At 31.3% G+C, this 62,058-nt stretch overlaps 3 protein-coding genes across 3 annotated transcripts; all 3 read left to right on the forward strand.

The window, feature by feature from the left end:
- Window positions 1–3,269: 3,269 nt before the first annotated feature.
- LOC114185841 (DEAD-box ATP-dependent RNA helicase 36) lies at window positions 3,270–13,623 on the forward strand. The gene is made up of 8 exons (XM_028073775.1): window positions 3,270–3,583; window positions 3,674–4,166; window positions 4,605–4,927; window positions 11,017–11,220; window positions 11,307–11,388; window positions 12,400–12,498; window positions 12,670–12,837; window positions 12,936–13,623. Exons 1-8 carry the CDS (start codon window positions 3,435–3,437, stop codon window positions 13,116–13,118), a joined length of 1,701 nt encoding a protein of 566 aa, XP_027929576.1. The 5' UTR covers window positions 3,270–3,434; the 3' UTR covers window positions 13,119–13,623.
- Window positions 13,624–27,531: 13,908 nt separating this feature from the next.
- LOC114184675 lies at window positions 27,532–29,490 on the forward strand. Its single transcript, XM_028071990.1, has 2 exons — window positions 27,532–28,596; window positions 28,669–29,490. The coding sequence occupies exons 1-2, from the start codon at window positions 27,532–27,534 to the stop codon at window positions 29,488–29,490; spliced, it is 1,887 nt and encodes a 628-aa protein (XP_027927791.1).
- Window positions 29,491–37,178: 7,688 nt separating this feature from the next.
- LOC114185732 (protein CUP-SHAPED COTYLEDON 2) lies at window positions 37,179–39,923 on the forward strand. The gene is made up of 3 exons (XM_028073617.1): window positions 37,179–37,961; window positions 38,103–38,386; window positions 39,005–39,923. Exons 1-3 carry the CDS (start codon window positions 37,778–37,780, stop codon window positions 39,590–39,592), a joined length of 1,056 nt encoding a protein of 351 aa, XP_027929418.1. The 5' UTR covers window positions 37,179–37,777; the 3' UTR covers window positions 39,593–39,923.
- The last annotated feature ends 22,135 nt before the right edge of the window (window positions 39,924–62,058 follow it).

Genomic DNA, 62,058 nt, shown 5'->3' on the forward strand with positions numbered 1-62,058 from the left:
AAGGATGCTAAATTATGAGTTACAAAGAAAAACACTTATGCTGTAGAATATGACAATAAATGAATTTTTGTGTAATCTAATAATAATAGTAATCAGAATGAAAATATGCTTGCATTATATTCAGAATTTTCAACTTGTTTAAATTATTTCTAACCTTCTATCTTTAAAACCACAATCAGAACCATCATTTTATTATGATCAGCCTTACGCCTGTCTAGCTCTTTCTCCCTCTTTTGCTCTCGCTCCTCCATTTCTGTAAGCTCTTTGTAATATATTGCAAAATCTAAAACCTTTAAAGCAACTCCAACATAAGACTTTGAAACCTGAAAAGAGAAGTGTTGGTTCAATCACAAAGAATAGTTGACAAAAAAGTGAAAATATAGGCGGTTGAAGTACCATCTGGTAGTTTTCAGACAAGAATATACAACATTTTGCTGGTTCAATCACAATATATACAACATTTTGACCAACATAGAGTTTAGACCAGAATAGTACTCACTTTGAATCATTCCAGGATTGATCTTGAATGGACTAATTGGCAACTTCCTCCACAATGGTTGCCTTTATTCCTCCATTATGTTAACAATTTCAAATAAAAAATTCTTAAGCCAAACACAAGGAAAGGATGTGATAGCAATTGATGCATATTGAGTTGCATTATTAAGTAATATAATAGAGAGATGAAAGTAAAAATTGGTTGAAGACTTACCCTTTAGGCACTTGTATATGGTTTTGCACTAAGGGCAAGCTTGGTTCCCCTCCTTTTTTTCATGCAAAACAAACTTCTTGATTTTGGTCTGGAAATACAACAGACGACGTGTATGAGTTTCCATTATCAATGTTTCACCATGTAAAGAAGCAAAAACACTATGTAAGATACAAACCTTTCCATCAAATAAGATGTTCATACCACAAGTGAAAATAATTATAAAAGTAATCTCCATACAAAGTTGTCCTTGGTTGAAGATCAGAGGTAGAATGAATACCCATTTGATCCACCTATAGAGTTAGAATTAAGAATCAAACTCCATACAAATCAAAACTCATTAAGGAAGTTTACTAGCTCAAAATATTGGGAACTAAATTAACAAGTTAAATCATTTTGAAGTTAACATCTGGATTTGAGATATGATGAGGATCCATCATGTCAGAAACATAGATGAGAGGATCAATCATAAATCCTTTTACAACTTTGGCCCTCAATTAACATTAGAAATTCTTAGTACTGATCAGTTAATTCAACAAAAAAAACACATAAATACATGAGTAGGCAGAACAAGTCAAAACACTTTCCTCATATAGGATATTGCAAACCTTTCTCTAATATAGCTTGTAAATTGAAACACATAAAAGTAACCTCAACTTATGATAAAATAGACTCTCAATTAAAAATATTAATAAGATATCTAAATGCATTAATATCCTTTTGTAAATTGAACAATGAGTCTCACTTGATAGCAGTTTTTTAGAATGAGGAACAAACCTCAACACGTGTCTTTGCACTTCCAATGCTTTCAGAAAGTTATTGCATGTCATCAACATCCCACAGGTGTTATGGCAATGGAACCCGAGGAAATGACTTATAGATTTTCTTGAGACGTTCTACCATTAACATTTAAAAATAGTTAGTAATAAGAACGATTGTTTCATGGTTAAATAATATATGAATCCAAATAAGAATGAATGTTTTTATGCAAGTCCATGATAAGTAGTATATAATTAAGAACAATTTACATCGCATCACAAATAAACCCACAAACATCGCATCCTAAGAACGTCAATACATGTGCAAACATAGCAATGAATTGCAAATTAAGGTTCAACATTCTCCTGTGTGACAAATTAGATAAAAGTGTGAATTGCGGTACCATGTGTGCAGGCGAATCGGAAGTGGAATGCTGGAAATCAATCGGAAGTGCAGGCTCCTAAGCTGCGAACAACTCCGATGAGCGATAGGGTCGCCTACGACAGAGTGATAGAAAGGGCGTGACGGAGTGACTGATTCGCTACTAAGGCTATGATGGAGGCTACCAAGGAGGCTACGATGGAGACTGAATCATGATTAACTATTGAGGCCACGACGGAGAGGGTGTGATGGAAAGAGCTACGACGGAGTGAATCACAGAGCGTAACTGATTTGAGGAAAAACTCAGGTTTTCGAGTGGGACGAACAATATTTCGTGGCTGAGGAGGCTTAGGTTTTCTGAAAAGGAACATGTGAATACATTGAAGGAAAAATGTAGATTAATCTGCAGGGGTCATAAACCTCTTCAAAATAAATAAAACCCTTATATTCTTAGCACTTACGGAAACCATTATAATTGGATAAGCTAAAAAATAAATGATAAGAACTCAGAATTGGTGAGATTGTAATATACCTTCATTTGCATTTATTTGAGTGTCTTAGTAAAGATACACATTTTTCTTCTTCAATACGTCTTTGAATAACTCTTTCATTTTAACATTCGTCATCTTTGATACACATTTTCTTCTTCATTGATTTGCTAATCTTTCTCTACATTTTCTTTAAGAAACTCACTAATTAACATTGATCGACACAATTTTTATTTTTATCACTTTTCAGTGACATTAGGTTGTGCAATTATTAACACATTATCTTTAACCAATACTTAAAAGAGAGAGAAAAAAATAAAAATAAACAAATGACCTCATTTAAGTGACTATAATATATGTACCCAAAAATTATGAATTTGTGGTGACAAATCTATAACTATTTATATAAATGAAATTTGTTGCATTGATATACTTTCAAAATTACTCTCTTAAATGATACGCTGCATCATAAATTTCGTTATTAGTATGAAACCATTATTGTAACTTTTTAAAATATAAAGATATAAAATAATTTTCAATGTTGTGTTATTGAATTTTATATATGTGATGCATTTACTCCAATTTTTTAATAAGTAAAATGATTTATTGTCTCGATGAATACTTTTACAATTATTATTAATTAAATTAAATTATGTCATCTTTTATTTCATAATTGATTAAATGAATGACTTTTAAAAGCACTAAACTCAAATAATATTTCTTGATATTTAATAGGTCATTTCTAAACCCAATAAAATTGGATTCCCTAATTTTATCATAAAAAGTTTATTCTCCTTGAAAAATATATTTTGATGATTGAACACTGATAATTAATGAGATTTTTTTAGTATTAAAAAATTACAGTAATGAAGTGATTTTATTTTCAAAAATATATGTAAACATTGAAATTATTCTCGTGTAAGATCCCGAAGTGCTTTTCTACACTCAGAATGGAAAAAAACTTGCGTGGGAAGTGAAATTCATACTCTTGAAATCAAATACAATTTGTTAAGTTTTCAAATTGTATTGGATTCTATTTCGCCTACTTTTAACAAAACCCAACTTTCCATCACAAATTAGGGTTTTGGGTTTTAGACAGAATGAAACGTTCCCGCAGAGGCAATGGCGACGGCGATGGCGGCGGCGACGCCGTGGGAGGTGGGAAAAATAAAACAAGTGAGCAAGCAGAAGCTCACCACTCGCATGGTCACACGCTCCCAGCTTCTCAAACTCAAGAATCTCATCAACGGTAGGTAACATTACAACTCACTCTTCAATTCACATACAACTCTAAATTCAATTTTTCATCCCTAATTAACTAACTCTACATGAACCCTAGCACCGCCGCGGACGGCCGCGAAGACCTCGACGAAGCCGCGATAGACGGCAAGACGTTCGATGACCTCGGCCTGGCGGACTGGGTGGTTAAGACGTGCCGGGAGCTCGGAATGCGGATGCCACGGCGCGTGCAGCAGCGTTGCATACCGCCTGTGCTAGAGGGTCGGCACGTGCTTGGCATCGACGAGACTGGGAGCGGGAAAACGGCGGCCTTCGCTCTTCCGATCTTGCATCGACTCGCTGAGCACCCCTTCGGCGTTTTCGCACTCGTAGTGACGCCCACGCGCGAACTCGCGTTCCAGCTCGCGGAGCAGTTCCGCGCTCTGGGCTCAGCCGTGCACCTCCGCATCACGGTTGTGGTAGGCGGCATGGATGCGCTCAAGCAGGCGAAGGATTTGGTTGCGAGGCCGCACCTCGTCATCGCTACACCTGGGAGAATCCACGTCTTGCTCCGTGATAACCCTGATATTTCTGCTGTTTTCTCCAGAACCAAGGTAGTGAGCTTGTAATTCGATTTAGAGCCGCGTTTAGATAAGCAGTTTGGTGTTGGTCTGGTTTTCAATGTGTAGGTCCAAAAGTAGCTTTAAAACCAAAACTTGAAACAAAATTAATCTCGTTTGGCCACATTTAAACTAAGTTTTACTATCTGCACTTTTGCTTTAGGATTGCAAATTGAGCGTTCGAATATATGAACCGTTTAATGAAACATTTGTTTCTACTCTTTCTTTTAATCGAAACATGCACAACTTTGTGTTAGAACTCATTAAAGGGATTTAGGGTTCATACACCCTGATTATTCCTCTCGTTTTCTCCTGAAACAAGGTAATGAGTAACCTGATTTAAAGCAGGTTTGGTAAGCATTTTAAGTATACTCTTTTACCTATGATTTGTTCATTATTCTATGAATTAATATTTGGCTTATGATTCTGCAGTTTCTTGTCTTGGATGAAGCAGATCGAGTGCTGGATGCTTGTTTTCAGGAGGAATTGAAATTTATCTTTCAGTGCTTACCTGAAACTCGACAAAATCTGTTCTTTTCTGCGACCACTACTAGTACTCTGCAAAAGTTGCGAGAACGTTACCAAGATAAGATGTATGTCTACGAGGCATATGAAGGTTTTAAAACAGTTGAATCACTTAAGCAACAGGTGATATTCATCCCTAAAAAGGTGAAAGATGTATATTTGATGCATATCTTGTCAAAAATGGAGGATATGGGAATTCGGTCTGCCATCGTGTTTATCTCAACATGCAGGTATATTTCTACATTGTATGTTTGGATTCTTTGTTACCAATTTTGTTTTCTATATTATGGTTTGTTATTCATTTTTCTGCTAGGTCCACATCTATATTTTTTTGTGGTTCTATAGGAAAATGTGGCCTGTTTCAGCTTAATATATCAAACAATCACGCCTGCTAATTTATTTGATTGATGCTCTTGTTTTCATTAGCTGGTTCCTGTCTTGACTGTTAATATCTAAATATCCAATATCAGAATTTTACCTTTGACCGCTTTTCTTCAATAAATTATTAGGCTGTTATTTTTTGTTTAACTTCCCTGTCCCCACCTGCAATGAAGTAAAAATTGTAAACATTCTCATTCTAATTTTATTATGACAAAATTTGACTGTATTAGTTATTGCATTTCTTTTACTTTTGTGGACAGTTTATGATGGACACAATTGAAGCTTATTGTTGTGAACCGTTCTCTAATTGAATCTGTTTGTGGTCTGGTGATATAGTTCTGTGCAATGGCCTTTGTGTATGACATTCAGTAAATAGTTAAAATTTGTGAAGTTACAAAGAAAAAAAAAGTTGTTGCAGTTTGACAATGAAAATTTGGAATTATATTTATTTGGCAAATGGTAGGACTTGAGATTGGTTTTGGTGTTTCTACTTAGAAAATAGATATTGGACAAACTCAGGATTTCTACTTTCTCTAGTATGCATTCCATACAGCTGAAAATGGAGGCAATTATTTTAACGTTATTGATTTTTCAATAAAGGTTTTATAGTTGATGGGTGAACCAGAGTTTTATTGTATGTATATCTTCGATGCTTTTGTTCTTACTGTTTATTCTATATATATAAAGTGTAAACCAATGATAGTGAAATAATGGATACAATTAGTATTTGGTTCTATTTTTATGTACTGATATATTGTTTATCTTTTCTGAATAAGTTGCGATTTATTAAATATTAGATATGCATTTACTTGTATAAAAAAATTGTTGTAACTGCATATTATAAAAGAAGATACACATAGCAGATCTGGTTAAGTGTTCCACATCATGCTTAATTACCCTTTGGGGTGTAGAATTATGATAAATACTTAAGGAGTCGAGGAATCTACGCACAAAAGCTAGCTATTAAGGGGAGAACCAAATACTTGAATACTCTACCGATCATCCCATACTTCTTTATGAGAATGAGACTTAGGAACGCAATGATACCCGAGTTCCTATTGTAGCACATAAGTAGCTTTCACTCTTTTACACTTTACTAGGTACTGTTCACAACTCTGATCCCAATTGATAGAACTATTGACAAAGATAGAATGAAGATAATTCTTTATTGTTTAACAGGGAATGTCTTCCTGTGAGAATAGCAAGTTGTATATATTTCGGGAGGTCTGGTCCACTCATTACAACTTTCTAATTCTCAGGAGTTCCCCAACAGTATCCTATTAAACCCCTTTTATAGTAACATATTTATGGTTTATAGCAGAAAATTTCTCTTAAATGGGCCCATTAAGCTGTAGTCCAATTACTTCCTCCTAAAACAGCCTGCTTAATCACAATATTTCTATCAATACTCCCCCCCTCCCAACGCTTTAGCCTTGTCCTCAAGGGGAAATGAGGAAAATTGTTATGGATGGCTGCAAATTGTTCCCGGATAATCACAAGTAGGAAGATGCTCGCAGTGAACAAGGACTTCTTCTGCTCCTTTGTCTCCATACCTTACAGCTAACACATTTGCTGGTTGGGACTGTAACACCTATTCCAGTGTTATTAGTACTGATGGTAGAGGTTGTTGCACTGATGTTGCTGCTAATATTTTCTTCAATAGGCATACATGAAAGGCATGATGGATGTGCACCTGCACTAGTAACCTAGCCTGTATGCAATTCAACCAATTATTTGGAGGATATTGTTGAAACATGGACATAACGTCTCATTCCTTTCACTAGCTAAAGATTTCAGGAGGTATGGTTGAACCTTAAGATAAAGCCAATCGTGAACACTAAATTCTATTCCTCCACTTCTCTTTTTCTTGATTGTATAATACTTCATCCTCTTTTAGGCTTGGGATTTTTTTTCCCAGTTATTGAAGTATATTATCTCTTTCATTTTGAAGTTGAATAATATCTTCTATGTTAGAGGGAATATATCTCCTTTGAATAATACTAGAGGGTTGCAACTGTATAGAATTTGCAAAGGAGACATTTTCAGTGAACTATGGAATGAGGTATTATAACTTGTCCAGGATAGCCAGTTAGGCTGGTGTCAGATTCTCCCTTGAAAAACATTGTAAATATGTTTATAAGCACCAATTGACCACTCAAGTTTTGCCATCATTTTTGTGGATTTTAATAATCTATTGACTTGTTCAGTTTGACCGTCAGCTTGGACGTGGTATGTAGTACAATACTTTAGTTTTGTGCTTGCCTATCTAAATAATTCAGCTCATCAGTGACTAAGGAAGATTTGGTCTCTATCAGTGACAATAGTTATTGGAAATCAATGTAGTTTGACAACTCCTTTGATAAATATGAGAGCGACATCCTTGGCTGAAAAAGGATGTTGTGAGGAAAAGAAAAGTGCATACATAGATAATGTATGTATCTCCACCAATGTTATCGGTACCCGATAACAGAAACTATTGGAAACTCAATCCTTTATAAACATTGCGGTCAAAAGAAATATAATACCACCTATGAAGCCCGGATACGGACACGACACAGACACATACATGAAGATATGGTTATTTTGAAGAAGCATAGGATACAAGACACAACATGTATATATATATATTAGTTTCAAATTTTCAACTAACACATTGTCAACTAACACAAATGAATATAATCTATCTATCTAATATCCAAAAAAGTAAAAAGTAGTGATCATATAAGATTTTTTTCTTATTTTTATAATCATAATAGATACTTATGTGATAAGTTTACAAGTTTATGGGTTTTTTAGAAAACCATTATATTTGTGGTTATTAACATTGTGTTGGAGTCATGTCAAAATCATGTCAAAGACAAAAAAATGTCTTTCAAATTGGACACTTTACTGACACGTGTGTCATACAAGTATGTACGCGTGTTAGTGTCCGATATGTGTCAGACATAGGACACGCCATTGATATGGCGTGTCCGGGCTTCATAGAATACCACCACATATAATTTTAATGCAAAATTAATGATATTATGTCTAAAAATTCAAATAATAATAACATCATATCAAAACACCATAAATTTGATGTTCAAAACTTAAAATTTCAACAAATCATAAAATAAATGTCTAGAAATTCAATGCAAAAGTAATTCAATGTTTAGAAAATAATACCACCACATATACTTTTAATGCAAACGTAACGATATTAAATTTGTGGTGTTTTAATACGATGTTATTATTATTTGAATTTCTAGACATATTATCATTACTTTTGCATTAAAATTATATGGGGTGATATTATATTTCTTTTTTGACCACAATGTTTTTTTCACCATAACCCTTTATGGTTTCTATTATAACTTTGTACATGATTTGTGTTATCCGATATAGATAACACAAATTCTGGTTGAATTTTTGGGTAGGACTAATTTGTTATGGTGGAATAAAAAGCCCTTGGGCAATGCATATCCAAGATGGATTATTGGATCCTTATCAGATTTCAATTCTTGTAATCCCTCCCATTCTTCACATAGAACTTGTGAAATGGCAGCATAATTCATTTTCCTTGATAGAACATCTTCTACCTTGGTACTGCTACCTGGATTATTTTGAATTTCAAGGTGAAAGCCCAAAAGTATGGAGGTCCGTTTGAATTTGGTCTGTGGTAACTACCTGCCGGTTAGTAAGAGATTTTCACACTTCTTTGATCAGGGAAAATGATAAGATGCCCATTAAGTAGTGCCTCCATTTCTTGATTGCAACTATGAGTTCCATGAGTTCCCACTCAAACTCACTTAGCTTGTGCTCTTTTTAAAGTGGTAGTGGTTCACCTTTGAAGAAAAAAACTCCCAAACCTTGGTTTGTGAAGTATCAATTCCTCTACGAATATTTGTGAAATTGGGAACAACTGTGGGTAAACTTATCATGGCAGCCTTTAAGGATTCAAAGGCATCCTGAGCTGTGGCAGACCAATTTGGAGATTCCTTCTTCAAGAGATCAGTCAAAGGTCTGGTTAATTTCCCTAATCTTTAACAAATGTCTGATAACATCTGGTTAATTCCATGGAGTCCTTTTATGTATCTGCTTCTACCCTTGGAGCTGAAACAACATGCCCCAAATAAAACATTGGTTTTACCCAAGGATTCTGCGGTTACCTGCATGCTGTATAAACGAAGCCCAGTACAGCCCAGCACATTAAGTTTTCAGTTTATTATTATTAGGGTTACGTTCATATCCTCCCAATGTTATTGTTAGGGTTACATTCATGTCCTCCCAGTGAAAGTTCAACAACGATAATGACACTGCTTATTTCACTCTTATTTTCATCCAACTTTCGTTTTCCACTGCTCCCACCATCTCCATATCTCAAAGGTGATGTGGTAATACAACAAATGAATTTCCATGCTTTGGAATGGTACAAGACTGCACATAGAATGAATTGTCCTATGTTTCCAGTGGTCCTACTGTCCAGGTCTTTCTATATTTAAAGTACTAACAATTTTGTATGGTTTTGTACCCTTAAATCTCTAAGTAGAAGTATTGTTTGAAGAATTTATGAAAAATATTTTTAATTATATTTTTGCAGGTGTGAGTAAGCCCTTATAACCCATGGTGTTTGTGGGGCGGTGCGATCTGTTAAAGTTTAAGACCGTTTGAGATGTGGGCTATATTATTTAATGCTGGGGTGGGTTTACATGGATAGGCTCAATCATATACCTAGCTCTAGTTGTGCTTCATCATGTTTGGGTTGCTCCATTTTTTTCGAGTTTTGTTTGAAAGTGATGTGTTCAATTTCTGATTAAGAAAGCTCTAAAACTCTGCCACAAATGACAGCCACAGTTCTCTAATTTACTGCTCTGAATACCATTTGATAAGTTCTCAAGCACTAGAGGAACCCACCCACTCTCAAAGGCTAGCTTTTAGGGGCTAGAGAACCAAGCACATAATAAATCCATTTGAACATCCCACACTACTTGATGTGGGACTTAGATATCCCATAATACTCAAGTTACTATTACATTGCATGGAGGTCAAGGATGGAAATTGATGATTGCAGAAATTTTTGTTTGGCTATAAAGAAGCCTTAGAGCTGTCCTGTTATAACTGGTATTCATGAAAAGTGACCCCTATAATTTGTATATATAATTGTTTGCTTTGCTTTCATTTTTGGTGTGTAACTTTTCACACCAACTGATGTTTAGCATGGTTTTTGTTGACAATTCGAGCTGTTTTTCTTCTACCTAGATATGCTAAATTTAGGCCTTTATGTGTGCAAAATATAATTATTAGACATTTGTTGCTATCCTCTTTTTCCACCTAGAATAGCATATATAGACATATCTTTAGTTGAATAACGAGGCATACCTGATTCACATGCATTTCATTATTTCATTTATTTGGAACTGTTAAATGTGACCAAATCTTTGTAGTACTCTGGTGTTTGCAATGTGAATGAACAATGGTTCTGCCATCATCGATTTGACAGGACTCTGAAGATACGAGTTCATCGACTCTGTTGGATATTTTTGTTTTCTTTATAGAAAGGTTATTTTGTTTCTGAATTCGGATTTCCCAAGTTAAAAATTGGCAGCAATTGTGTTCACCTTTTATTCATGTTGAAATATGATATTAGATAATGAAGGAGGTAAATAGGTTCTTCAATTTATATTGTGTATCCTGATGTGATGTCATAAAACAATTCTCACGCACTTATGCCTTTCATACTTAAAGTTAGATTGCGTACTGAAATTCTAACCCTAATCAAAGGGTCAATTAACTTGCTGTATTTGGCTAAAGAAAATCCCTTTGAATAAGATCCTAAATGATAGAATCTCTAAAAGTTAAGTAGCACAATGATATGTAAAATAACAAAAGTATCCTACCCTACTATTGTCATTCTCTTTTAAATATTTTATAGATGTTCCTAAATGTTTCCAAATTTCAGAGACTGTCATCGTTTAAGTTTAATGCTGGAAGTGCTTGATCAAGAAGCAGCAGCTCTTTATTCATTCAAATCACAAACTCAGAGGCTTGAAGCTCTTCATCAATTTAAATCAGGAAAGGTTTCTGTACTGCTAGCAACTGATGTTGCCAGTCGTGGATTGGATATTCCTACAGTTGACCTTGTTATCAACTATGATGTTCCAAGGTTACCTTTTCTTATGCCAATTTCTTTACCTTCTTCATAGACATTTGAAGCATTTCAATTAGCATATTGCAACTATTCATCTCCAGGTTTCCACGGGATTATATTCATCGTGTTGGTCGAACGGCAAGAGCAGGTAGAGGGGGACTGGCTTTGAGCCTTGTTACCCAGGTTAGCTCATTTTATATTTAATATTAAAGCTTGTAATTTCTTTGTTATTTGAATCAAAGTTTACAAGTATTGAATTTGTACCTAAGAATTTTTGTTTGAAATAAAATTGTTAAATAAATTTGTGTGGGCTGTTGCTTATGCAACAGCATACTTGAGTGTTGATGTGGCGACTAAACTCATTTAATACTATACTCGACAGATATAACTTGTTACCTCTGGGTAACAACCTAGGATTAGCATGTCATTCATTTTGAGTGAGCCATGGAAATGGGCATCATGACACAAACCTCCTCATTTGTCGAAGCTTGAAATCAACAATGTTACTATAGACAGTTATATAATTCAACAGTTAAATTGATAAAGTTTTGCATCTCTGAAAGTTATTAACGGTGTTATTTCACTAAATTTGACACTTGTCAATTGATCCGTGTGATTAAGAGTTGATATGCTAACAGTGACCATTACCATATCAGGGATATTATGAACCTAACCAACTAAACTATAATACTGCTGTAGTTGACGTGAATTGGTTACTGAGATTTATAGGGGGGCCATAGGTGCTTTTAAACTGCATGGATCCTGATGTAATGCAATTATGTTAGTATCTAAATCTGTACAAGCTGTATCCCAGACATACCGATGTATGTCTGAACTTTTAAACTTGATTGTGGGTGTTGTGCAAACCTTAGAAAAATGAGTTCATACTCTAGATAATTGCTGCTTGTGTTGTGGATGGCGGTGTCTAGGATATCTTGATGTATAGTCATTTTTGAAGTGTGATGACATGGTTTGTCTGGCCTCTGAATATAAATAATCCCATTCTATTGGGTGGAGTTATTACTCAAACAGATTCAGAAAATATTTGTTGATCTGTGGTTTTGCTGTGTTTTTACAGAGGAAGTGTCTAAGTTTTTTCAATTGTGACTCATGTTCATATAAATGAAATCATTTTAGGATTCTGATATTTTTATTGCAAAGGTTTCCTTATTGTTTGACATTTCACATTTTCAGAATGATGTTGAACTTATTCATGAAATAGAAGCGCTTATTGAGAAACAACTTGAAATGATTGAATACAAAGAAAGTGAGGCGCTTTCTCTCATGAAAAAGGTATGCTTTTGTTGGACAATTTTTTGTTCTAGCTATTGAATTATATATTTAATTTGTTTCCTTTTCTGTGTCTAAATAATTTCTTCCTTTTCAATTACGTGCTATGTAAAGTTTTTTTTTTGTTCTAAATTTCTATTTGACTTGTTAATTCTGTGATGTGATGTATTGTAGGTTTTCAGTGCTAAGAATGTAGCAGAAATGAGAATGATAGATGATGGCTTTGAGGAGAAAGCTAAAGAGCGGAAAAACCAGAAACTGAAAATGCTTGCAGAGAAGGGACTATTGAAGAAAAATAAAAGGAGAAAAAAAAGTAAAGAATTTTCAGAGCAAGGGAAAGAGGTATAAAACACTGAATGTCTTTTTTTCTCTTCCTGTGATTAACTTTGCATAATTGGCCATTTTTCCAATTGACTTGTTTACTTTGATGTATTGTGTAGGTTTTCGGTGCTAAGAGTGTCGAGGAAATGAAGATGGGTGAGGATAGCATCGAGAGGGAAACAAAAACTAAAAGTGCTAAAAGAAAACGGTTTGTTAATGAAAAAAAAGTTAAATCAAAAGAAGTAAAGAATTTCACAGGGGGAGGAAAAAAACAGAAACAAAAAAGCAGAGGCATCAGCTGATATAGCAAACTCCAAAGAAAAGGGGTAAGAAGTAGCTTAGTATAAGAAAACGATGATTTCTAATTATGGAAGGAATACTTGAAGAGAAGGCTAAAAAAGAGATTAAAATCAAAACCCGAAAGGAAAGACGAATTACAGTGGACGCAGAGAATTTAAAACATAACAGTATTTTGGTAAATGGTTTGTTATTGTATTCGTGTCTTCCTGACTGTTGGTAGAGATGAGATTAAACACATTGCAATTAGCTAAATACTAGGCATTATTCTTCCTTTGATTGAGGTTGAAATCCTGATGCTGCCTCTTTATTTGTTTAATTGAGGTAGAAAAAGGACCAAACTACTGGATTTGAACCTGATGAACATTCATGGCCATTGAGGCAGGGTATCATCAATCAATTTTGTAGCCAATCAGATTTAGCTTCAGAAAATTGTATAGTTGGAACAAATTGTCATTCATTTTGTGAATTAAATTGTTTTTATTAACAAGTGTTGATCCTTTTGGAATTGGTTTTTTTGAGCAAGTTCTTAAGTTTAAGTCTTGTGAATGGAAACATTTTATTAAAGTTTATTAATATCATTTAATTGCAGATTTTGGGAGGATAAGGTGAAAACAATTAATATGATGGCTAATAGTGAAGTGTCCAAATAATGTATCCATTAGTTGGCTTGCAAAGTCATGATAATTAATATTTCGAATTTTACAAAAAATAGAGATTTTGGCGGGAGGAAAAAAATGGAAAATTTTAGGAAAATGGATTATTTCACAACTCTTATAAGAGTACATGTTGAATTGTATAACTGAGCAAACTCAGAAAATCAAAATCTTAGTTTTATAATTATAGTAGCCCAAGCCCTGCAATGTGAAAATCCTAACCAAATCCTTGCAACGTGGTAACCCTAATGCAACCTCTACTTAACTAACAACGCTTTCAAAATTCTATAATATGTGCACAAGGTTATAAAAGAAACAGTTGTAACAATTGCTTTTTATAACTTTAATTGACATCTCTTTGTTAATTTATGCATATATTTCAAGAAGTTTCTATCTAAAAGAATGGAAGAAAAAATATTAGGTATGTGTGTAAAATTTGGAATTAGTTATTTTTTTGAGATTTTAGTTTAATTTAACTCTCAACTATAAAAATGTATAAATTTAATTTTTTTAACTAAATTTTATTAAACTTATTTGACGTTTCAAACACGTTTCACGATAATATTTGATTCATTTATACCTTTTGATACATTGATACATTTATACTTCAATATTAGATGAAAAACGCACTTAAATTTAACAAATTTAGTTAAAAAGACTAAAGTTTTGAAGATATATTAATTCTAATTTTTACTTTAATTATATATTTTTTATCTTTTATTTTGTTATATAATGATTATAATTTAAAATGGTAGTTACAGAAATGGTACACATCTTCCATAAACATGCACCTATTATTGTGATATTGAAAAAGGGAGTAGATAATTACTGTAGTCAAATAAACATGCACACTTACTTGAAATATGAAAGATTCTCACAGAAATAAAAAATTCTTGTAATTTCTTCTCGTACGAAATACTGATTTTGAGAGAGAAGTATGTTCCAAAAGAAGGAAAATAAAGCACTGACATTCTCATTTTCTTAATTAAATTTGTGTCTCCATTCTTTTGGTTCATTGGTATTCAATACAGATGAGTTATTAGTTATATAAAATATTAGAATATCACTTTCAATTACAAAAGCCCAAGTTCATGGTAATTTATTTAAAATTTTTTATTTCTTCTAGTTCTTCCTTAAATAGAAAGAGATTTTTTTCAATCTCTGTCTTCTAGGTTTAGTCTCGGTTGTGTGGTTCTAATTAACCAATTAATTTACGAGATTGACACAATCGCAAACTCATATATAGCTTCTGAATTTAGCAGCAAAAGGAAATATAATTCTAAAAGAAGAATAATTATGTTTGTTGTTTTTTATATAAAATGTTATGAGTGAATGTGACAAATAACCTCCAAATTTAATACGAAAATGTTATATAATGCATTTAGCGAAGGTTTCCCTTATGAGAAAGAATGACAGTAGCAAACATTTTAACTGTCATGGATTTATTGTAACTTGTCTTTTACGTATGCTTGCACCAACTCAATGCATCAAATCTCTTTCTCTTAAATTCTCATTAATTATGTGTCCTCATTAACACGAGTCTATATTATTTATTGAGTTTTTAGTATTATTATTTTTATTTAATTTTTAAAATATATTGATATTGATAATAAAATAAATATATTTTAAAATATTAAAATTAATGTTTATTAGTATATTTTGAAGAATTAGTAGAAAAAGAGTACCACAAACTCAGTAAAGAATTCAATTCCATTAACATATATTCACACGATTTTGCCATTTTTTAATCAAATTAGTGCCACTAACAGTTACATCTCTTTCAAGAACATGTGTATGCATTTAAGGTGCTAAGATGACTGTAGTAGAAGATTAGGCCTTTGTGCTTAAAGACACTACACTCTTCTTTTTTATAATTTCGAAAATGATAATTTTTTATTTTTTATAAAATTTAACTGTAACATATTTGTTTGTGTGATAGTGATTTCAATCACTTATTCAGGTAAAATATTAATAATTGTAATTGTAATTATCTTGATTGATAAGTTAATTTTTTTTTTGTTACCAATTTTATAATATACTAATAATAAATTAAAGGTTCTTGATTTTAAACAAATAAAAAGACTGAGTATATTGAAATTTTATAAGGATCACAATTAAAAAAAAATTCAAAATTATAAAAAGTTGAATTTAAATCAAGCCTTTTATATCTTATAGGAGAAAAATAGTAAAATTAAAAGACACTTTTAAAACCTTCAAAAGGTTGTAATAGGCAATGACATATATATAATTACCGGAAGAATATTTACGCTGGGCACACTAGGAATGCAACACTCCTGGAAACAGAACATATTGGAAAGCTATAGTTGTTTTAAATAAGTTAAAATTTGTTATCCAATCCGCTTCATAAAGAGTTTAAACTGGACTAGATTAAAATAATTGCATTTTAACAGGATAAAAATATGCACCCAGAACAGTGAAATTGATCTCGTGGTGAGTTAAGATGGCTCGCCAATAAAGACATCAAACAAGAACAATCAAGGTTGGGGGTACTATTGTGAGGGTACAACGAGGGATACAAAGTATGGGTGACAACGTGTGTCATATCCAATGGGTCATTCATCAGCCCACTAAATCAGGGTGGGTTGGGTTGACATTTTCAAGAATTTGGATTTTTGCTGTGTTGTTTCTTTATTGTGTCTTCATAATATACGGATTAATTATCATTAATTTTTACGTTTTAAAATATATTAAAAAGATATTTAAAATGTCAATACAATGTATTTTTAATGCTCAATAAATAACATAATTATAAAAACCAATAGAGAATCTAGACTCCATTTTCAATCCGTTAGCTCATTTTGGCTCAGCCCACCTAGTTAGTCAAACTGGCGGGTCAGCCATTCCGAATCCGCTAGTCTGTTTTCTTTTTTTAATTAAAAAAATTAAAAAAATTAAATTTTTATATTATATTTTTGTAAAGATATAAATATGTAATAACATTATAATTTAAATCATTAACCATTACAAACTAATTATAGTTATTAGTTATAATAGAGTAATTTAATATGTAAATGTAATAAAAAATTTAATTTATCCAATTAAAATATTAATTTATAAATTAATTTTTTTTATGATTAAATATACTTTAAATGTTCATTTATAAGTATATATAAACAAATTTAAAAAAAATAAAAAATAAAAAAGTGGCAGGCTAGCTTGTTGGCCCATCTTGTGATAGGGTGGGTTGCTTTTTTTTTTTTAACCTGTTTTATAGTTACAGGCCAAAATAGGCCGGACTGACTTGTTTTATCGTTCCTAATACACAGAGAGCAAAAAGACTAAAAAGCATTCATCATATTATCAATCTAGGAGGAAGTTTGTATATGGTGTCTGGTAGCTTTTGATTCTTATTCAACTTTGTATCAACTCAAGTAACCTCATGCACAAGAGCAACTAAGGATGTAAGATGTCATAGTATTGTTTTTAAATAGTAATCTGATCTTGGTGGTGATATAACTATTTGTATCCAGATCTCTCCCAAATAGGTGTTCTTGAACTTCTATCACAAATGCTGGTAGTATAGGAATATATATAGGTCATGCATGATAGTATCATTTATATATTTGTAAAAGGTTAGAACATCCCAAGTACCCTCTTTTCTTTAATTCATTTGTTTTTTTTTTCTAAAAAATAGAACTCAACATGGATATAAAAGAAAAACTCATCTCACTATTAACTTAACAATTCAATTTAAAACACAATCAACCTTTTTTTTTACAAAATTTTGGGAAGAGAGACTCACGATTACGAGAGTTCCTTCTCTCTCTACCTTTGTCTCTCATTAGTCATTTTCTTTTCCTAAGGTTAAGGTATAGTCTAAGGTTTCTGAATTTCTCTTCCAACTTTTATTTAGAATTATGATTTATCTTTTTGGATAAATGATTTATTTATTGTCTAAAATGAAAAAAAATTCTAAAATAAATATGAACTTTTTGGATTTTGGTTACATATTAAAAAAGCATCTTAGATTGAAAAAAAAGTTTTAATATTTGTTTAATTTAATGACTCAACTCGTTTAACCCATCAATCAACTTGTGGTAGGTCAGACAAGACTCAAATTTCTTGAGTTTACTAATAAATGAAAAAGGTTAGATTGACTCACTAAATGACCAATTCATGGAATCGAGTGGGACTTGGTGACTCATTTTGACAGCTCTATTAAAAACATTTTTTATAATCTTTGAATAAATGTAGAATAAGCATTTTTATTTTGGTATATTGATGATAATATTAAAAGTTGTATGAAATAAACTATTATTAAATATTAGAAATTAAGATTATTTTTGTTTCGAGTTCAAGTTCATTAAAATCACAGTATATTTTTTATATTGTTTGTTTTGCAAGGATTAAGAGAATAGAGGTTTGTCATTTAAATCAATTTTTGATGAAGATAATATCAGTAAAATTAATGATCACGTTAAAAAAATATTATCTGTTTTAAAACATAGAGTTTTATCACGATTCTAGTCTTAAAAAAACATTTTGAAAGATTAAAAAAGTAAAACTTATTTAAGTTGATAGTAATCTTGGATTTTAAGCCATGTGAAAGAGTTCTGCCAATATCATAACCCTAAGGCTATCTTCGTATGAAAGGATCATTCCAATCCGCTGATTCACGACGATAGATTATAAAAAAAAAATTGTGTTCGTTTTAAAGAATGTGCACAGATGGTTATAAATAAAATTTAAGAGAATGATGGGAACTTTATTCTTATAACCTCATCGGTTAAAAACCAAACATGATTCTTAAAAAAAAAAAAATATATATATATATATATATATATATATATATATATATATATATATATATATATATATATATATATATATATATATATACACACTAGCGTAACATAGGTGCTATCACGCCTGTGTATACATTTTTTAAATATGCGTGATATTATATTAATAAGTGATAATATTATAATATTATTAAGTTAATATATATATATATATATATATATATATATATTAAAATTATATTTATTAAAAATAAAGTGAAATATATCAGAACAGATAAAAGACTAACCATTGATAAATAAAGAAGAAGAGAAAAAATAGAAACATCTGATTTTATAGAAAGTTTGTAAAAGTAACGGTTAATTTTTAAAAATTTAATAAATTATTATATTTAAAGGGATAAAATCGGTATTTTGAAAAGTGGACACAAAAAGGGAAATCCTCTTTATATATTGTTATAGATATAATGGCAGATTGAGGAAAGTCATGACTTCTCCAAAAAAATATTAATTTTATTTTTTTTATATATGTAATATATATATATATATATATATATATATATATTTAATTATATTTATAGATTATTATTTATTTATATTAAATTTAGTAAAAATATTATTTTATCACCTATTTTATTTATATATTAAAATTTATATATATTTATTATTTAAAAAAAACTGACTTGATAAACATTGGTTAATAATAGGTAGTAGGGTTCATAAATCATTAAAAAAAATTAGAGTAGAAAGAATGGTAAAGATATAGATTAAGAAACAAAAGATTAAAAAATGTACATTATCTCTCCTGAAACGATGTTAGTATCTTATTATATTCTATATAGTTATGATTGTCCTATTACGATGTTTTTCCTCTCACCTTAAGTTGTTCCCAAATCAGTATACGTAATTATGATTGTAAGGGTTCATTTATAAAATTGACACGAAACTTAATTATATTTATTCCGAAATTAGTATAACCTAAATTATGAAATTTGAAAATTTTGTGTTTTTTACTACAAATGGTAAAATTTGTAAAATTTTATAGATGTATATTGAGGTGCATTATAAATTTCGCTGCACATAATGAATTAGTTGAATAGCCTTGAACAGGAGTAGATATTAGAATGTCCATGTTACATTGATTCAATATATACAATAATTAATAATAATTTTAAATAATAATAATTTAATATAATTTTTTGTATTTGTTTTTATTATAATTTATTTAATAATAGTTTTTAAAAGTTAATATTTTTAACTAATCCATTATTTCATATATTTTAAGGGTATTTTAGTTTTCTTCAAATTTATCTATTATAATTTTTTATTTTATCTTTCACATCACTCAAATTATTCACTAACTTTCACAAAATTCATCTCCAAATTCATTCACTTTATCCTTTATATCTACTCAATTAAAAACACATTCATCCACAAAAAATTATACAAATTTATTTTTACATCCTTCTCCAAATTCATCTTTTTTCACGTGAACAGAGAGCCTAAAAGATTACAACCACAACACAAATGTTTGTATCACTCACCACATTGACAGTAAATAGATCTGGTTGTGCATCCATATTGGATGTGCTTAGTTGCTATAATTTTTTTATTATATTTTTCATTTACAAATGACGAATTAAAAAATCAATTTATTCGGATCAAGTAATTGTACTAACCTTGCAGTTTAAATTGTACTAACCGTGCACTATCATAAATTCTTATATTTTGAACAGTGCGATTTAAAAAAGATAAACTTGTATTTTATAATGTCTAATTTAAAATAATTTTTGTATTTTGTATCCGTAAATGTGAAGTTCAAAATACAAAATATTTGAACTATATAATTCAAAATATAAATACATTTATATTTTAAATTATACGGTTCAGAATATATTTTTAGTTTTATTTGTTTTTATATGTATAATTTAAAGTACACAAAATTATATTCTTGTAAACTCCGGAATACAAGAATGTATGGGGTGTAGGTTGAAATTATGGAACTGAAGAAAGAAATGACCAAAAAGATAAGCAGTGGCCCAATCTAGAACATTTTAAGAAAATGGCCCAGCTATGTTCTCGTCCATTGGACAAAAGTTTTCTGTTCCTTCTATGAAGTATTATTTTTTGAAAAAAAAAAGAAATCTTAAAGTAGTAGAATTATACATATAATATTAAATGTCATAAATTCATCAATTTAAATTTATTAACGTTGAAAAATAATTTGACTATTTTAATATATATGTAAACTAATTATCAAATTTAAATAATTGGTTATGCACTTTTATCTTTTTAAATATTATTTACGAGTGAGATTACTGCTTTTGGAAAATTGAACGTTTATTAAATATTTTCCTTCCCAAAGCAAAGTTCCATTATTACGTGGGCTCTTGGGAGTGTTGAAGTTCTTGGTTAAAGGCCCACCAATTTTAAATGGATAGCCCAATGGGTTTTTATTATTTTTCAACACCATTTAGTGGCTTCTTCTGACCTTTAGTGTTATTGTGAATACGAAATTGGAAATAAATTTCTAGATTTGGTTCATAAATTATTTTTTCCATTTAGAACTTATCTAACTTCTTTTCATTTTGGTTTAATTATTCGTATAGTACCCAGTTTGGGGCTAAAGTGTCAAATAGGTACCCGGTTTTAAAAAAGTGTCAATTGCATCTCAACTTTTGAAAATTGCTTCAATTAGATCCCTTTCAGACAAAGTTGACTAACGCTGTTAGTCAACATGTCACATGTCAATCTGTGGTTTTTTTGATTTTTTTTTAAAAAATTAATTTTTTTTAATTTTTATTTTTTTTAATTTAAAAATAAATAAATAAATAAAATGCCACGTGTCAAGTCTCTGTGTGTGACACGTGACATTGTCAGTGCTACGTGGCATTGTAATATAAATAAAATGACTTTTACCACTAAATTTTAATATAAATATCAAATACTTAATTTTTGTAAAACTTATATACTTAATTACTTTTAATTTTATAAAAAAATATTTTAATTATTAAAAAATATTAGGTCAAAATTTAATCAAATACACATAAGTAGGTACTAAATTGAAACGAAAAAACATAAATAGGGACTAAATTGAAATCAACACAATGACATCTGATAGTGATACTGACACGTGGCATTGCAATGCCATGTGACACTGACAATGTCACGTGTCACACATAGGGACTTGACACGTGGTATTTTTTTAATTTTTTTTAAAATTTAAAAAAAAAATCAAAATTTTTTAAAAAAATCAAAAAAATTACAGATTGACACGTGGTACATTGACTAAGGGCGTTAGTCAACTCTGTCTCTGAAAGGGACCTAATTGAAGCAATTTTCAAAAGTTGGGATGCAATTGACACTTCTTTAAAACCAGGTACTTATTTGAGACACTAGCCCCAAACTGGGTACTATAGGAGTAATTATACCTTTCATTTTTAATGTTTCTTGTGTTATAGATAGAAATTTGACTAATGATTAAAATTTATAATAATTATATATTTTTGAAAATATCAATTATATTTTTTAGTTAGAGTGAATAAACTAAATATAATAACAATTAAAGTTTAGTTTAGAGATGAAAGATAAAAAGTAATATGTCGAAAAGTTGTCCAAAAGAAAGTTTATATGACAAAAGTTTGAAATGAAGTGATTATAGATTGAATTTTTCCATGAAAATTTAGTCAATATCCAATAAAATATATTTAATTTAATATTTCAATTTATTTTAATTAGATTAAATTGATTTTAAAATTTTCAATATAATTTAAATTACATTAGTTTTAGATTAAATCTTTATCTTTATCAATTAGATTAAATTTAATGTGGGATTGTTTAACGTAAGATTAATCAAACTCAATTTGATATAGTTCGATGTAATGTAGGTACTATGTGTTCTTGGAACATAAATCTAATTTGACGACCTGATTCAATCTGTCTGGATCTTACTTAAACCTATCTAAACCATCACCTCTCAAACCTGAATTTGATATAGATTTGAGTTAACGTAATATTTCAAGCTTTTTTTTTTCTAAAACAAATAAGGAAAATCTTATTCACTGAGCTTTGTTTTATTTCCATAATTAAAAATTGACTGAAATTTAAATTTATTTCACGCAAATTAAGAATTGCAAGAATTATGTTACTTATTCAAAATATTAAAAAAAATTATTGAAGTAACATTATTTTTAATAAATAGTTTTTAAAAACACAGACAGTGATATAAGTTATTTGAGAATAATTTGGGAATAATAACATTAATGTTTCATTAACATTTAAGAACATTAATCAATTTTAATTTTATTAAGGATTAAAAGTGGAATTATTTTTGAAGAGAGTGAAAATAAATAAAATCAATTTAACAAGTATTCTAGTAAATCACAAATATTTTTATTTCAACTTAAATTAAAATAAAGAGATAAAGTTTTAGGTTGATATTTCCTTACTTAGGAAATTTCAATATAATAATGTGTCACTATTTTATTTATGATAACTATTATTTATGACACTTGAAACCTAATAAAAAAATATACCAAATTTATGATGTAAATTAAAATATAATCTTTTTTTTTTGAAATTAGACTAGAAAGACCTAAATATTATAAAACAAATTTTAAATAAATATAAAATGAAGAAGTTAGAAGTTTATTTTTTAATTCATTCTAAAATTTTCACTTTTTAGATAACAACTTGCTCTTTACATTCTCTCTATAATAAAAAGTATTTTAATTGTGGAAACTTTGTGGGATCAAAATCCATAAGAGTAAATATTGATTTAGACTCGTTAAAACATGATTTTGATAAGTATAATTAACTCTATGTGAGTTTTAGTTCTTTGGATGAAATAAAAGGAGATGTCATTAATGGAGGATTGATCTTTTTAAGAGTTTATGTAGATTGGTTGAGTTGTTGAAAGATTATGAAGAGATTCTTGGATAAAAACAGACTTCAATCCAAGAGGAATTAATATTATACCGTTATAGTGTGATAATTATTCTAAGTATAATATGTGATTGTTATGGTGAGATAATTATTCTAAGTATAGTATGTGATTGTTATAGTGTGATAATTATTCTAAGTATAGTATGTGATTAGGTTTCAATTTGAGGATTTAGAATTACATCTATTAAAAACTTTTTTCTTATATATTTTTTGAAAAAAGAAATTTAAAAATTGATGTCACGACAGACACTAAAAGAAATCACAAAAAAATATTTTTTTTTTGTGAATTTTAGAATAAGATATTTGTGAATAATAAAACTTATGTTCATAAAGAGAAGATCAACGTTAGGTGCAAAAAAATGCATAAATCAAAAGAAAAAAAAATTGGCAATGACATACCTTATAAACTTTTCAATTCCTCTTCTTCTTTATCTATCTCACTGTTTCGATCCTTGCATTACAACTAGCTTTTCTCCACTTTTTTTTTTGCCTCCTTCTTTAGGGTTTTTGTTGTTTTTAGAAGAGACAGAAAGGAGGTGTGTATGTGTGAGTTGTGATGTCAAAGAAAAAGAGAAGTGTAGAGAATATTTTCTTTTTTAGATGATAGATCGGGAATCTATAAACCCACATTGCAATCCAAATGCAATCTTATCTTAAGTACAATGAACAAAATAAGAAAGGAATTTGTTGTGATAGCACGACATTATGAGAATCAAATAACAACAAATCATACACAAAATCAGTCATCATCAGGAATGTTGATTCTATTCATTAGGTTCTATTAATTAGAAAATATATTAATTTTAATTATTAGAATTGTCAACACCCAATTTCGTCCGGCTAAATAAATAATAGAATAAATAATAATATTTTGTTTTTTCAAAAAAGGGTATAAAAAATAAAATAAAAATAATAAATAAGTTTTCTCTTTGATTTTTTTTCTTTGTCTAAATAATAATAATAACAGAATAATAATAATAATAATAAATAAATAAATAAATAAAAAGAAAAAAAACTTTGTTTTAATCTTGTATGTATTTTCTTTTGAGGCTTTGTTTCTATTTTAGCCCAAAATACTCTATACACCCACACCGTTTTTCTTGCAACTAATGGTAGCCCAAAATTTAATTCTCGCACTCCCACTCTATGCTTTGTCGTTTCTGTTCCAGATTAAGAAGTTAGTCTAATAATTAGAAATAGAATATGTTCTAATATTTAGAATTATTTACTCTGTTTTTGTGCTCTGATTTTATGACACTTTTTTTTTTCCAGATAGAGAAAGTAGTAATATAATTCAAAACAATATCTCTTTTACTAATTAAAATTAATTTTGCTGATCACGTTTGATTTTGTGCTCTATTTTTTATATGACTTGATTCTCATTTTGTAATAATTTTAAGACCAGTTCTTGCATTTTAAAACTCGTTGTAATTAAAGCAGACCTTTATTACGAGATTAGATTAGATTTATGATGTTGTGTATATAAACCCATCAGAAAAAGAAGAAAATGAATTTTTTTCTCTCTCAAAAATTTCTAGAGACCTCTCTCACCCTAGGCACACATTCTCTTCTAACCCTCGCACATGAAAAACCACTCACCTTTGATCGCCACCCCCACGTGCTTCTTGGTGTTCCAACACAACTATTGTAAGTCTGATCTCCCGTTCAGGTTCGCAAAATTATTTTTTTTATTGTGTTATGCAGTATTTTCTTAAGATGTGTTTTTGATCTTGGTTGAATTTTATGTTTTCAATATTTCTTTTTCATATGGAATAAAACATTACTATCAAGCTTTTTGGGTTCATTAGTTTTATAATTAAGGCTTTATTGATTGCTTTGGGTTGTGAACATTGTTGCGTGAATAAGTGAGAGATATCATGTTTTGACATTGTATGAATATGTTGTGCCATATTTTTTTCATGTTAAGGGTTGTAAAACTTTTTCATATTAAAATAATATGTTTAATCCTAAACGTTATTTCCTAATCTTTTATTTATTTATTTTCCTAATGTTTTCATAAATTGTGGATATGAAGTAGTCAAATTTTGGTGGATATCAATGTCTTATTTCGAAAGTATTTTTAAAAGGAAGTAATAACAAATAAATAATTTAAATACCTTTTAACTTTTAAAATGTATATAAGTGCTCGTGTGACCACTCGCGTCGACCTAGTACTTAATACATTCGCTTTTCTATAAGATTACTAAAAAATACAAAATTTTCAAGTATTAAAAAAGAGTGATATCAACATCTTCGAACAAATTGTTTTCAAAAAATCTTTTTTCATAAAGAACTACGTGACCCTGATTCTCCATTATGAATGGAGATACGTAGGAGCAAGGAGTAATCCTTGTCGGGCCCAAAAAACAAAAAAAATAATCTTTTTTGTTTCCTTTGTTTTCTTTGTCATCTTTATTTATTTATTTATTTATTTTTATAATTGTTAATTTATTAATCTATTAATTTATTAATTTTTTTATTTTGTTTTATTTATTTATATTTTATTTATTTATTTTATTTTATTTCTTTTTTTTAAATAAATATTTAAAGGAGACCACATCAATTTGTATTTTAATTAAAGGTACCGTCTTAAGGATGGGTGTTGTAGGGTGCTAACACCTTCCCTACGCGTAATTAACTCCCGTATCCCTAATCTCTATTTTCGTAGACCTTGTTTTTTTTTTATGGTTTTCCATAGTTTCCTATAATAACTATGGTGGCGACTCCAAACTCTGTTTTTTACAAAATTTGTTGTTTTTTTGGTTCGTCGTCCCGTCGCGATTTCGGTTGTGACAGATGACGACTCCACTGGGGACCTTAGAGAGTTAGGCCATTTAATTAAATATATAAATTGATGTGGTTGTTTCAAATTTGTTGTTTTTTTTTCCTCTTTTCTTTTTCATTCTTTGTCTTATATTTATTTGTTTTATTTTATTTTATTTCTCATTATTTATTATTATTATTATTATGTATATTTTTGTTAATTTTTGTTAATTTTGGATGATTTTTATCTTATTTTATTTATTTATTTATTTATTGTTCATATCGCTTTATTCTTATGCTTGAATTTTGAATCCTAGGATAGATGACTTTATTATATATATTTGTCTATTTTTTTCTCTGTTTGTTTGTAGGAAGGGGTTTGGGTATGCATTATCCTCCCTTCACACACACTATGTGCATGACATGAGTGGGGCCCTATACCCGGGCCTGAGTAACTTTAGAAGTAGAGGAGATTGTGTAGTAGTGTCACAGTGAATGTACTTCCCAAGTGGTCATTGTGAGAACCCCAGCTAGAGTTTGTTTGCTTCATTGGTACTCCCACCTCTTATTGTTTACCAACTGTCGTGGGAAATGCCATGAAGTGGGCCATAGCTCTAGTGACCTTGATATTTAGGTATTAGGAAACCATCCTGGTAAGCACATGTATTTTACCTTAGATCCATTAGGCGCCAAATCTTTGTTAAGGCACAAAGGGAGATGTACATGTTTTTTATTCCTCGGTTTATTTTATTTTATTTTTTATTTATTTATTTTTCCTCTTGATTTTTGTTTTAGTAATAAAATCATGCATAACATATTATTGCATCCATATAGTTATGTTTTCTCATATCATGTCATCATGTTTATTTAATTTTAGGTTTGAAATTATAAAGTTGTGATTAAGTTTAAAAAGAAAAGGCAAATTAACATGGAATTTAGAGTAGGGGGCAGTTAGATTTTGATATTTTGAAGAAGAAATTATCCTTTAGGGTTGTAGAAAGTATTTTGAGTAATTTGAGAACGTGATAACTAGGGTTAGAGATTAAGTTTTCTTTCTAACACATTGATTTATGAGCATTTTAGAGGGTGGGTTTGTGTGGACTCTTTTCCATGTTAATTTCTATTACTCATAACTTTATAATTTCTTAATAAAATAAACGATTTGCATTATGTTTTCCTTCCTTTTCTTTTTCTTATCTTTTTTTTTGTTTAATAAAAATAATAGAGCAAAAATAATAAAAACAAATACGGCAAGGCCAAGGCACCCTTATAGGACGCGAGCAAATAGTAAAAACATGGAGGACTGGGAAACCGCACAAGAGACAATAAAAGCAGATATCAATCAGTTAAAGGATCAAGTAGGTCAAATCTTGGAGGCCTTGAAGTCCTTAAGGGTTTCAGGAGAAGCTTCATCAGCAAAGGGTGAGAAAAGCACTCACGACGCTCCTTTTGCTTTTCCAACGTACGGATTGCCATTGGGTTACACCACACCTGTTGGAGAATATTCAGAGGCTGAACATGCTTCCTTCTCATTCCCAATCAATACTCCAAGAAATGAAGTGACTACCTCTGCAGAACCACGAGTGATTGTAATACCCAAGCCTTTAAACACAATTGTCGATGATGACTCTTTGGGCAAGATTACACCACACCCTACTATGCAAGCCGTATCCGTTGATGTTGAGGGAACCAAAACTAAGTTGGAAATTTTAGAAGAACGACTACGAGCTATTGAGGGAGGTGGAAACTATGGGTTTGGCGATATTGCCGGTTTAAGCCTAGTTCGTGATGTCAAAATACCTCACAAGTTTAAAGTTTCAAAGTTTGAAAAGTACAAGGGTACCACATGCCCTAAAAGCCATCTAACCATGTATTGTCGAAAGATGACTGCCTATGCTTATGATGACAAATTGCTAATCCACTTCTTCCAAGATAGTTTGTCTGGGATAGCATTGAATTGGTATACACACTTGGAAGCATCTCATATTCGTTCTTGGATGGATTTGGTAGACACCTTTTTGAAACAGTACAAGTATAACATGGATATTGCGCCAGATCGGTTGCAATTACAAAACATGGCCAAAAGGGATGCTGAATCATTTAAGGAGTATGCACAACGATGGAGAGAGCTTGCTGCTCAGGTGGAGCCTCCTCTTCATGATAAGGAAATGGTGGCAATGTTTGTGAGCACGTTACAACCACCATTCTATGAACACATGGTAGGGAATGTATCTTCAATTTTTGCTGATATCATCATCATAGAGATTGGGCTAAAAAATGGAAAAATTACATATAGCCCGCTTGCGGCTACAACTCCTAAAAAGCCTGATTTCAGTCTTGGGAAGAAGATGGAAGTAGAGGTGCACGCAACATCAACAATACCTAAGTGGGAAAATCAGACTCTTGCTTACCAAGCACAATCTCTACAATAGGGATCATATCAATCACAACACAATAACACTTGGAAAACTGAGGCTAACACAAATCCCAACCAGTCTTTGGGGCAAATCACTAGTCCTAGAAGGAATCAAGAAAAGAATTATATTCATTTCACTCCTATTCCTGTGACTTACACAGAGTTATTGCCGGATCTACTCCGTAATGCTTTGGTAGCTATCTGCCCAATGAAGCCTTTGGAGCCACTATACCCTAAGTATTTTGATGCAAATGCCACATGTGATTATCACGGGGGAGCCATTGGTCACTCTACTGAGAAATGTTTGTCTTACAAACACAAAGTGCAAGCTTTAATCGACTTAGGGTGGTTAAAATTTCAAGAGAATAAACCCAACATTAAGGTCAATCCCCTCTCTGGGCATGATAATGCCTCAATAAATGCTATTGATCTCGAGGGACATAAGTTGGTGAAGAATGTGAGCGAAATTAAGAGTTCGCGAAAGTTTATTTTTGAGGCACTACTAACAGTAGGATTATTGGGAGGTGAATATAACTTAAGGGATGCATGCGGGTTCCATCCAGGTGCTGAACATTCCATCGAGGCGTGCAAAAAGTTCGAAAATTTTCTACAGAATTTGATCGACAAGAACTTCGTGCAAGTATGTTGTGGGGACAAAGAGGACAAGAGGAGGCTGGTAGAAGAAAAGAATGAGCTAGGCCTAGCTCGCATAGAAGGACGAGAACGAAAGAAAGGGAAGATTTGCATCAGTGACATCAAAGAGAGCTTCCGCAGTGTTAGATGGATTAACGCTTGTCAGATATCACCATCGAGGATGGAAATGGATTGGAAACCTTAGACTTTGCGCGGTCCTGTCCTCCAGACATATAGTTGAATAATTGAGAGATAATGAATTACCCGTGATGTTTAATTTGGAGAAAATGTTTTTTTAGTTTATCCTATTGCTTTACCCGAAGGGAGTTTACGTGATGTTTTTTTTTCTTTTATGCTTAGTGTGACAATACAAAACATTTATAATTTGCATTTTCGATCGTTTTCGTTTTATTTATTCGTTTTATAAACTCAAATAATGCAAATATGATGATGAATATTTTAATGTCGATATTCCTGATTTTGAGCACTCTATTGATAATATGGAAGATGATAATGAGGATGACTGAGAACCTTCTCCGTTTTGTCAGAAGATGAATGGGGCAGTTGGTGTTGCTAATAAAAATATAAAGAAGATTATACAAAAGATGGTGGTCATGTACAAGGATTGACATGAGATGCTTCCTGTTGCATTGCATGGATATCATACGTCAATATGTACTTCAACTGGGGCAACACCTTTCTATCTAGTATATGGAATGGAAGCAAGTAGTACTCCTCTTTGAGGTGGAAATCTCATCCTTGCGAGTATTAATGGAAACTCAATTAGAAGAAGCAGAATGGGTTCAAGCTAGACTTGACCAACTTAACCTCATTGTGGAAATAAGGTTAACTACGGTGTGTCACAGACAATTATACCAAAGAAGAATGAAAAAACGTTTGGCAAAAAGATGCATCTCAGAGAGTTCCATGAAGGCGATCTGGTTTTGAAAAAATCTTACCTATACAAAGGGACCATAGAGGCAAATGGACTCCAAATTTTGAAGGCCTGTATGTGGTGAAGAAAGCATTCTCTGGTGGGGCACTAATTCTCATAAGGATGGATGGGGAGGAGTTACCATTGCCAGTCAACTCTGATGCGGTTAAAAAAATTTATACATGATGAGCAACATAGGTGGTAGGAAAGCAAAGAGTGGGAGTGAGAATATAAAACATTGGATTGTTAGTTGTAGGAAAGGGTGGTGTGGGTGAATAAAATATATTGGGCTGAAAAATAAAATAAAATCAAGGTGAAAGAAAAACATAAATGAAAGATAAAAAATGTCGAAAAAAGATTGAACCTAATCAAAGAAAAAATATTTATTTTATTTATTTTATTTTTTCTATTTTTTCATTATTTTTTTCTAAAAAAGTTTTTTATTAAGCCGAATGAAATTGAGTGGTGGCACCAAACAAGCCAAGGTTCGATCATGATGATTATATGTCGAGTTGTAATGGGAGATCGAGGAGAAACCCACAATCTTCTCATGACTTTTACACATGTCAGAGGTTTCTTGTGACTATTGTGGAGGCATGATAAAATTTTACCTGCCCCATGATGTACGACAATTATTCTGGCCTAGAGTTTGGAGCTCTAAACTGAAGAATAAAAAAAATGAATAATCTGATTCAAAGTGAACGATACGTTAAGTGAGAAAATCCTTGTCCTTAAACCTTGGACTTGACTTCTTATTTATACCTTCCAAGGTTTTATATCATATATCGCTATGCTAAAAAATATAATAACTATAACAAAATATAAAAATTATAAGATACAATATATGTTAAATCATAAGAATATGTTAATAGAATAAAAACCTCTTAAGAGCCTCGAGGCTTAATAATTTTGTTGTAACTTCAAAAACTCTCATATAAGTCCAAAATAAGTATCACATGTATTTGGGTTGGTCCATGAGCAATTTATCCATCTTCAGATTCAGGTTGGAACGTGAACGATTAGGAAAATACAAATCTGTATGACCTACCAGATACAATTCTTTTTCACAAACAGACTAAGTTGTAAGAACATCCATCAATTTTCACCGTTTGATATGTTTCTCTATGTGAGTCCAATATTAATAGATTTAGAATATCTTATGCATAATTACATAACCTAGATCATCTTAACATAGTATTTTCTTCCTAAAAATAATATTTTTCACAAGAGACTACATGTCATATCATAACCATAACATCATAGATTCTTCGTATACGTTTCAAATCAATTCAAATACTAATAGATTTATAAATTCGTCATTTATCACATATACTAATGTACAAATATGTTATGACAATAAACTAAAGGGAAAATAATTTATCATTTACAAAAAATTTAAAACATGTTTCATAAAAAACGTCAAAAACACTTTGCTCATCCGACGAATTAAGTACATGTTGCAATTCACTCATCCACCATTGTACTTGCTCAACCAAAGATGTCAACTTGCCCATCGAATTTTAACTACCTAGGAAAACATATTCTCATCCGACAACTAAAGTATTCGTTTAAAGACTACATTAGTAAGAGTTTTTATAAAAAAAGACATTGTTTAATGATAAGTAATTCAGTTAGTGACCAAAATTCTCAGATTTTCTTCTCAGATTTTCAATTAATTAAATTTCCTCTAGTGATAAAAACATTGTGAGTTTTAATGAAACAACTCACCGAACGAATTTGATTCTTTAAGCAGCTAAAACTTCTCGATTCAATTGCATGAAATTTTCTTAATGAATCTACGTGATTTAAATATTTTAAAAAATATAACAAGTAATGTAATTGGTTCAAATTCAAATCTTTCTTCCTTTATCATGCCTAACATAATCATGTTTTTTTTTAAATAATAACTTGAACCAATTTGATTATATTCTAAGTTATATGTATATGTGTATACATATATGTGTACACACAACATATCTCATGAAAATCTATCAACTCAAACTATTCAGAGTTTATCTTAGTTACTTTCAACCTTTTTATATCTCAAGTATACCATACGTAGCTAAGAAAAGTTTTTTACAAAAACCATTTAATCATCTTACAACATAAATATTTTCACCATATCTCTAAACATTCATCATTTCATACAACATTTATGTATAAATTCAAACAATTAAAATATAAGCAAAGAAACACAAATTCTGTATAAAAAATAGAATATTTGTGACATTTTCACATTCAAATCCAAATCATCTAATCTAAGGTATTATAAAATCATAACTTGTTTTCCTTATCTATTAAGATATATTCACTCAATATTAAGCTCTCAACTTTTTATTCTCACAAAATTAAATTTATATGTAAAAAACTCTAATAAACAATTTAAATTGATGAAACACACAAAACCTTAGACTTGCAAACTTTGTCAAAAATGTTGTATTCTTCACTATGATATCTAGGATCGATTTTGATATGAGAAAAGATGAATAGATCTTTCCAAATTTTGTTGAGAAGACAAGATAAAAATGTTTTACAAATGTAATGATTTTTATGAGATGAAAATTGAATAGTTAATTTTTTCTATGTATAAAGTTTTTTAACTTAAATAATGAAATATTTATACGTTATGTTATTGTTTATTATTTTTATTGATTTGATCATGGTACTTTGTCATTTTATCCTATTATCTATTACAACTATATCTTATTTTATTTTTTGATATAGTGGACTTTTTTATTTACTAAACTTATTTGAAATTGAGTTGCACACCTACGATGGATTTGATATTGACTTTGATGATTGCATGACAACACTTGGTTTTGGTAGATTTGTGTTCATAATTAATTATCTTGACACATTGTGAGTTCAATAAATAGAGTCAAAATTGGTTGAGACATGATAAGACTATTTATGTTCTTCATAATGTGGAAACAACTACAGAATTAAATACAAGTCAAATAATAAATTATAACCGATTACAAGTGTGGATGATAAAATGACATTCTTTTACAGCAACCGAACCATGAACTTGATTTTTGTTTTCACCTTATTTTTTAAAGTTAAAAGATTAATATTTTAATCTATGTTTCACCTAATTATTTCACCGTGTACCTAACACAAAGTAAGTGATGAAACTCTGCATATTTAAAAAATAGTTAAATGAAAAGTGAGGTATTAAAGTGAAGAAAAAGAAAACAGAAAGATACAAGGACAAAAACGTCATCAAACTTTGTAAGTATTATGTTGAAACTTTTTTGTCATCAGTTAACCTTTTCATGTCTCGCATTATGTATTACGCTGAAACTTCATATTTAAAGTACAATTTACTTTGTACAGTACTTGTAGAAGGAGTCATTGTATAATACTTTATATACATATGTTATTAATTAAAACATAATATAGATACATACTTTATTACTTTATATGTTTTAGATTTGTATTTTTGTAAAGTACAGTTTCATTTTGCACAGTGCATGTTGGGAAGGGACAGTACTTTTTCAAATAATTAATACTTGCGGTGTTTTAGGTTCTAAGCCTTTAAATAACCTTTTCAAATATTTTTTCTTATCTTTCAAATATAATATAATATAATATTTTATTTTTTTTGATTTGAGAGAAAAAGATAATCTATTTTTGTTCGAAACACCCTCAAATTTGGACCTTGAAACAGTGTTGTGTTTGTTGTAGAAAGAGAGTGAGTGGTGAAGAACCAACAAACGACAAGTTGGTACTGCTACGCCGTACACGGTAGCTAAGTTGCAGCCACCCAATCAATTAATCAAACGGCGCAAAATGACCCCAAACCATTATCAATCTAACAATTCCAACAACTACTAAATTCATTACGGAATGATTTCTATAATATCTATATTAAAAAACAAAAAAAGAAGAAGAAGAAAAGCTTGAGTTGATTAATAATATAAAAAACTATCATGACGGTCTAGAATGTGTAAATTTGATTTTTCTTTATATATATAATAATTTATAACAACATGTGAGATTGGTAGTGAAGTAAAAAGTTATGATTGAAAATATTTTGAGATAAATCAGTTCTAATGTGTATTCTTTTTCTACTAAAAGCTAGATCTCTAATTCTCCCGGGCTTCCTTTTTCTAGAAACTTTAGCATCAATGAATTCGATTAACTAAAAAAACTAAATAAATAAAATCTGTTAAGAAAGAAAGAAATAAAATAAATTATGACCCCACGCACCCTTCTGACGCCATAGCCGGAGGGCGGCGGGGATGACCTAAGCTTTGTCGTCACGCGCGATCTGCGATCTCTCTCGGTTCACGCGCCGTGTTGTCTTTTTTCACCCTTTTTATCTTTTTGTTTTTGTGTTCCTTTCTTTTTGAGAAATAAAATAAGAAGAATACAGCAACATGAACAGTAGCACTTGAGGGAAAATTACGAGACACCCTTTTTCACCTCAACTTTTACATTTTAACCTCAAAAAAGTCAACCGCCACCGTTTGTCTATATCTGAAGCAGACACAACCCGGTTTCACTGCGTTGGACTTGGACCGGCCGGTTCAGTCCATGTCCGTGTCCATCAAAATCAATATCAATCACAAACGAGGAGTGTGTCTCCATCTGCAATGGATTTCTGTGTTGTCTTGCCACCTTTCACTGTCAATTTTTATTTTTTATCTGGAAAGTTTATATTTTTCCACCACCCATGTTCGTTAACTTGTTGGAAAGTTTAGAGCTTTAAATAAACAGAGGCATATGTAAAAAAATAGTTTTTGGGTTTGTGGGATGGGTGGTGTGGACCCGGATCCGGTTCTGATTTCGAAGGTAACAGAGAGGGACTTAACATGAGGAACCGTATGTTGCAAGCCATAAAGGTTGCATCTCGGGAGGTAGGTGAGTGGTGAGAGTAAATTGTGGGGGAATTTCATGCCTTTTCGGGAACTACTATTAGAAAGTTGTTTGATTTTTAGAAGAAAAGAAGATAAGGTGGTTTTTTGATTTTGTAATGGTGGTTTGTTTGTTTTTTTAATAATGGTTTGGTTGTAACATTGGGAAATTGGGTAGTGCAGAAATGGGCCAATGATGGAAATGAAAAAAAAGAGAGAGAAAGAGAGAAAGACCTCAGCATGCAGATTGAAGAGATGATTTGATTTGATGTAAAGCCTGTGAGGTTGGGGCTGTGCTCTCAAAATCCGAGCATGATGTGTCAAACTCCCATGGCATCAATCTCTCACACACACCTTCCCCTTCTTGCTTGATAGTGATGGATGGATGGATTTGATGGCTGGGTGGGGTCATTCTCATGTTTTCAATAACTCACTTCAAAATCTACTAATTAATTAATTAACCCCATGGTTATGATTAGCATATTAGCATTAGCAGAAGAAGAGGTTAGAAAATGTGGAAACATGGAACACGATAATAACATAAGAAAGAAGCATGTCTGTCGTATTTTTGTTTTGTTTCCTGGGCTAATGTTTGTTGAGGAAGGAAAAAAGGCGTCTCAAAAAGTGAGACATTATATCCAATGTCTTGGGTGATAGGGCCCTGTGTGTGTGGGTGTAAAATCAATGAATCAATCTTCACCTGTTGTTTATGCCCTTGCTTTCTGCTTCTTCACTTTTTCCTCTCTCAGTTGCACAATACTCACTTTCAGTAACATTTGTTTTGTTCTGTGAATGGTCATCTGTTCACCAAATGTGTTATTTTATGGTATTAAAAGCTGTTGCCTTTGACATGTCATGATATTGATACCCTCTTGTGATTAGATTGTATATATAACAGTAATAATTCTCTAGTTTTGGTTGTATTCACACTTGTACAACCACACTTTCTCTCTGCTCTCACCACCACCATTTTCTTTCTTTTTCTCTTTTCTATTTTTGATATGTCATGTAAAATTGATGCTTCTTCAAAATTGCATTTTCGTTTCCATTTTCTCTCCCACCACCGCTACCAGCTATGATTATGATACAACAGTTAAATGTATCAATCAGCCATTGATATGTCATGCAAATATCCTGCTAACTATCATGGTAATTCAGAGTTACTGAGCCTTTCTCTTTTCGAATATGAATCTCCAACCCACATGCTTCTAGATTTTTACAGTGAGATTTTTGAATTTGAAAAAAAAAAAAGTTTAATCAGAAAAAGCTGATAACAAAGAAAATAACTAAAAATGATTTTAACAAATACCAATAAAGGTTATATATAATATGATGGGAAAAGGAGGTAGGAAAATCCCATGACACCCCTACGGCTAGAAGGAAAAGAGAGCAGATTTATGTATTTGTCTTGTATGTCACTGGTTGTGTTGTATTGTATGTCATCATCAGCAAGTGTTACTTTCCACATAAACCGTTTTTGTTAGGCGTAATTAATTTATGTTATATTTATGACATGAAAAATAAATAATATCTTGGGACCAGAAGTAGTACATTGCAATGTTTATTATCAGAGAGAGGATTTCGTGAAAGCATAACTAAAATAAAGGAATTCTCCTGTGAGTTGTTAGAAACCAAATGCAATAACGCCGTCTGCACCTTGGAGATTTTGTTGTATTCTTGTGTTTTAGCCGTGTCTTGTTTAAAGGGCGAGAAGGAGAACACAGTAAATTAGGCTTGAACAAAAATAATAATCTGTCATAACAACCATAGAAGGCAGAATAAATTTTAATAGAGTTGTTGAGAATGAGAGTGGTGAAGCAACAGAGTACCAAGTAATACATAAATAAAAAGTGGGGAAGTTGGCGTGTAATAAACATGGTTGGTGTTTCTGATTATACAATTTTTGTCCTGCGCTGACAGACAAGATATGAAACAGCTTTATCGATACATATACATGGTGAAAAATCTCGCATTCTATTTTCCTATTCTTTTTTCTGTTTAAAAACCTTTTTTTCCTTTTTCTTTTTTCTTCTTTCCCTTATCACACTATCTCTATTCTTTTTTCTGTTTCAATGTTTTCCCTTTTTTCCTTTTTCTTTTTTTTTCCCTTGCTAGTTGCAATATCTCTCATGAAACCACTTTCTGTTCCCTTTCTTACAATTTCTTCACTGACAAAGGAATACCTGCACATTTCCTCACGCACGCACGCATACTCAATCGCCACCACTCCCTCGTACATCACCCTCTCTTTCTCTCTCTCCCTTCCTCTTTCTCTTTCTCTCTCTAGCTATGTGGATCATGATGAGAACCCTGTCAGAGAGTAGAGAGAGCTATCAGAAGAGGATAGTGCAGAGAAAACACAGATTTTTCCAGCCATATCATACCTTATTATTTCACCTTTTTCTCTCTGCCACCCGATTCATCAAATCCCCATGAGACCACCCCTTATAATCCACTCTCTCATCTCCAATCCCAAACCAAAAACCCAAAAGTGAAAAAAAAAAATAAAAAGTTATAAATCCCTCTTTCACTATTTTGCTTCTGTTGTTCCCCTTCCCCATGCCATCACTCTCTTCTCCTATATATAATCAAAGCCATAAAGTGTTAGCATCCAAGATTCTCTTCTTCTGGTTTCATTAATTTCTCTCACACTTTTCACCTCTCTTTTGCAAGTTCCCTCCTTCTTCCTCTTCTCTCTGATGGACTCCTCCTACCACCATTTGGACCACACTGAGGCTCATCTGCCACCAGGCTTCAGGTTCCACCCCACTGACGAGGAGCTCATAACGTACTACCTTCTCAAAAAGGTTCTAGACAGCAACTTCACTGGTAGAGCCATCGCTGAAGTAGACCTTAACAAAAGTGAACCATGGGAGCTCCCAGGTAGACACCCAACAACACCGTCTTCTTTTTCTTTCTCTTTGGTTTTCAGTTGTTACTTGTTACTTACTTGGTACTTTCCATAGTGGTACCACAAAGAGTTTTTTTTTTCCTTCTAACTTTGTTGTTGTTTGTTGCTGGCAGAGAAAGCTAAAATGGGTGAGAAAGAGTGGTACTTCTTCAGCTTACGTGACAGGAAGTACCCTACTGGTTTACGAACTAATAGGGCTACTGAAGCTGGTTACTGGAAAGCCACCGGGAAAGATAGAGAGATTTACAGCTCCAAGACTTGTTCTTTGGTGGGGATGAAGAAAACCTTGGTTTTCTACCGTGGTAGAGCACCCAAGGGAGAGAAAAGCAACTGGGTCATGCATGAGTATCGTCTTGAAGGCAAATTTGCTTACCACTACCTTTCTCGCAACTCCAAGGTCAGTATAGTTTTATTTAAATGATTTATCTCTCTAAAAGCTCCTATTTTTGTGTCATTACTCTCAAAGCATTGAAGAATGTGTACCTTTTAACCTATGATGAGCCGCATTTTAACCATCCAAAATTTGCAGTGAAGTAACTTTAGTTAGGTGGAATCTGGGTTTCCTTTAGCCTTCCATAAGTAGGTTCCATTTACCAATGTTGTAATGAGTTTTCCCTTTCAATTCTTTCCATGTTTTGGTTCTCGATTAAGATTTTGTTTCTCTTACCTTCCCTCTTCTCGCTCAATCTCCTCTCAACAAATGTTGCTTCTCCCTTTTGACCTAGAGTTATTACCCTAAGGTTCATCAAAATGTTTGTCTATTTTCCTTCTGTCAACACATGGTTGCATGAGCACCACAATCCCAGCCAAATAATTTAAAACGTGGTTTTTTCCCGTGATTCGTATTCCATTTTTGCAGAATAGTATAACAGATTTGCACAGCAACAGCTTTTAACACTCGGCTATGTTCCTAACATCAATTTAAGAAGAGTTATGATTTATTTGGTGTTATGTCACATGCATTAATGAATATTGTTGGTGTTGCACTAACACGAACCCTTGTGATTTAATGAAGGACGAGTGGGTCATATCTCGCGTGTTCCAAAAAAGCAACACAACCAACGGAGGCTCAGCTATGTCTGCTTCAAGTGGCTCCAAGAAAACGAGAATGAACACCACCAACACCACTCTCTGCCCAGAACCAAGTTCACCCTCTTCGGTTTACCTTCCGCCTCTTCTGGACTCTTCTCCCTACACCACGACAACCCCAGTAAGCTTCGCCGACCGTAACAACTGTTCCTACGACAGCACCACCAAAAAGGAGCACGTGTCCTGTTTCTCCACAATTGCTGCAGCCACCGCTGCTGTTGTCTCCCCCAACAACTTCACCAATGCAAGCTTCGACCTTCCACCATCTCAGCCTCTGGGAGCGGATCCCTTCGCTAGGTTTCAGAGAAACGTCGGTGTCTCCGCCTTCCCAAGTTTGAGGTCACTGCAAGACAACCTCCAGTTACCGTTCTTTTTTCCTCCGGCAGCACAGCCCTTCTCCGGCGGTACCTCCGGTGATCTCCTCTGGCCGATGCCGGAGGAGCAAAGGCTGGTTGATGCGGCCCACAACGTTCCACTGGGTGTGTCGGAGCTTGATTGTATGTGGGGATACTAGTTAGTTCATCTTTTGACGACCGTTGACATCGAAATCACGTCATGTCATGTTATGTTTCTTAAGCATTTCAGTTATGTTCCATAATGGCCTTGTATGGCTTGAACTACGATTATCACATTGTATGTTTTTGTTTTTGTTTTTGTGTGTTAACTAGGGCTAGTTGATGTAACGGTAGTTTGGTTTTTATGTGGTATGGTCCACTTTTGGATTTTTGTTCTTGGAAGTGTTTGCCATGTCTGACGTGTTTATGGTGAGAGTAAATGCATGGTATTAAAGAGTCTCAGATCGTGTGGGGTTTGATTTTGATCTTTCTGGAAATCTTTGCGTTTTCTGCGTTTGAGTTATCAGCTATGAACCGTTATAGAATTACAAATGTTTGCGTTTCTGACCTGTGGGTCTTGTAACTAAATGCTTAATATTTAAGGAGTAGCAGCGCAGGATCTTGTTTGCTAGTGCTAGATACGTTTGCAACCTTGTACTACTAATAGATTTTAGATCTCCACAGATTTTAATATTCCACAAGGCTTATATCCTCAACTTAGAAAACTGATAAGAGATATATCAAAACATTAATACGATGTATGATGTATGTCTGAAAAAATAAATGGAATTATCCAAAATTAGATTCTTTAATGAAACACGGGTGCACCTTAATTAAGGTTTCTTGTGACCAACACCTGAGATGATGTCAGGTGAAGTAGATGATGTCATCTTTTTTAGCGATAGAAACATCTATCACGTTATCAGTGATTCATCTTTTCTTTAATAATTGTAGTTAGGAGTGATTACTTTTGAATATCATGCTCCATGTGTGGCAATTCACATGTAATAACTAATTCATATATAGTTGGTCTCTTCTTTGCTTCATTTTTCTCGATATCATGAGATGCGACCATTTAATTTAATACGAAACAAGGTTAGGAAATCGTACAAATGTATTTTGTTGAGGTATTTTCTTTAAAACTTAAGATTGTTTGAATCCTCTAACAATATCAATTTCTACACTTAGGATTCCTTCTTTTTTAAGGATTGATTTTGGGGAGATAAATTGATATGATGAATTTGAGGATGAAATCAATGTTGTTTCTTTTAAGGAATTTTTTAAAGAATTTAAAGATATTGTGATTTTGGAAGTAAATTAACTAATAACATACATTAATTTTTTTAATAGATATAAAAGTAAGATTATCAAGTTTCTTTGATTTTAAAAATAATACAAAATAATATTTAGATGAGTTAGAATTAGTATACAAAATGATATTTAGATGAGTTAGAATTAGTTTTACTAAGTGAATGAAATTTAGAAAAATTAAAGAACATATTTGGTATGAAAATAAAATAAATATTTACATATTTAATGTTTAGGGGTGGAAAATAATATATTTACATTATATTTAATTTTCTTTCTAATAATAATTTTAGAAATAATAATTTTTTATTATAGTCATAGTATAATTAGATCTAAACCAAAAGCATCACTCCAAAGTGTGGTGGAACCGGATCCATGGTGGAGGGAATCGTTTCCACCATGAGCAAATCGAATATGGAACCAGTTCCATCTCTCTCTATAATCATTTCACTCCCTATGAACTCCTCCAAAAGCAAACATATGTTACTTTAACTGTGGTCGCACGTTCATGAAACATAAATCATAAGAGGGTAATTTGGTAAATGCTCGCCGGTTACCCGCAAATCACCCCACATATAATGGGATGAGATTTCGAAAAAATTCTGCAATTCATCACTCTCAAACTCCTCTCACATCCAAATGAACACGATTATTCATCGTTATTCATCACCCAAATGAGTGAGTAAAATCTCATTTAGTGAAATGTTTTTCCGAAAATTCCTAGTGATTTAGTTGCTACGTGTATTTAATTCGCTAGACAAGCAATCTGTTGGCTTAGTAAGACACTAGTCTTTAAACTTAAAAAAATTATGTTTGTAAATGCTAAATTTGTTTATCTTTCACTACTTGTTTATGGAACATCTATATATCAATAAATAATGTATGAATTTATTTTAGTATGTATCTATGATTAATATATCTATATATATAATATATATATATATATATATATATATATATATATATATTATTATAATAAATTATGAATATGAATGTAAAGATTATAAATATTCAAAATATTCAAATAATTGATGATTTTATAAGAAATATATTAAATATTTTAGAATGTTAATATATATATATATATTACACGTTTGGTTATAATAGGCATTGTTTTAATTATAAAAGTACTTTAAAGCTAACATATTCAAAGTTTTCACTCTTATAAAAGAATTCAGTAGCGTAAACTATAACATTATATATATACTATAAATTTATTTTTAACATAATTATTAGTTTATAAAAAAAAAAAAGAATGATAAGGTTGCAGATGGTAAGTGCAATTCTTATCTATTCTGATGAGCATTAATGTAAAAGAAAAAAATATCAGTAAGCAAATGGTAAAAGCCAACCAAAGTGAATAGTGTTTACAAAATATACTTAAAATTAAACTACATGTAATGATTACATTAATACATACAAATAGGGGTGGGAGGTGAATGAGTGAAATTGTGAAATTGGTATAACGTGACAAAGGAAGAAAAAAAAAAATAGACAGAGAGAGTTTGGTGAGGTAAATCAAGTTCATTCAGAAATAGGTGGTGTAACTGCAATAAAGAAAAAAAAAATATCGTCAAATTCTCAGTACAACCTTGGTATAACTTCCACAATAACTAAGGTAAGAGGATGAGACATCTATCATTTTACCTTTTTACTTTAATTAATTTTTTTTATTTGTTTATAATTATTTTTATCTTTATATTTATCTTAAGTGAGGTGTCCCTAACCTCATTCTAATTTATATTTAGTTCTCGTTCCTATTTGTTTATTTATTTATATTCATCTCCAGTTGTGCACTGGTCCTATTTATTCAATTTATATTTACTCTCATTTACTTATTTATATTTATCTCCAGTACTGGTCCTTTTTATTTATTTATATTTATTATTCATTGATCCTATTTGTTTATTTATTTATATAATTATTTGGTTTAATATTGAAATGAAATTTATGATAAATAAAGATTTGATTATTATAGTTGGAGGTATGACCTTGGGGATTTAAAGGAGTTAGTATTACTCAAGATGAGATGTTCTTGAGTTACTTTGTTGGCCATGAGCTCATTTATCCTGACTAGTCACTACAAAATTAATCAATGTCTTTATAAAGTATAATAAAATCCAGTTTTATGGATTTAGGGAGAATTTTCATTTCATTTTATCTTATTATGATATGTTGTATATTTTTATGTGATATTTGTCTCACTTCCCTATTTTATGATTATGTGTGAAAAACAAAATTTTATAACATTATCATAGATGGTTGCTCCCAACATGCCTGATCCCTTCTTCGCCGACATTATGGTTGTTTTTCCGGGGAATGTATGGCAAATCAATGCAGTGAATAATTATGTAACATTTCAGGAAACGGGAAACTCTACTATTACTTTTCTCTCTGCTCCTAACGTGCCGATTATCATCGAAGGACAAATCAGAGTTACCTTCTATTTACCCTCAACAGTCTAAGTGAACCCTATCAATACCCTTTTCCCTCCACCTGTTTGAAAACCAGTATATGAGGGAGAAACTCTAAATAAATAACACTTCTTTCTCTTCTAGTGTAGGAAATATAAGATGTACTAAACGGTGTAGATATAAGATGCATATAATATTGTGTGTGTGTATATATATATATATATATATATATATATATATATATATATATATATATATATATATATACATATGTGTGTGTTGTGTGTTGTGTGTGTGTGTGTCAATATTTTAAGTATAATTTTTCCTTTAAATTTTATAAGTATATCGTAGGGAATAATAATAATTAAATAAATAGAAAAAAAAATTATGGTCACAGTTTACTTATATTTAATTTCATTATAATGTAATGGATGATGTATAACAATTTATTAGTATTTAAATTGAGTTAAACGTATATGAATTAATGAAAATCTATTATGTTATGGTTGTGATATGAATGTGTTGTCTATTGAACATAGTTATTTTGAGGGCGAAACTTGTAAATTGATTTGTAGTTTTTCTACGTTCTTAATTCATTTCAGAAAACTACTCTAGACTTTAAGATTTACAATTCTCACAATATAATCATAATAGGATAATAACATTGATTCATGAGAGATCTACACTTATGCGTTCTTCAATATTTTTTCCTCAATTTATCTCTTTGTCTTTCTTTCTTCTCTCACACTTCATTGATGACTTACTATGAAAGATCTTTATTGTTAGAGACAAAACCTTAATAACCAATAGTTCGTTGTATTTTATTAAATCACATTTAGGTCCACCATAATATTTCAAATGAGTTACATTGTAAAATTAATTTGTCAATTAATTCTTACAAAAAATATGTTGAGATATTTAGATTATGTATTGAACTTGGGACTCTAAAGGACGTGATCCTAACTTTACTGTTACTAGACTCACATAGAGAAAAATATTAGACAGTGAGAGTGGAAAGATGTTCATATAACCTAGTTTATAACATAAAAAAGAACTATTTTTAGTAAATCATAAGGATTTATTTTATCATATGAGTAGACTAAATTCCTACTAAGTCACTTGACTGTGATGATAATTCATTGAAAGTAAAATGACATATGGAAAGTTGAGTCTAATTTAATGCATGAATATTCTGAAAATAGAGTCAAAGTAATTAGTAGCTCATCACATGAGACATACATAGTCTTTTAATATAGAGATAGAAACTTCTTTTATCATAATCTTCCTTTTTTAAAGGACAATGTAATAATTAGACTTGAAATTGATATTTAAGAACCCACGTATTTAAAAAGTTAAAATCACTATGAAACCCTAACATAAATTATCTTAAAAGGTACCAAAAGAAAGAGTTTAATAAAGGAAGTAGAGATAGAAAGCTACAATCATACTTACCTAAAGTTGTTATGCATGTAACTTATCTATTAAAGATATGGGCTATGATACTTTGACAATTTTTTTTTTTTTTGAGGAAGTTTGACAAAGTTTGTTTTTCAACACACCAAACCTTTCTCTTCTTCTTCCAAATCACATCACACCTTTCTTTCATCATTGAGGTGGTGCTACACTTGCATTGTCAAAAGTTTGTCAACAAAACTTTGTTAAAAAATAATTTTCCTAAAGATATAAACATGAAGAATTTGTCTGAATTTAATTTGTAGAGAGACTGTGATTATAAGTATTACCTCTTCGTACATTCTCATTAACATACATTTGAGGTATTGTCCACTTTGGGATATTGATTCCGTCACGATTTTGTCCTTAAGAAGCACCTCAAAGAGGGAAGGAGGAAGATGTATTCAAACCACCTTAAGTCTTGATTTCTAAGCGATGTAGGACTATTGGGTAGGGTATTGTCCACTTGGGGCATTGACCCCGTCACGGTTTTGTCCTTAAAAAAAAGTTCAGAGAGTGGAAGGAGGAAAAGGTATTTAAATCGCCTTAAATCTCGATTTCTAAACGATATGAGACTATTGGGTGCGGTATGAACACCTACTATTGATTAAATGCACCATACTTAAGAACTTTAATTATAAGTTGAAGCTTTGTCCATTAAAACGATAAAATAAAATAAATCTTTACAATATGCATTCAAGTCAAATTCAAATATCAAAGTATTTTTTTTTAATATCCAATCATAATTCATACAATATATCAAAATATAGATATAAAAATAAAATAAAAGAGACAACAAATTATAAAGATATTTGTTGGAAGTCTCACATTGACTAGTTATAAGGTCAGTTTAAAGTATATAAGTGAATGAAAACTTCATCTTACAGACATAATTTTTATGATTGAGTTAGACTTATAGTCTATATCTTAACATGATATTTTAGTCATGAATTTGAGTCTACGTCCTTATAGATTTATTGTGTGTTCGAAATTTACATCAATTAATAAGATCAATTTAAAACATACAAGTGAATGTGAGATAAAATGTGTAATATATAATTAGCAAAACTCATACATCTATGACTTTAAAATTGTGTGGCTGAAAATTACGTTCTGATTTTCTACATAAACATGTTTATAAGTCATTGATACTGAATATTTTGAGTATCTCTTCCCGCAAAACCTCAGAATAAGAACCTACAAGAGATTAACGAGAACAACCATGGAAGTAGTTGCTTTCTTGATAGGATAAAATTGTTGAGTTTAATTTAATGAAAATTTGCATATTTGAGTTAATTAAAAGCCTAGGTACTGAAGGTTTTTATGTAGATGATTGGGAAGCTCGAAATCCGTGCAAAAAACATGTACCCCACCTCAATAATTCATGATGCAGTGCTGGATAATCACTGTTCTGATATAACTCAATCGACCAGCCATTGTTGATAACAATAATTTGGTAGCTATAACGTACCAATCCCAAACACCTTTATATTTATCCCAACATGCATTCACCATCTTCTTCACACCACGTGCTTCGGATTTTCTATCATCATAATACTCATAATACAGTACTAACTTTCTTTCTTAATTAACTACATTTAATGAGGAATATACTTCACTGTACGATAATAGCTTCTAAATTATATACATCACATCACATCTTTAGTCTTGCTTCTTCTAAATCAAAAACCAGGTCGAAGTAAATGTTTTCTGCACGTGTTTCATCATCTTCCCATGATTCCATCAATATAATAAATGAATAATTTAATTTAATTTAATTTAATTTAATTTAAATTACCTTCATTATGTATTTGTGTTTTAATAATTATAATAGTGATGATGTATAACTCTTTTAATATTTGATATATATGATAGATTTATTATCTTTTATAATTATTGGATAATATTTTTTAACTAATTAATAGGGTAAAGATATTTATGATGCGAAAGTATAAAAAAGGACAAAGAAATAAATTAATCTGAGTACGCATAAAAATTTAAATGCACCTTCAACAAACCTAGGTGCACACCATCTATATGGTACATCGAAAATTTTATTACAGTCCTACAAATGTCCACCCATTTTTTTTTAAACATATGCATATACATCTACCTTTTTGGTGCTAAAAATTAAACTAAAGTTCTTATATATATATATATATATATATATATATATATATATATATATATATATATATATATATATATATATATATATATATATATATATATATACACACTTATACATATGCTTTGATTTGTAATAAACGTTTAAAATTTATCTTTAGTCCTTAATAACTATTTCATTTTATTTTTATGATAAAGTTGATAGCATAACACTAAGAACAGTAGAATAAAGTAATTTATTTAGTGTTTACAGAAAAATATTTTTATTAGGGACTCAAAAAGTTAATAAAAATACTAAGGAACAACACTAACATTTGTAACGTATCAATAGAAAAAATATAAATTTTAGTCTATATATCATAACAAAATATAAAAGTATTGTTGCTCACCTATTTAGTCTTCACCCTTCTATGTTTCGATTTTCATTATTGAAATCACTAATTTTAATGGGTTCTGCTTCCCACATTTAAGGGTTAACTAAGTTAGAAAATTTTGTTTCTGTTAAAGTTCCTTTTTAACTCTAGTACATATTTACTTTTTTAACTCGACCATTAAGTCTAAGTTCCTGCAAAAATGAGAGATATTAAAATGTGCTGACATTTTTGAATTTTACACGAACTTTTATGTTTTGGGTTTGCTTACACCCGAAGCAGAAAATGTTATGTCTCGGTTCCGTACCAACTGAAGTCTAATGCTTGTAAAAAATTTCAAAATTCCTACTCTTTTAACATTCTAAATCTGAAACTCAAATATTCTACCTGAGTTTCTTTTGAACAAAGGCATAAAGGCTTTATGGCTTCAGTTTTCCACGTACCCGAAACACATAATGTCATTTAATTCAAGAAATTTTTAAAAATATTTATTTTTGTCAAGATATATGTCTCGGTTGGTTGTATACCCGGGGTAGAATGCTAGTTAATGGCTTGGGTTAGCTAAACCAAAGCAGAAGAGTGTATTATGCAACAATTTTTGGTGGAACCAAGGCAAAATATTTGTTTTATGCCTCAGTTATAAATTGAACCGATGCAGAATCCTAAATCTAGGGATCAAAATTGGGAAATTCGACAGATCTTCATCTTCTTCACGTTTCCTTTCATGTGCGCGACGCTATTCCACGTTTCCTCTCCTTAAGCCATTGTGTGATACGCCCTCCGGCCACCATGCGTCCATTGCGTTGCTCCATCACTCCTCCAACGTTGTTGTCATCGTTGCTACTATTGAGGGAGGTTGCACACTCAAGATTGAAACCACCATTGGTTAGTGATTTTTAATTTTTTAATTTTGCAATTTTTTTATTTTGGAAGAGTTGCTCATGTTTCCTAATTGTTATAATTCTAGATAGTGTAAGAAAGTTTTTTTTTTTTTTTTTACGATTTTGATTGAGTTTGTGTATTTTAGGTGCCTTGCTATTATTGGTAAAATTTGGGTATTTTTGTCACCATTGATATAGGGCTATTGTTGCACTATTATCTAGGTACTATTGCATTGGCTGAGATTGCATTGGTTGAGATTGTGTAGTTTTTCAAAGTGCTTAGGATTGCATTCTTCGTTGTTTTTCGTGTTTCACACTCCTAAGTTCCTATTTTTATCTTCAATTTTTTTTTAATGAGTCTATAATTATTTTTTGTATGTTTGATAAGTGATTAATTATATTGATTTATTGGTTTATGGAATATTTATATTAATGCTTAAATATATTGATTTCTTTTGTTTGGTTTGAAATTATTATTGCATTGAGTGAGCCTTAGTTTCCCTTTTAAGACTCAATACAAAAATCATTTACTCCGTCCAAGATTTTTGAATAAATAATATACTTCTTTTTTTTTAAATTTATTTAAGCGAAGATAATAATAATTTCTAAGTATTGAATCTTGAATTTTTCAGTTTGACATTTTAAGAAGATTAATCATTTTTTCATAGTTTAGTACATATATATATATATATATATATATATATATATATATATATATATATATATATATATATATATATATATGAAATGTCATGAATATTTGCCAACTATATTTTGTATTGATGTTTGTGTGCATATTTGATTGTGATTGATAATCACTTTCATTTCGTGTAACTAGAAGACCAATGCGAAATGTGGCAAAATTTTGTGAAATTTTATATATGTGTTTTAAAATTAATATGTACCGCTAAACTAAGAAAAACGAATCTTCTTGAATGGGATGAACTCACACCTTGAATACAAAAGCGATGTGCTAATTTTGTTAAAGATTAATGAAACTGTTCACACAATTTTAGTATATGTATGTATGGATCGAGATTGGATTGATTCACCACGCAACAATGTTGACATGGTTATCAAACTCGAGAGTTAACAGGTTAACTCGTTCGAGTTTACGTTTCCAGTTACCCTGAACGAGTTGACTTGGAAGCAAACTTGCTTTTAGACCAAACTCAGTAGACTCGCTGTGAACTTGGTAAAATTGGTTGAACTCACGAGTCTGCAATCGAGTTGGCGAGTCTAGAAGGATTTTTTTCCTTAAACCCAAAACGACCCAATTTTCGTGTTAGGGTTCTTGATGTTCGATGTTGCTCATCGTTGTTGCTTTTCCTTTGGTGGTCGCAATCATAGTCGAGTTCGTGGGTGATCACCGTTGTTCTGCTCGGCATGGTTGTTAGTGTTCCAATCGTTATTCCCATTTTCTTTTCTCTAGTGGAATCTTAAATCTAGGGTCGGTGGTAGGAGGCATGGGAAAACTTTCCATTTTCTATCCATTGTGTGGTAGTTTCTTTATGGAGGTTTAGGTTTTCTTATTCCATTTGGGCTTCCACAAAAGTTCAAGAAGCCCAAGAACCTTTTATTTTTTACAAAACACAATATATCTACAACTAATTAAAGTTATTATGAAAGAATAATAATATTAGAAAAATATAAAAAATAATTAAAATATAGAATATGATAAAATAATAATAATAATATTTTACTAAAAATATATAAAAATTATTTATAACATCATAGAATATTAAATTATTATATTATTTATAAATATTTTAATTTTTTTGTTTGAAGTAAACTCTTACGAGTTTACGATTCAAGTTTACTAAGCTCCCACGAGTCTATGTAAATTCTAGAGTTTTACAACCTTGGGTGTTGAGTATCAGAAAGGAGTAGAAGAATCCATACAATGTACACAACGTACTGAGGGTAGAAGTGACGATGAAGTGAATTTTAGATGTGCTTGTGTCAACCTTATCTATTTCATGGCAAATTAATACACTTCCCAACTTTTTCACGAACTGAAAATGTTGTGGATTCCACCATGGAAGATTGACTTGAAGAAGACAAATTAGAAGACATGATCTGTGATGTTGGACTGAAGCTTTTGCCCAAACTCATGTGTAAGATAATGTCTACTGATGCGCTTGGAACTTGAACAAGATGTTTCAAGATTGCAAGAATAGTTGCATACCAAGAAGGATTTGAACGCTACACTAGAAGTACAAGATGAAAAGTGACGACTTGAAATGAATGATGAGTTTGGTGGGAAGTGGCTATGAGAATTGTTCGATCTCTCAAAAGGAGCTCTGCCTATTGACAGGAACCCAGTTAATGACAAGTCAGCCATAGACAAAAAAGAACCCTGTAAGGAACAAGTTAGTCAAAGCAAAGAACAAGTTATCCACATAGATAGAAAAGAACCAGATCTATCAATCATAAAAGGAGCAAACACATTGTGGGAGGAGTTACTACACATAAGAAGCAAAGATGAAGGATAGAAGAACTAAGAAGAAGGACAAAAAAACATTTAAGTTTATGGGAGAGTTTTGTCGGATTTGGAATAAACTTAAATGAATTAGTCGTTGAAGTCTTATGGGTAATAAATAAGGATGGCAACGAGGCGGGGCAGGTATACAACTTTTGACCCATTCCTATCCCCATCGGGTAACGGGTATATTCTTATACCCATACCCATTTTTTTACTGTTTCAAATATCAATTAAATAATTTTTATAAAAAATTTTAAAAATTACATCAAAGAAATCATGATACTATCAAAATATTCAATATTAAAATAACATACTCTTTTTTCTTTTCATGATGTCAAATATTAAAAAAATATTATAGTAGTATAAATCTCAAATAATTATATAAAAGCTTAACAATTACATATTACTATAATAACCAAAATATTTATTAATTTTACAAACGATTAGTGGTTTCATTTGCATTCGATCCACCTACACATAAAAAAAATGAAAAATTAGACATGATATAATAATTGAAATTAAAAAATTTATTTAATAGAATATAAAGTATGTTCTTCATCAGATTCATTTTCACTCATGAGAACATTTTTTTCTTTTAATTTTTTAACACCTACAGACACCAAATGTAGAATATTAAATGAGAATTCATAAAATAAATACTAACAATAAATATTAATAAATTTGATTAACTTACCTAGATGGTTTGAGTTCCATATCCAACTTCTTGTACACATCAAAGCCTCTATAGTGATATGATGAAGTCGACTATGGTGAGAAGTTAATATCTAACCACCAGTACTAAAAGCAGATTCATAAGTTACAATTGTTATTGGAATAACTAAAACATCCCCTGCAATTGCTTGAAAGGTTGGAAACTTTAACCCATTTTTTTACCACCATGATAGGATATCAAATTCTTGTATAACTGGCAAATTATCTTCTTCCAAGTAATAATCCAACTCTATTTTCATAATTGTAGTTCTAGATTTTTTCTTTTTTGCCATAAACTCTAAAAATTCATTCACATCATTATCAACAACCTTTCCCAACTCCAACAATGTAGCTCTATAAGAAAAAGTTTCATTCTTTTTTTTTATTGATATTCCAAAACCAAATCATAGCACATTTGACGAATCCTACTAAGTTTTAGATCAAAATCAATACCATAGAATTTAAAAAAATAATATTCTAACATGTCCATCTTATACCTTGGATCTAAAACTAAAGAAATTGTCAATATATCATGAATAACACTCTAGTAACTTTCAAATTTCTTTAACATTTGTATTGCCATATTTTGAATGCTTGTCTCAGGAAATTTAACCCAATCATTTATTGCAAGCTTGATCTCACAAATTTTTGGGAAAAAGATGTTGGCAGTTGGGTATGTGGAGCCAGAAATGATTTTTATGATGTCATTAAACAGTTTTAGCCTTCGACAAACATCCATTGCAAATTCCCATTGCATATTAGTTGGCAAAGAAGTGTATTGAGCTTCACGTTGCTTTAACCTAAAAAACACATCCTTATAACATATGGCAATATCAAGCATCTTGTAAGTAGAATTCCATCTAGTTGTCTAGCTGTTTCCTCAAAATTTTCCACCCTTTTAGGAGTTGTTGTCTGATATGCTACATTTTCTCGAATTTTTTCCACCCCTTATTTTAGAACGGCTAACCCTTCTTTCACAATCAAATTAAGGAGTTGTTGACCCTTTCTTAATGAGTGTGTCCAACTTCAACTTATCCTTAATTTTTTCAATCATGCTATCATTTGTGCTACAATTGTCCAAAGTGATAGTAGACAATTTTGTATCAATATTCTAATTGAACAAACAATCAACTAATACATTGCAAAGTCGACCAGTTGTGTGAGGTGTGAGAACATAAATGAACCTACAAATTAAGCAATATTTTGTAAGACATATACTCTTTCTAGAGGCGCACAAAAAATTATTGAAAACTTATAAATTAAAAAAGTTGTACCTCAAAATTATATTTTGCAAGGTCCAATTGTCATCAATATAGTGAGTTATGATAGACATATACCCTTTCTTTTGATTGCTTGCAGTCCATATATCTGATGTAATTACTATTCTTCCTTTATTTGTATCTATCAACTTAATAACAACTTGTTTTTCATGTTCATAGATACCGAGCATCTCTTTCTTTATCATATTTCGTGAAGGAAGTTGAAATAATGGTTAAATTGTTGTCATGAATCTAATAAAACCAATACAGTCTACTATTGAAAATGGATAATTCATGCAATATAATCACTGTAGCAACTTCCCTCTTGGTATTTTCTTCATTATAAGCTCCACAAGCCAACTCCTTTTTCCACTTGTAATCTTAGAAAAAAGCATTTTTTATCCCCCTTTGTTAAAGCCTTCTTTTGAATACATATGTCTAGATGATGGTGCAAGTGCTTGGTTCCATTCTTTGTTTCTCCACCAAGCAGTTTCTTGCAATAGTTACATTTAGCTTTGCATTTTCCATCAACTTTTATCTTTTCATAGTGTTGCCACACAACACTTTCAACTTCCCTTTCTTAGGCTTTGCTTGTGTTGTTGAATGTATTTCATCATGTACTTTTGAAGGTGTTTGCGTAGATGGATTCAGTGGAGATTGATTGTCGTTATTGGAACTTTGAAAGGGAGTTAGTTGTTGTGAACATTGTGGTGGACTTGGTACCTGCAAATCTTGATCTCATGTGCTCATTTTCTCTAGGGTTAAATATGTTTTTGGTCCCTTAACTTTCAGTGAATTTTGAAATTAATCCATTTCGAAATTTTGGACCAATTTAGTCCTTCATCTTTTGAAATATGTCGATTTAGTCCTTTTAATTATACTTTGTTAAGTTTATTTGACATTTCAAGCGCGTTTCATAATAGTAGTTGACTTAACATTAAAGCAAAAATGTGTCAAACAATATAAACAACATAAATACAATTTTGAAATGTGTACGAAACATCAAATAAACCTAACAAAATTTGGTTATAAGGACTAAATTCATGTATTTCGAAAGATGAAGGACTAAATTTGTCTAAAGTTTCAAAATGGACTAATTCCAAAATTCAATGAAAGCTAAGGGACCAAAAACATATTTAACCCTCACCAATGCAGTAAGGGTTTTTGGCCCCGGTTGTTTTTTATATTCTGTCCGGGTTCTAGAATTGAGGCATATTAGAACGAGGCCAAAAGGGGGTGGTTTTTGGCCTTGGGTGTGAACCGAAGCCGTAGAGCTACTCTTCTACCACGGTTCTAATGTGAACCAAAGCCATTCTGTAAAAAATTTGGAGCTCTTGCAGCAGCAGTGGTCGCCGGGAGACGCGGTAGTTTTTCGTCATAGTGGTTGGCTAATCGTCGGGAGACACAAAAGTCATCACTTTGCACACATGCTGCAACAACCAAAGGTTCCAATGCAGCAACAATCACAACAAAATTCGTCAAATTTGTTGCTACCTCATTCACAACAGTCACAACCACTAGGTTCATAACAACAATTAATGCCTCAGATTCACACTCAGCCCACACAGTTGCAACAACGGTGTCTCTTTGTGACAGGGCAATGGTGTGTTTTGAACCCTAAATCTGTGAACTCCAAAGCAACACAAACGAATCAAGAATGCAAAAAAACAAAACAAAACGCGAAGGGAAACCCATTTTTCGAACTCACCAATAGAGAGCAGCGACGATTTAATCGGCGACAATGGATGGCACGACAGAGGCGACGACTCACGGCGGACGACAACTGCAGCTGGTCGGCGACGGAGTTGGACAATGGTGGTGGCAGAGAGAGCGAATAGGTTTTTGTGCCTAAATAGTTGTGAAAGACGATGAATAGTGAAAGGGTTTCACGATTTAGGAATTTAACAGGCTTTATGGCCTCAGTTCAATTAATAACCGAGGCCTAAAGTCCATTTACTGCTTCAGTCCCTAAACACCCGAGGCAAAAAATGTTGACGTTGGTGGCAATTTGGAAATTTTGCTTACTGGGTTGCCTTATAGGCTTCGGTTCTTTTGTAACCGAGTCCTAAAGTCCCTTTACTGCACCGGTTTTCAGAGACCTGAGGCAATATAGTTGAACGAAATTACAAAAATGCCACCGCCTCCTTATAGGCTTCGGTTCCACTATAACCGAGGCCTATAAGGCGAAGTAAAATGTTAAATCTGCACTAGTGCCTTTTTCTCTATAAACTAATATAGGTAACACAAAAAAAAAAATCAAACAAAGTAAAAAGGTTAATTTCTTTTATAACAAAATATAAAAGGAAAACCAACACTACTGAAAAAACTCATATTTCCTTCCAATTTTGTTTTGAATTTTTTTTTGTAAGAAATACTTATAAATTTTGTTATGAAAAAAAAATTGCTTGAAATTGCTACCAATTTTTTTGCAAAATATTTTGTAGGAAATACTTGTGAATTTTATAATTTTGTTGGAAATAATTACTCACGAAGGAATTATCTGCCAATTAAAATTCTTAGAAAAAATAGTAGGAAAAAGTCTTTTCTTGCAAATTTTTTTAACAAATTTGCAAAAAAAATTTCATGTAATATGAGAATTTTTAGTAGTGCAACAATCAAGTTTAAAAACATTTCAAGTATTTTTTATACTATTAAAAATTTATATTATACCACTTAAACGAAATAACACAAATAACAAAATTAAATTAATAATAATTCAAATTTAAACATAGATTCTTGATCTTTTGATCTTGAATTAAATTAAGGGTTTATGCAATTGAGCACTTAAAATTGAGAGTAAAACATTCTCATGAAACAAAAAATAAACAAAAAATAAAAATATCATAAAGGAGTAAAAATAGTTAAATGTGTGACCGAAATTTGATTCAATGAAATTTAATTTCCATTTGAATATAACACAAAGGGAAAAAATGTATAATTAAGATTGTGATAAAAGAAAAAGCACCTTGAAGATCTTCTTAAACCTTAAAGAACAAGCCAAACAATTTAGAAAGAGCAAGAAAAAATGTATAACAAAAGTAAAAAAACAAAAAAACAGACGAGCCACAAATTAAAAGTCAAACATTCTCATGAAAATAATCACATATAAGAAAAAAAATTACCTTAAAAATTAAATCTTGAAAATCAAGTTAAACAATTGAGAGAGGAAGAAAAATTGTATAACCAAAAATAGAGAATAAGAAATAGGTTATATATATATATATATATATATATATATATATATATATATATATATATATATAATATACATAATATAATGTAATATAATATAATATATACATATAATATAATATAACATAATATATATATATATATATATATTAATGATGTATATTGTAACGTCCCATTTAATAGATAAATCTAATTAAATAAAACATCGTATGAATTATAATATCAAAAGGGCATAAGACTTAAAGTATAAGGATTTTACGGTCATCCAAATATACCAACGAGAAAATAGAGGTACTACACAATGCTAGAACAAAATATAAAAGTTTGAACACATGACCAAAAGCTTGCTCTTAGAGCAAGAGATTACAACATAATAAAGGTCCTTCAAAATACGAGTCCAACATCAACCCATGACCATTTAAGTTGCAGCATCCCTATTGTCACTGCGATCACTAGGGGTTTCCATATCTACTCACACCAAGGAATTTGGTGATCATTGCAAAAAGGAAAAACCACACAAGAAGACAGCCACAAGCAAGAAAGGTAAGCTAGAGTAAAAAGGTTTTATCATACAATTAAGCATACAATTTAAACGTCAAGAACACATCAATGAATCAAGCATGTGATAGCAAAAAACAAGACTTTAAGACTCAATTTATCTGGATACATATAATCGGTCGGATTCATTGGATACTTGAACTTGTGGTTGCCTCTACTGCTCTGCAGAGCCATTGCCAATGGGTTTCACCCTACCACACACAAGGTTAGCCTTCAAACATCTAAGGCCATTATCTTGCCAAAGACCATAAGGCCTCCTACTATTCTCACCACTAGAGTCAGTCCGCTCTACGTGAGACTAACTGACTCTTTAGAGTTTCAGGATGCAATCCTTACTTGAATCCTTACATAATTATATACACTACAGCACTACCATGAAACCTTACAAAGAGATTCATGGAATTACGTCCATCACATACGACACCACCATGAGATCTCACCAAGAGGTTCATGGAATTACGTCTAACTCATACCATAGCCATGTCTCACCAACCAACCATAGATTTATCATGCATAACAATCTCATGCCAATATCCAACCAACCAACCAACCAAAAATTCATGTTTCCCATTTCATACTCAACATAGCAAAGTCTCATTCTCCTTTAATTCATACAACATACATGGCATCATACATCATGCATTTACGGTAAAACACTCTATCATACAGGCAAGCAACCACATCAGAGAACAAATCAAAACTAGAACATGAAACCTACCCCAGTCTCGCTCAAGCTAGAAGTCCTCGCTATGGCGAGAGAGGTTCTCTCACTCGGGCAAGCCCTTTTTGCCTAAGCGAGAGCTCGAGCAGTGGAACAGTGGCTTTTGCGATTTCTCGCTTGGGTGGGACCTTCTTGCCTAAGCGAGATTACTCCTCGCTCAAAATGAAGGCTCGTCATCTGAGCAATAGTTCGAGCAAAAAATCTGGGCGAGCTTCTGTTAGTCTCGCCTAGGCGAGACACGCTCGCTTGGGCGAGAATATCATTTCTCACCACTGTTCACGCGTGCAACAGTCATACATTTGTAACCAAACCACATTTATCATTATTCCAGGCAACCATAACAACACATAATCATCATACACACGAAACAAAATTAAAAATAGAGAGATATGAAGGAGCACAAAGAACCCTAGCTTCCCTTACCTTTTAGTAGAGCTAAACTTGAGGGTTTAAACATTAACGGAGGGGCACCTCAGCTCCAAGAACGAACTCAGAAACTGTAAGGTACAAACATAGGAACGAGAATGAGCCTCTAAGAACGACTTAAGATAGAACAAGACAACCAGAAAGGAAAAAGAGAAGAGGAGGGTGAAGTTTAACTTACATGGGGGAAACGCTCAACTAGCTTGGAGAGAAAGGGGACTCATTCAAACCCTAGCAGAGCTCTTTGCCTCAACAGTGGAAAGGGAAAGGTTCTTGTTATCTAAGAATGGGCAGATTGAGAGGGGTTAGGGCTGGAAAAGGCTAGGCCCTTAAACATTTAAGGCAGAATTAAAGTGTTCCTTACATATATTATATTATATATTATCTTTTATATATATATATATATATATATATATATATATATATATATATTATCTAATAAATTATAGATATTTTAGTAATTTAAACAGGAACGGGTATTTGGGCGAGGATATGCATATCCTCATCCCCATCCCCATTTGAAAATTTCAGGTATTACCCATACATATTTATACCCAGTCAATGTAGGGATTCCTGTCAAAACGGGAATAGGTTTGGTTGATACCCATGAACACGAGTTTATTTGCCATATTTGGTAATAAATGTATTAACCGTTGAAGTCTTATGGATAGTTAATGTATTAGCCGTTGTAGTCTTATTGGTAGTCAATGGAGTAATAAATTTGTGACAAATTTTGAGTATTTTTTTTTTTAATTACCTTTTTTTCGTATCAACTTTCCGTACGATTTTGTCTTCCCAAAATTCTAGTTATCAAGTTGCACCATTTTCACAAATATTAATCGCAATATTTCACTGAAGCAGTTTCATGCAAGGGCTCCATTTCAGATTTGACGAGAAACACAATTTTGTCCCATAAGAATCTGAATTAAAAATAGTTTGTTTAACTAAGACAAAGTTAAGTATTTCATAAATCTAACACCTGGCGTACGTTTTTTCTTGTGCGATTCAATAGCTTTTCCGTTAAAGAAACGTGCGTTGTGTATGCTGAAGACAAGACAATCGTAGAGGTTGCTATGGCTGGGTGTTGGCTTTCCATCGTGCCAACACAACTCATCGATGTGCAATGATGAACCGACATGGATGATTATTTTTAACGTAAGTTTCGAAACGAAAAACATAAGAGCATTTTAAAACCACAGTACCACATACACATACCTATGAAGATAAAATGGATATAGATTACAAATTCCAAAATATACGATATCTTATATGTGTTATATATGTATGATGATATGATAGATGATTATGATCGAAAGATGTTATGATTAGTTATGAAGGAGAAGGGTTTATGGTATAAGTTTGGTTGTGTTGTTACATTTAATGGGTAGTTGTAGAGGGTGAGGTAAACAGTGTCTTGGTTGATTTTCACGTGGAGGTTCTGGTGTTAGTCCAGTTTTGGAGTTGGAGAGTGAGGAAGTGAGTTCTGACCATAGCCTATAGCTACACACTTCCTACTTATGGGAGGGACAAATTTAATGCACCTTCTGTTAAAATTGTAACCTTTTGAATTTATTTTTTCAAGGTTCAACCTTTTGAGACTTTACCCTGGCCCCATTGTGAAGACTGTAACAGCTAAATTATTGCAATTGTGGGTGAAGCAGATGGTGTCTGCCACCCATAGCATGAAAATGGAAAGCTACATAAAAAGCCACATTGAAAAAATGGGCGTGTGCCATCACCATGGCAAAACACTGCTTAATGTTGGGAACAATGAATGGATTTTGTGTCTTTTCCTTTACTTATTATCACCTTCTTAGCAAACACCTTTCAAAGGACTCAAAAAGTGAAGTCCTTTTAAGATATCAAATTTGCTTTTATTACTTCTTCATCTATTGTTCCATTATACTTTTTCATTAATTCAAGTTATTTTTTTATCTCTTTTACAAACGATAATAAATTTATCAAGAGTATATTATATTGAATTTAACTTTATTTAATTTTCAACATCATTTTTCTTTAATTTGAAATCAAATTCATACTTTTCATTTGAATTTTTTCTATTACTATAGATAAAAAAAAAACAGTACAATAAAAAATTTCAAAAAACAATAAAGCTAGCAAGTACAAATCTGTATGTTAATATTTAAAAGAAAAAAGTACAAGATGAATTATATATGAGGCCTAAGGCAAAGGCCTTGAACCTACGAAGGGACTTTGACATATTTTTGTATGAAAAATACTTTTAACCTGAGAAACTATCGAGTTATTCGAGATTACCAAATGTGATATTCCCAATCAAAGTTGCTAACATATTTTTTTACAAGAAAATTCATAATTTACAAGAAAAAATAACAATAAATAATATTAATTTAGCTTACATTGATATGAAATTATCTCCTAAAATTTTCTGACACACAAGATATTTTTTCTATCCATTGAAAGTTAAGACACATCATAAAGCTTTATTACTTTCATCTTTTGAATGCATTTAAATTAAAATGATTATATTTATTTATTTTTAAAGTTTGAGAATCAAAATGTATCATATCAAAATTTAAAACACAAATTTTAATTTTACTTAAAAATTAAAAATTAAAAATGTATTTAATCCAAAAACTATGCGAGAGTCTCTTGCTTACCATAATTCCTTTTGTCATGTATTAAAATAGTCCACAATAGAACAAACATGATTACATTCGATTTGTTTTTTCTCCTTTGCAAAAGAAGGAGGGGTTGTTTTTTACCTTGAACCACTGGATGGATGGTTAGCTTTGAACTGAGAAAGTGGGTTCTTATTTCCCAACAACAACGAATAAAACAGAGGCAGAAACAACAACCATGATGATGGCTATGTACTTATGGGGTGGCATGATTGGGTACAAGGATCATGATAATAATGATGGTGATGATGAAATTGGACTTTGAGGTACATTAAGGTATGTGATGGTGTGCATGATTGGGGTAGCAATAATGTTCGTGATCGTGATGATGATCATGCATCAATCGGTTATGGACAAAGAAAGTGTTACGCCAGCTGCGTGTGCATGGAAATGGCATGGCACGCGGTGTACCCTACCACTGTGCTTTTCTGGTTTTGGAGTTTGTGAGAATTATTTGAGGCTCATAATCTGTGTGCTTTCGAAAGTTTAGGTCTGAAGCTTGCGATGCAAAGAATAAGATGCATGTGGTAAAGGCCAAACGCCAAAAGCTTGGGTTTGGAACTTATACGAAGACAAGGGAATCATGAGCTTCAAAACTGAGGTGGTTTTTTGTACTTCCTACTTTCTCTCTGCTCCATTTTTTTATTCTTATTATGTTCTTTGCCTTTCTTTCATCTTCTTATCCTCACACATATATTTTTTCTTTCTTTTCTTGTACTAATGCTTCACCCTCTTTCTGCTTCTCCTCCACACCTTTTTAACCTTTGTGGTGAACTATGGAACATCGATGCTATGCTATTTATCTTTTCATGTTAAACTAGGATAAAAAATATGTAAACTAAACAAAGTCTTGTTGAGAAATATTTTGATAACTAAATTTTAACAACTTTTTTTTATGATTTGATTTATCTTTTAAGTGGTTTTGAAATATAGAAAAATGAGAAAAGGGACAATGATAATTTGACAATTTTCTCTTACAATCTGAGGTGATATATTCTGAGTGATTTTGAAATGTAGAAAAATGAGAAAATGAAAATATGGGAAGTCACTTAGAAAATGTTACCTCAAATTATAAAAAAAAATTGTCAAAATTTAATTTTTAAAAAATCACTTTCTAATAAAAAATGGGAAACCACTTAATGGGAAACCACAAAATTGAGTTGTTAAAAAATTATTTTCCAAACAAAAATTAGGAAGGAGTTGCTAATTAGGGCCATCGTTTTTAGAAAAAAAAAATTAATTGTACAATAAAAAAAATATTATTTTTGTCTTTCAAAATGAACAATTTTTAAATTTCCAATTCTTTTAGAAAAAAACTAAAAATAATTAATTAATAATGTTATGAATATTGTAACACTCTAGAAAATGGCGTTTTAAAAGTGGTAGTGGTTAAAAAATAGTAAGACTCTATTTTAATATTAAAAAGTTTTAGTATAAATAGAATCGTTATAAACAAGTTTCATTATTTTAAAACACACTATCTCTCTAGAAATCATTTTTCTAGAGTTCTCTAACTTTTCTCTAGAGGTTATGTCTTTCTGGTCGTCTGATTGAAGAAACGAGACCGTAGGATTGATCATCTCGGCGAGCTCTTCAAATTGGACCGATTAGTTTCTTCGTTCGCGTAGAGCATTCTGTGGAGTTAGAAGTGTTGTCGTTTTTAAGGCATTGACATTTATAAAGTTGTCTAAGCAGGATAACAAGTAAGGGAAGCTAATTGTTTTGCTTAAATTTCGTATAGAATTATCCCTGATGACTCTGATTGCATGAATTTGTGCTTGTTTGATGCTTGGATCACTTGTTTGTCCTGAATTGGGATTTTTGGTATGAATTTTGTGGCTTTGCATGTGAAAACAGATTGGGAATATGATGTTTTCACCCAAGCGAGCAGCTCTCGCCTGAGCGAAAACACCAGAAACTCACCCATGTTATTACGCGAGGTCTCGCCTAAGCGAGCTGGTTTTGCTTGAGCAAGAGACACTCTCGTCTAAGCGAAACAGCTTAGCTTGAGCGAGAATTCGCTCAGACTTGGAGTTACCCTCTATTTGGAGCCTCGCTCAAACGAGAGTGACCCGCCTAAGCG

Source organism: Vigna unguiculata, chromosome 5 (genome assembly GCF_004118075.2).
Source record: "Vigna unguiculata cultivar IT97K-499-35 chromosome 5, ASM411807v1, whole genome shotgun sequence".
Lineage (NCBI taxonomy): Eukaryota > Viridiplantae > Streptophyta > Magnoliopsida > Fabales > Fabaceae > Vigna > Vigna unguiculata.

What these genes read in the sequence shown, in the direction of transcription:
- LOC114185841 (XM_028073775.1), top strand. Translation starts at nt 3,435, where the DNA reads ATGAAACGTTCCCGCAGAGGCAATGGCGACGGCGATGGCGGCGGCGAC. An exon ending in CTGTTTTCTCCAGAACCAAG is followed by an intron (nt 4,167 to 4,604) that starts GTAGTGAGCTTG and finishes ATGATTCTGCAG; the next exon opens with TTTCTTGTCTTGGATGAAGC. An exon ending in GTGTTTATCTCAACATGCAG is followed by an intron (nt 4,928 to 11,016) that starts GTATATTTCTAC and finishes TCCAAATTTCAG; the next exon opens with AGACTGTCATCGTTTAAGTT.
- LOC114184675 (XM_028071990.1), top strand. Translation starts at nt 27,532, where the DNA reads ATGGAGGACTGGGAAACCGCACAAGAGACAATAAAAGCAGATATCAAT. An exon ending in GGAAGAAGATGGAAGTAGAG is followed by an intron (nt 28,597 to 28,668) that starts GTGCACGCAACA and finishes TCTCTACAATAG; the next exon opens with GGATCATATCAATCACAACA.
- LOC114185732 (XM_028073617.1), top strand. Translation starts at nt 37,778, where the DNA reads ATGGACTCCTCCTACCACCATTTGGACCACACTGAGGCTCATCTGCCA. An exon ending in TGAACCATGGGAGCTCCCAG is followed by an intron (nt 37,962 to 38,102) that starts GTAGACACCCAA and finishes TGTTGCTGGCAG; the next exon opens with AGAAAGCTAAAATGGGTGAG. An exon ending in ACCTTTCTCGCAACTCCAAG is followed by an intron (nt 38,387 to 39,004) that starts GTCAGTATAGTT and finishes GATTTAATGAAG; the next exon opens with GACGAGTGGGTCATATCTCG.